We start from the raw sequence: 64,096 nt of genomic DNA, 5'->3' as shown, positions 1-64,096 counted from the left end.
TCCTATTACTCCTGCTCTAGTGAGCGGGGTGTGCTGGATGCATGACATTTTGGGAGTCCTGCAGGACTTCAGGACACACTGAATCCTGTTCACACCAACACTCCCACCTGGGTGGCTGCAGGACACCAATCCTGGCCTCTCCAGCCGTTGGTGGCAGCGCTTCCCACATGCAGCAGCTTGACAGAGTATTTCAGACAGCAAGTGTATCCTGCATCCATGAGCAACAGGAAGGACATCTGGAGAAACCAGCCTCATTACTCACTCAGCAATTTGTACACCACACCTAGAGTTAATCTCTTTATTCTTTCAAATCCCAAAAGACCTGCTGGGATGGTCTAATTCTGGGCTCTCTTGTGCTCTGGCTGGTGCCATCTCCGAAACTGCTCAGCACAGTGGGCACATGAAGTGTACCCAGGTTGGCTCTGTGGTTTCTGCTTCATGGATCTCTCAGCTCTTGCTAACCTCAGGCTGTCCCTGAAGAAGTCGCTGGGGTGGACAGCAGCTTCCTTCAGGAAAGCCTGGAAGCTGGAGGAATCAAAAGGATATAAAAGGGTCTTTTCTGCATTGCCCTACTGTGGCTGCGTTGCACAGGGGCTCAGCTGACTGTCCTTAAGCACAGCCTCCAGCTGCCTACTTGGAGCCCTCACTCTCCACTTGGGCCAAAGTTTGCTGGAGATTTTTCTGGGGCCAAGGAAAGAAAGCAGGGCAATGACCTCTCCATTTTGTGCTTGTGACAGTGAAATAGTCCCTTTCTCTAATTGTGTGCTGCAAGGCCTTTCAGTTTTGGCACAAAGAACCATCCCTGACAGGAGTCTGCCATCTCCCTGCTCCAGGACAGCACTCAGCATCTGGCACAAAGTTTTGCCCCATATTTTATCGGTAAGACTCTGTCTCTCTGCCTTACACAAAGACTGAAGGAAAGAATCTGATTCTTCAAAAAATGCAAACTTGTCTGCCCCGAGAAGTATTCCTGGCATTCCTTCATCAGCCCTTCCACCAGCAGGAACTACTTCAGCTTGAAATCCTCTCTCCTTTTCCTTTTGCTCTCTACGAAACTCCTCCAGAGCCACTCAGTGCCATGCTGCCACTTTTCCCAAGTGCACTTCACCCAGCCTTATCCTGGCTCCTCTCCATTTTTTGCATGACCGCTATCGAGTCAACAGATGGCACTCGGGAACTGCTGGGAGGATCTGGGAGGCAGCTGCCAAAAGCCCACTGAAGGAGCTGAAGTCTGGATGCTGTGGGAGGCTGTTTCTGTATTATGTGTCAGGACTGCAGATAAGGCACAGGGCCGAGTCTCCAGGCACTGTGTACAGCGATGTGCTGCCCGCGGCTCCTGAGCTGAGCTAGCAATCCTTCTCCATGCCTTGGACAGAGGGAGGGATGGGAACACAGTGTATCAAAGAAGAGTTCCGGGAGGCCTGGAGGCACACTTCCTACCAAACACACAATAAGGCAATTCCTCTTGCCTCCCTTGCCTCCCCCAGCTCTGGTCCTTCAAGCGGCTGCACTGCAGGATTAAAAAGGGGTTGAGGTGTTTCCTCCAGCCAGGAGAAAGGTCAGCATATTCCCTAGACTGGGAAGAGAGACCAGGCAGGAACCTTAAATGGGCTTTAACTGGAGAGACTCATGGGGATCAAAGAGCTGCTGAGACATTTGTTTTGAAATGGATCAAAATTAAAACTATTAACTAAAGACAGTTAAAGGACGTAATGGCAGCTCGGTCCCATTTCAAAGCAGTAAGGATCATAGCTGCCTATTGGTACTTCCACAGGGATACCAATCATGGCACAGCACAGAAACATCTCAGGATGTGCAGGGCAGCCCTCTTCTCATTTGGAACAAGACATCCCCTCTTTTCCCCTTCCCTGTGCATCATTGCAGCATGCAGGGTCCGGCCTCAAGTCCTGTGGGTGAGTTCTGTGCATACTTGTGTTTAATGCCACCTTGAAAAACCCATGATCTTGTCAGCTCTTCCAATATTTTCTGCTCCTGAAAACTTATCATTCCAGTATAAGACCCCTGAAGTGCTCAAAGGCTGAGCAAATGAAAAATTGATCTGTCCATTTAATTTTTCTCACTTGCAGACACGCTCAGCAGGGACAAATACAGGTTTGCTGACCTTGTTCACTACCCAGCCTTCAGATGTAGGACACAGGACCCAGCCTTGGGAGGGTGTGAGGATGTGGAAAGTGGCCGGGACAGCCAGTCAGGCAGGTTTTTTCATCTTTTATGGAAATGTTTCCTTGGGGAAAGCATGGAATGCTGCAGACAGCAACTTGTTTGCCCTGTCATCAGCAGGGGCCCAGGGAGGTTCCCCATTCCAGCCATGGCTTCAGCCCAGATCTAGGAGGACACGGACAGCCCAGTGGCCGGGGCTCACAAGCTGCAAATGAGCAGCCAGGAGCCAGCTTGCTCTTGACGTGGTCACATGCCCTTTGTGAACTCCAAAAAGTCACAATTATTCCAGGTATGGCCGCTTTGGGGCTACACGAATGAGAGTGACCCACTCTGAGTCTGATGCAAGAAGAAAAAAGTGGCAAATTCGGTCCCTCTCATCCCAGCCAAACTCCATTAAAGCCTAACAAACCATCTCATTTCCCTTTGCCAGCAGAACTCAAAAGCAAGTCCAGAGACCAACCTTGGCTCCAGGGTTTGAGCTGGACTGAAGAATCTCTGTGGGCTCCAGCGGTGCCACTTCACAGGGATGCTGCATGGATTCTGACTGGGCTCAGCAGGAACACTGGCTCTGCTTGTGCAGAGGGTCAAGGTGTGCAGCTGGTTGGGAGCACAAACACAGGAAGGACCAGCCTGGGAAGGGAGGAGATGAAAAGGGGAGTCAAGGTGGCAATTAAATATTAAAGGACTAGTTCAACAATAATTAGTACTTGGGTGAAGGGAAGGGGTGGAGGTGCCTTGAAAATAGAATAGATCTTTCCAAAAATGTTAGAGTGAATATAAAAGCAAACCTTTACTTGAAAGCTTGCAAGTACACATATGGCAAAAATCACACGTGGTATAGTAATTGTACAATTTTTATAAGGTTAGTCAATTAGTATATTTATCATATACTGTCCACTTAAAAGGTTAGTTGATTAGGTAATAATTCCTGGGGTGTCCACTGGAAGCAGTCCAGAGCTTTCTTTTGCCCCACTTTTATTATGTCTGGTCCAGATTCTGGTTGGAAAACAGAACATCCTTGTAGTTTGTTCTCTTCTTGAAATAAGACTACACAATATTTAGGTTTGTAAAGTTATCCTATTGTTCCTAAATGTAGGGAAGAAAGAGAAGAAAACTACTAGAAGCTACAGCCATGCTTTAGCAATCTACAAAGCTACAAATATGATAAAAATATAAAAAGCTAAAAATCTTAAGCATCACTTGCAGACTTGCTGGGCTGTGCCTGGCTGCTGAGAGCTTCACTCAAGTGGCAGAAAACCTCTGAAAGTGCAAATAATCCCTGCTCCAACAGGATGGAAATCATAATTCAAGAGGGTGATACCTTTCTCTGAGGTATGACCATTTTGGGGTCCCTGAGTGAGATCCTGAGCCAGGTGATTCTCCTTTAGGAATGTGGATATTTTGTTGGCGCTTCTGACTTGATCTCTGCAGAAAGGCTGAGGGTTTGCCCAGGCCTAGAGACACTGTGCAGTCCAAACACATTGGATTAGGGTGAGCTACAATACAATTAGGGTTCAGAACTGGGTTTGAAAAAAGGAAAAGTTCCATTTCCTTTCTCCCTGGAATATTTTGTTCCCTTCAGTACTTTCAGAAGGAACTGATTAAAAGCACTCTTCCTTTGCCCTGTTGTTATTGAAACCTTTTGATAAGAAAGGTTTGGAACAAACATTTAAAGATGCCTTTTTCTGGAAGCACCAGATGAAATACTTGGAGCATTTCTGAAGCACAGTTACTAACCAAAAAAAAAAAAAAGCAGAAACATTTCAACAAATATGAGAAGTGTAAGCTTTCCACTCTGCTCATATATCTGCTCTTGAGCCAAAAGAACTGGTTTTCATCCCCCCAAGGCTCTGATCCTCCTGAAATGAGCCGTTTTGGCCAATTTCTTCAGCCAAATGTCAACTGGGCCATCTCTGGATGACACTGACACGCTGGCAGTGGTGCCATTGGGACCTTGTTTAGGCTGTGAAGGTATTGTAACAGGCAGTTAGTCAAGGTGTGTCACATACCCCAGTGCCTTCTCTGGCCTTCCCCAGGCTGAGAATTTGTGTCCCAAATGTCACAGGAAGAATATTTATGTACAAAGGATGAATTAGTCTGGAATATCTCAGGATGCTTGGAGGGAACTGGCTCACTGTCAGTCACGCTTGGAAATGGTGTGAACATATGGGCGGCTTCAGAGCGAATGTGGCTGCACTCCCAGCACACAGCACCAGGAAAAATGGGACAATATTGCCACAGTGAGACTTCCCCTGCCAAGACAAAGTGGAATTGGGTCTCCATGGGCCTCCTGCCCCTTCAAACACAGTGCAAATTCAGCACATCTCTTATTTGCTTCAGTTTGCAATGTACCAGTGCCCAGAAACATAACTGCCATATGCCTGCAACCTTCTCAGCCCTGGTACTGGGTCAACAACTATTCAGAGCTTTCCAGCACTGCAGGAGCCTCATAGAAGCCTGAGAAAGAGAGAAGGGCCCTGCATGGATCTCTCATCTGTGTGCAGCATGTGGGCCATGCTCCAGCACACACCCTGGGCAGAAATGATGACTGACAACCAAAAACGACCTGTGAGCCTGATTCCTGAGCCCTTTTCAACCTCATGCCTTAAAATGGCGTACACTGGGGAAGATGCTTCTTATCAACACAGACAACTGCACAGATTTTGGAAGGTGATGAGTCCTCCAAGCCCATCCCAGTACAGAGTGGTCACAAACAGCACTGAACAAAAAGGCACTAAATCTTATTCTTTTAGGTAGTTATACTCCTAAGAACTCAGAAAAAGGTGGGCTCCGTGGAGTGCAGACACCTGCAGAGACACACATCCTTCTGTGCACAATGACATTGCTTGTGCTGTGCTGCTGGGACAGGAGCAAATCAAACTGGCTGTGTAGAGGAGACCCAGCATCCATCTGGGCCTTTCTCTTCAGGCACCCAGCACCAATGGCTTTGGTGTAAAATGTAAATGTTCAGACAAACAGCTCTGTCTCAGGTCCTGGCACTGAAACCATGACTAAAGCACTTTATATCTCTAAATTAATCCCTCCTGAAGTTTCAGGAAGTGGGCAGGTACATTCACCTGTAAAATAAGCTCTGCACGGTGAAATGACTGGGGCTCAGTTGGCTAATGCAGTGCTGCCCCCGCCAGAGAGCTGTTCTCTGGCTAAGGAAGCAATTTCAGTGGCTGAGACAATGGGAGGTTTATGCAGCAGGAGCAGCCAGGACTGCTGCTGTACCCATGGAAATCTTCCAGCACGGGAGGTGTCTGGCACACTGTCACTGGCTTCGAGCAGCAGAAATACCCTGGCTATTTCATTGCTCCAGTGAGCAGTGACAAACCAGGGTTCATAAGCTGGCTGCAGATCCATGAGCCATTGCACATTGCCTGGAAACCAGCAGTCTGCTGCAATCCAAGGCAGCTGCGCAATGATCCCCATTGCTTTGGCCACGATGACTTCAGGGGCTTGGGTGTCTACGAAACTCATGACATGAGTGTTTTTGCACTGTGCAAAACACCATGGTGGTGTCACCACTTCAAGCTGTCAGCTTTGAGCATGGTTTCCCTGATATTTGGGGTAGTGTTGCCTGCAGAAAAAGAGGCAGGGATACATCCCAATCCAAAGAGACTGCCCTGGACCACTTGGGCTCCATGCTGCTGACTTACCCATTGTGGTTTGCCAGGCACTGTGAAAGAAAGAGTTCCTCTAGATGAAGGATGTTTACATCTTGATGGAATTGTCTTGTGGGAAGCATTTATGTCCCTAGTTCCTAAAATAGTTTGGGAATCCCATTTACGTGTTCTTCCTACCCTTAGGTTGTTTCTGTAAGGAGAGGACATCTTGGGATCAGCACATGCCTCCCCTAGAATGACACTGAGATCTGCCCCACCAGTCTCAAGCTGTCAAGCACAGGGAGGTCACAGAGTGGCAATATTCCAAATGACACACCACATTAAGGAGAGCATCAGCTTCTGGCTGATGGGAGAGGCAGTTCCTCTTCTGCTGCACTGCAGGGGCAGGAGCCAAGCAGGTTTGAAGTAAGGGACTCCTGGATTCCCGGATTTGACTACCACAGCTGGTCCCCCCAGCCCTGGCAGTGCAGCAGCAGCAGCAGCCCCAGGAGAGATGTGGGCAACACTGCTGCTGCCTAGGGCAGTGCTTTGCAGCCAGCTGGGAGCACCAGCCCTGCTATAGCCCCTGGCTAAGGGCAATGAAAAATAATTAATCCATGGGTTGAATACCTTGCAGCAGTACAGAGGAAACCTGCCAAGCTGTGGGAGTGAGGAAGTGTGATCACCCCCACTTACCAGACAAGGAGTTCGCACCTCGGGCTGAGCCAAACTAAAGCTGTAAGATGTGCCTGTCTGTCAGAAGCAGTGGGATGTTTGGAATCCAGCTGATTCCCACCATTTGCGGCTCCCATGGCTCTATTAATATCATTACTGTTGCAAGAATTTTTATTTAGCATCGGGAAGAATGAAAAGGAAATATCACCTATGTCCTTGTCACCACATTAATGCTAGCTAATCTTTTCAGCAGATACCAGGTTTCAGTCTTTCCTGCTGGGCCATACCAATACAAGCTGCTCTGGAGCTGCTCCTAGCAGTGGATCCGATCCTACCAGGCAAGTGACATTTCTGTGGCTAGGCTCAGAACAGCAGGCTTTCCCTGCAGCCCTGCCCAGAAGAGAGCACCACGCTGGGCCAGCGGCGCTGCCCGCAGGCTGTCCTGGAAACTCCCTCCTGCTGGGTTCAGAGAGGTGTCAGCCTTCGGTGGGAGAGTCACCCACCCTGGCATTAGGAAAAGCTTTTTGTTCTTTAAACTGCCTCGGGCATTTAAGTCATTAAGGCAGGAAGGGCTTACTCTAAGCAGCTAGAAGATTAGTGGAAGTTATAGGATACTCTCCACTCTAATACTTTCCCTTTTTGCTTCAGCTGTTCTGCATGTGTGAAGCAAAAAGGATGCCACCCTCATGAGAAAGAAGGTCACTACCACTGTGAGGTCCACAGACATGGCTACGAGGAAGGAGAAGGTCACAGCCATCCCCACAGCCACACAAATGGATAGTGACAAGGCAGAGAAGGTCGCTGTCACTCCCATGGCCATACACACAGCCACAAGAAAGTCCCAAGCCCTTCCTGCATGAGTCATTGACATGGTTATTGGCATGAGAGCAGCTACAGAAGGAGCAGCCACCCTCCACCAGCTCTGTAGGAAGCTATGCACAAGGAGACACGCGTGGCTACCACCCAGCTCAGAGCAATGTCATAGTATGGATAGACAAGGACTGAAGGATCCTGCAAGGAGGTGGACACGCCTGACCTCCTTGTGTTCTCCATGCTTTCAACTCAGTTGTTTCAAACCTACCATCTATTTCAAAAGATCCTTTACCTATTTAATGCTTCTAAAAGCCAACAATTCAAAACGCTGCCCTGCACCTGCCACACAGGGCCAGGAGCACTTCTGGGAGTGCCAGCCCGGGCCAAGCAGGAGCACAACTGCAGGGATGAGGGAATATTTTTGCCCAAAGGATGCCCGGTGCCTCGAGCTCCTGTTCCGTACCCTTAAGCTCAGCCCCATCCCCGACAGCCAGGTTGGTCCGGGGCTTACAGTTCCCCCCGCAGCTCTCCCGGTGCCGGCGGCTGCGCCCCCGTGCCCCCCCTCCCCCGCGCCGGGCCCGCCTCCGCGGCCGCGCAAGCGCCGCACCGAGCCGGGCAGAGCCCAGCTGGGCAAAGCCGAACCGAGCCGAGTCGAGCCGCGCCGAGGCGAGCCGAGTCGAGTCGAGCTGCGCTGAGCCGAGCCGGGCCAGGTAGAGCGGCGCCGAATCGGGCAGAGCCGCGCCGCACCGAGCCGAGCCGAGCCGAGCCGAGCCGAGCCGAGCCGAGCCGAGCCGAGCCGAGCCGAGCCGAGCCGGGCAAGAGCCGGGACGCGCCGGGGCGCTACCGCCACCACCGCTCCGGAGCGTTCAGCACCGCGGGCACGGACAGCGCCCGCCGCCGCCGGCCATGGAGGCCGCGCCCGCCCCGCCGCCCCGGGAGCCGCGGCCCGAGGGGACGCGCCGCGGTCGCGACCCCGCCTCGCCCAGGTAGGAGCTGCGGGATCGGGACAGGGGCGCGGAGCCGGTGCCCCGGCGGGTGGGAACTGCAGCCCTGCCGCCACCACCGGTTCTGTGTGTGGAAGTGGTCGGTGTCACCGGGTTTTCCTGGGACAGGGACCCCCCAGTCCTGCCGAGGTGTGTCCCATCCTCCCACCGGGGGTGCACACACAGTCCCTCGCAGCCTGCAAGGCTGCCCACCCGCGATTCGGGCTCTGGCGACGTGTGCTGCCCATTTGGGGTCCTGGTTGCTCCTGCCCTGGGGCCAGGAGCACCAAGCACAGCTATTTGTGCCAGGGGGGCTTCCTGGTTTGGCCTCACGGGCAGGTTTTGATCCTGCAACATGGTGTGCTCTCCCTTCTGCAGTAACGGGAGAGCTATTGTTGGGAAGCTCAGCTTGTTTCAGACAGAGCCTTATTGCAGTCAGCTGTGGGCAAACATGGGTTTCAGTCCAAAGATCTCCATAAACCCTCACATCCCTCATCCCCCTGTGCCATATGCTCCCTTACCTGGTGTCTTAAGCCAGGTTAGCAGCCACAATCATCAACATTTTCTGGAAACATCAACAAGCCCAAAATCATGGGCAAGGAGCCATCCCATATTCACAAGTACATTGGCATTTGTTAGACCAGGGCAACAGACCTAAGCTCTTCAGATTCTGCTTGACAGAGCACACCCCGAGGTCAGCAGCACACAAATCCTTTCTGAAAGCCCAAGGGTTCCATTTCTGTCTGGTACAGGATATTCAGGCTGAGGGAGCCCCACCCGCCCGGGAGCACTGGCAGGGCACTCACTGCTGTCAGACAGCTCTGATGTCCCCGGCCAGAGGCTGCCGTGCCTGGGGGTCTCAGTCTCCTGTGGCTCTCACACAGTCCAGCACTGCTTTAGACCTCGTGCATTCAATGGGGGTAAAGCTGTCATTGGAGCCATTTTCTTTGCTTGTCTGAGTACTCCTAGGCCATTCAGACAGGTCTTGAAATGAACACTGCAGCCTGCAAGAGGTAAGTTACAGAGAGTTAAGCCACCTGACACAGATGTATTTCTCATCCACGCTGCTCACTCAGTCTTAGCTCTGTGGTCTCCACCTTCTGCCCTAGCCAAGGCTCTTGATCATCAATGCTCACTGCATCAGCAAAAAACCACAGATGTCAGAAAACACCACTTTCCTCCTGGCCTCTTTCAGCCTGGGACACTAAGGTGGTGATTTTCTTTTCCTTTCCCTTTCCATTTAACTCCTTTTTTTTTTCCTTCTAAACAAGGCTTAGCAAGTATGATTTTCCCAGTGCAGACAGAGCTGTTCTGGCACTGAAGGCTGGGTGGGAGCCTTGAGCCCTCTGCCTCTGGCTCTATCCCAGCACAAACACCTGTACCCACAGCAGCAGCAGCAGCTGCCTGGCGTAAAGGTAAGGCTATTTGCACAAGTCAATGGAAAGGTTTATAAAACTGAACTTTTCCTGGCAGACAACGTGGGAAGCAGAGTTTTGCAGTCTCATTAATTTTTCATGATGATTTAACATACTCAGGAGTCTCACTAACAAAAAAACTGTAGGTCTTCTCAAGGGTATGCACGATCCTGCTGCTAGACTGAAAAAGCAAAACAAAAGAACTCGGCAGGAATTGTTCAGTGCACAAGGATTTGCCGCAGCCAGAGCAGGAGATGGATTGCTCAGGAGTGCCTGTCTCTCCCTGTCAGGGAGACAGGGAGCGAGATAACGAGGTGACAGTGAAACTCACTGAACCCTTCCCTAATCCCAGGGAAAGGGCATTCTTATCGCCTTAGAAAATACAAAGAAAAAAGCTCTTTTTCTCAAGAGCTCCACTGCAGTTTTGCTGGTGGTATGTTCAAAGAGAAATTTAAATTCCATTATAAAAGCACATTCTTAAAAAGTCATTTACAGCTCTCCAGGAAAAAGCTATTAGTCTAGAAGCTGACCTATAGCACATGGATTTAATCCAGAAAGAATTCATATTTCTTTTTCATTGGGGAACACTTGCACAGCTGATATGCAAACAAAACTCTGCTAGAGGAAGGAAAAAAAGGGGAAAGAGGAACAAACTAGCTTTTTTTTTTTTTTTTTTTTTTTTCTGAATGAAATTTTGTGGCACTTAATGTCTAACTGAGCAAAGGTTCTTGATGAAAAAGGGCTCTGGTTGTAGGCAAGGTACAGACTTCTGCCATTTTTCCACTTGTTTTTATTCCCCCTTGAGAATCCTCGGGCAACAGGAGAAGTTGTAGTTTGAGTCAGGCATCAGACAGCTCCATTCACTCAGTAGGTGTTTCCCATCTTTCATATGCAAAGTGCTTCTTTCTTGATCCTCTCTTTAGTATGCAAAGGGGGAAATGATCTATTAAAAAAACCCCCAGTGCTTATAGAAATGGGTTTGGTGACGAGGGTGGAATTAGGCAGAGAAAGGGGCCAGTCCTGCAAAAGGCTGAATATTTTTGGCCCATTACCCTCTCAGAACCTCTCCTGCTGCTGTGGCTTGGGGGGGACAGCAAGAGCAGAGAGAGCCAAAAACTGGAGTTGCTTAGGAAAAGGAAGGTGGTCATATGGTACTATTTCCCTGCCTGCAAAGCTTCTTCCAGCCCAGCTCGGCTCTGTGTGCTGCAGAACGAAACCATCCTGAGGGGAATTGTGTGGGAGCAAGAAGCCAACATGGCATGTTTCCAGTAAAGCACCCTGCTAGGGCCAAGTGAGCAGCTAAACCCTAAAGGCAGGTCCTGCAGCCATTCTCTGTGGGGCAGATGGATGCTGGTCTCTGGAAAAGGGAGATAATCGCTGCCAGGGGGACAGACTGACAGCATACAGCCCTTGGCTCCTGCCACAAACCCTGTATCCCACCACTGCTCCACATCCCTGCAGACCTGGAATGGCAGAAAACTGTCTCCTTAGGAATCCTGACCTTGTCTTTCCTGTTTCCTGGTGGGAAGAAGCTCCAGTCCTTTTGCTGGGTCCCCCACATACTGTGGGGTGTTTATGCCCTGGTACTCATCTCAGAGAAGCACTGCTGCACTCAGAGTGGCTTGGGCAGGTCCACAAATTGGATTATTATTCTGTCTAGACATCTCAGGGCAAGAGACAGGGAAGCAAACAGTGAGAGCAACACAGCTCACTGGTGTGGGTAACAGGAGCAGTTAACCCTAGTCCATCCCTTCCCTTACACCCCTTCTTTTCTCCTTTGCCAGCATCTCTGTGGTTGCATCCAGCTGAGCCTGGAAAAGAAAATGGAGGCCGTCAGCTGCCTCTGTAGGCTTTTCTGCAGCTGAGACACAATTTCTGCCTGTTTAATCCCAAACATATCAAATATCTGACACAGCCCAGAGTGGGAATGAATCTTAAAAATAGAAGGCTTTGTCAGTGTCAGCGTGGCGAGCAGAGTCCAGTGTGGTGCTCTGCCCTCTTCTCCTCATGTCTGACAGCAAACAGACATCAAAAATCCCCAGAAACATTCTTCTAACATAGTTCAGGGTCCTGAGGGCCCAGAAAAGTAATAGTGACACGGTTTCAGGCAAAGGAGGAGCAGCCTACGTGTCTGGTGCAGACCTCAGCAGAGCAAAGGTTAAGCTCACCAGCACTACAGCTAATTGGGAGAGCAGCAAGTGGAGACTCGAACTCTGCCGAGCTGCCAGCAGTGATTATCCAAACCCATCATTATTTGCAAGCTCCAGGTTTCCCTGGAGATTGTGGATAGCCAAGGTCACATCGTCATGGAGTTGGAGAGGGGTGAGCATAAGGGAACTCATATCCAGAGGGTGATTGACAGAGCTGTAATTGTTTAGTCTGAGAAAGAGACAATGGAGAGAAGTCACGAGTGAATGATCCAAACTTGCCAAAGTTATTCCAGAATCTGAAGTCACTGAGCAGGTCAGGGATTGAGTTAGGAAACGACATGCGGGGGAAGAGCAGAACTTGACAGCATTTCACAGCAAAGATGGTAAACAAGGAGAGTGTGATTTTGTGTGAAATATTAGACTCAACGTTACCGATGTATGTGCAGAAAACCCAGAGGCAATCTGCAATATCCAAGAGTTTGGCATCTGCTTTCCCCACCAGGAGGTTTTGTAGCCGAGGGGTTTGTGGAGGAGGAATTTGTCATTGCGTGGTCTCCTGCCTCTCCCTGACCACATTCAAAGTGTATTTTGTAAAAGCCCTTTTGTTCTGTCCAGTGTCACATACTCACCCTCAGATGAGGCTAATTAAGTCATGAAAAGCCTCTGGTCCCAGATTACTGTGCACAGTAGTTTAAAGGGATAAGAATTTTGCTTTTCCTTTGAAAAAAAAAAATCTGAAATATAGTACAGGTGTAGGAACACCAAAACACAAGATGTAAGTGCAGCAGTGTCTTTATGAATTATTATGCACTGTAGGAGAACATCACCTATTTAAAGCGTGCAGCTAGGGAAAACAATGGGATCAAGGTAGAGGAAAAAGAGTAACTTAGAGGCAACAAAAAGGCAATCAGAAAAGGTCTAGACCTTGTCAAAGCATAACACCACCATGACCTCAGCTCTGATGAAAATTCCCTGCAGTACAAAACTACAAACCACAAAGTCACTGGACACATGGGAGGAGTGGAATAATTTACACTTAAAGCTTGAGAGTGTGGCTTGAGGGACCCTCCAGGTCAGCTGTCCCAAACAACCTCTGCCCCTGCAGCTCACCAGCACTGTAGGGGACATGGTGGTTTAGCATGCTCCCATCAGGTTGCTGCTGTAATTAGCAGAGAAGTGCAATGACTAATTGAAGGTGTAATTTTATGTGCTGACTGCCACAGACCCTGATCTTTCCTTGCTCTGTCTGCAGCTCTCCTTCCCCGTGCTGCACCTGAATCCCTCCCTGGGCTCTGATGGGGCTGTAAGAACCCCAAACAAGATTTCAGATTGCATCTCCTGAGCAGCTTTGCTGGCTCTGCATTTGTAATCCCATATATGACAAGTGTGGAATCTCCTGTTGTGAACTACCTTTACACAGAGCTCTAACACAAATCGCACGCTTGAAAGGCCAGGTAATCCTGTCACTAATCCACCTGGGACAGGACAGCAAGGACTTCAAGCCTATTGTTGATGTTATTTGACAAGTTCTGTGGGTGACTGGGATATCATTGTCACAGTTCAGGAGCTTCTGCTTTGCCAGCTCTCTCCCTCTTGCTGTTTTGAACCAGCTCAGTACCAGTACCTTGATTGCAGCTTAGAGGCAAATGAGCACTGGAACTGCTGGGGACAACCTTATCTCAAACTTATCTCACTGAGGTGAGATAAGGTGTGTGCACACACCTGTCTGCTGGTTTTCTGGCACCTGCTTCAGCACAGACACCACATCAATTATGGCTTCTGAAGTCAGGACCCAGGAATGCGCTGTGTCTGTAACTCTGCAGCTTTCATTAGGCTCAGAAACTAAATGTAGCATTGGATGGTGGTTAATCAGGCAAGATTTCTCTGTTACTGTTCCCTGAACTAGTACAATATGCACGTGAAGCTACATGTGATGCCTGTGCCATGAGTGTCCACATTGGCAGTGGTGTAACTGCTACCACAAACATGACCCTGCTGTCATGATTTTAATGAAATAAGCCCATTTGGTACAATCATGAAATATAGTTTATCAGTGTTGATAAACTCAGCTGATGTTGGAAAGTACACAGCACAGACTGCCAAGGCCAATATGTCCTGCTTTCTGGAAAAAATAGCAATTTTCAAGCAATACTGAGCTAATAGTATTCTCCAGATTCTTTTGTCTTTAAAAATCTCATGCCAGTTAACTTTGGGTGCAATTCTAGAGACATGTAATCACTAAAATTCTGCCCTTTCCCAAGGCTGTGAGAAAAATATAAAAGATATCCTTTCCCCAACTTTTTACCTTCATTTTTTCCCAGATCACACAAGGTGCCTTAGGCTAAAGTTCATTTCACTGCAGTCTTGTTCCAAATCTCATAATTCTTTGATGACTTGAGACATTTTGTGATTCTGGCTGGCCTGAACTGTTTGTCCTTTTTAATCCTGGACGCCAGGCACTGCAGCAAGACACATCATTCAGCTGTAAGAGACCATGGCACATGCTCTGAACAAGGACCAGAAACTGCTGCTGTTGGGACAGTAATTCCTAAAGCACTTTTGGGGTCATAAGGACCTCAGTCTATGGTGTGTGAAGGGGTTTTTGGTGTCACACATACTAAGCAATCCCTCAAAGTATTATTCAAACTTTCTCAAAGCTAGCAAAACCTCTCAGGCTCCATAAATCAAGAACTATAGGAATGAAATAATGTTTTACATTCCTTGGAGGGAAGAAAGTGTATCCTGCAGAAACCTCATTACTTGGGTACTAGAGTCTGCAAATGTTTTGTTTAAGTAAATTCAGCAGCCAGAGGATAGTCAAGATTCAAAGGATCTATAGAGATCCCAGTCCATCCCCTCCCTACAAGGTAAGACCAATAAAATTTGTTGCTGTCACCCCTGGGAGATGTGTGTCTAAAAAGTTCCTGAAGAGCCCAGTGGAGCATGCAGGACATGGGAGCCACGAAGGAATGTGCCAGGCTGGAGGCTGAAGGCCCTGTTAGTTGTCACAGCCCTCAGGTTCACTGCTCAGCTGTGTCAGTGCCAGGGATGACTCACTCTCCTGCTGACCCAACATGGAGCAGTGCCAGTCCTCCTGCAGAGCAATCACACTAATTAATCCTCCCAAGGAGTGCAGATAATTGAGTGGCTTCTTCATATGCAGATTCCTTTCAATTCTGTTAGTCCAGACTTGTGTAATTTCTCTGGGTCCTCAGTTAGGACCCTCCTGGCACAATGAAATATCCCAGAGAATTTTTGGGTGGGATATTACCCAATTTTTCAAACTTTTGAAGCAACACACACAAAGGATGGATTAAAGAATTCTCCATCGCTTGGGATCCCTGAATGAGTCATAGATGTCTTTATAAAAAGCATAATCCAGTTCAGCCCTCAGGCAGACTCCTGGTAGAGGATACAGTGGGTGAAGTTTGACATTTGTGTTATGTGGGAGGTCTGTAAGCATCTCCAGTTTCTGGGATGCAGCTCCCCAGCGCAGCCTTTCAACCTCTCCCGTTTTACCTTTCCCTTCATTTCTCTCATAGGGAAAAACAAAATGCAGGACCTTGCCAGACCTGCCTTGCCATGCCAGAGATTGGGAATGCTGAGCTCAGCTACAGTGGCACTTCCTGGGAAAAAATCTGCCCAGTCCATCACTGCCCCATTCCTGCATCCCCTGGGCTGGGAGAAGACAACCTGCCCTCCTCCAGCCACACGCTTGGGCCAGCCTCCACCCAGTCCAACGGGCAGGTGCCAGCCAGCTCCCAGGACTCCCAGCAGCAGCACCCGTACTACCCCTGCAGCCAGGAGGAGTCCCGAGGCAGCTACGGCCTGCCCTCGCTCCCTGGGCACGGCGAGAGGCCCGTGCTGTGCTCCCACCTCTCCAGCGGGGACCTTGTGGCCGCCTCCCACCCCGAGGCCTCGGAAACGCCCTGGAAGCAGTGGTCCCCCGGGCAGCGGCGGCCGGTGCAGCACCACGTTGTCACAGTCAGGTAAGGGGCACAGGGAGGGCGGCGTGAAAGAGCAGCTTCCACACTCGGTGGGGGGAACTGGGAGGGATGAGCAGGGTCTGAGCTGTGATGGATGGAACGTGGGTTTGCTCTTCAGCTCGGGGCAGCAGCTGCTCCAAAACACACAGAAGGATCCAGTTTGCTGTCTACCTCTGTGTGGGTGTACAGAGAGCACGCCAGGGAGAGGTGGGATTTCCTTCTCAAGGGAGTGGCTGGCTAAAGCCAAGGTCACTCAGTCACTCCTAGGTCACGCAGCTGTGAATAGGCCCATCTTGCTTTACCTCTGTATTTTCTCCCTTTGCACTCCAAGCCACCCAGCTGCCAGTCCTTTATCTTGGCAGAGTTCTCAGTGGTGGGAATAGAGTTTGTTCTTTTCCTGCGCCCACAGAAGCTGCTGCCAGTGCTGGGAGAGAGTGGCAGCAGAGGGTAACAAGCACTGGCTACAGCTGAGCAGTGAGAGATACAAAAGGGGAGAACATTATTTGGCTCTCCAGGTTGGGCAGCAACCAGTGTATGAATTCTTTGTTGTCCGTGTCAGAATCCATTTGTGTGCAGTGCCTGGGTAACAAGAGCCTGAGCTACAACCTCTGCTCCTTCCAGCCAGCACCATCCTTCCTCCTGAGTGTGCTTTTTAGGGTCCCCTTCTGGCACAAGAGATCGTGATCCCTTCACTGCTGTAGCCATAGCCACTGAATCCTGATAAAAGATGGCACAGGATCCCTTTCTTGCCTGTGTACAGCATTGCAGTGTTAGGCACAAAGGCCCTTTAGAGCCTCATTTTCCAGCCATTTACACAGGATTTAATTTGCTTGTGTTTGTATAGAGGAACTGCAGTCAAAGGAGCCTGGGTCCTTTTTCTGAATCGTTTTCCTGGATCCTTTTTCACTCATGTGCTATCAACAAAATTGCCAACCACATCCTCTGTAACAGGTTAGTTAAGCAGGAAGCACAACTGGATTGTAAATCCCTGGCAGAGTGTGCAGCGCCAGCAGTCAGAAAAGTGATAACATAATAATGCCAGAATGAGGTTTTTAATCCAAGCAAATCTGCTTGAAGAGCTATTGTGAGGGAATTAGCACAGGATGGGCAGTGTACTGCTGCAGAGAGAGCTCGCTTTGATAATCTGGGCAGGCTTTTGCTCTGCTCCTCTCTGTCCCACATCTCCAGAGCATTAGCGTGACGAGCAAAACAGAGAATCATTTTTTACATGAGCCACCCAGAGTGACTGTGCCATGGGGAGCTCTCCTCCACTGCTGCTCCATTTCTCCCACTCATAACAAGGGCAGGAAGGATGAGCTGCCTCAAGGTTGGCTGCTGCAAGGAGGGGGGACCATCTGCCCAGCACAGATATTGGAGTGCAGCAGGACCTTCTCCCAGGCTGAGCAGGAGTGTGGGAGGGTGAGAGGAGGAGGAAGCACTGGCTGAGCAGAGCTGGCACAGCTGTGGAAGGAGGTGGGAGCAGTTCTCTGGGAGCTGTGACCAAGCCAAGGCCGTGCCAGACTGGGTTATGTTTCAAGGGGACATTTCAGTGCAGAAAGAGAGAGCAGAACAAAAGGTCCTGGAGATACCTGACCCAACAAGATGCAGCTTTTCTGCCAGGATGCTGGTGGAGGGCTTGTCCTCAGGGATTCATTAACAAACTTTGGATCCCCTGGAGAAGGCTTCTTTATTCCCCCTCTTAGAGCCCTTCAAGTAGGAGTAACAAATGCTCCTCTGTGAAGAAAATCCAAATCAAATATTTTTAGCAGCTCCACTGGCTTTCTGCTCTTATAGCCTAAAAAGACAGTCCTTGGAGGGACCTAGGAAACAAATGAGAGTCACCTTTTTGGTGAGCTGAGCTAAAGAGAAAATAAAAACTAACTATAGTTGTTGCTAGCCCAGCTCATGAGATTTGAAAAAGAGGTTTGCTTTTGTCAAGAAACACTTTAGGAAGTGCAGGGAAAGCACTTAAACCAGACAGATTTTAATGGATTTCTATAGGACTGCATTGCTAATGTTCAGTTCTCTCTGGAAGGTTTTCTGAGAGGGACAAAAGGAGGAGTGACTACATGGCTTCCCATCCTGTTTGGTTAAAATGGGAGAGGAAAAGGCTCTATTATTCATTTAACTAATTCACACAGTGACAGAACTGTGTCAGCACTCGCTCACCTTGGTGCTTACATCACTGCAAGGGTTAATCTGCTCAGGGATCAGCCCAGCACTGATAGGGCTTCCCAGGAAAACAATAAATGAACACATCTTTTTTCCTTTCTGTCTGCAGACATGACAAAGCTTTCAGGATGCCAAAAAGGTATGTTTAACAGCAAAAGCTTCCTTGTCCTTGTACCCTGTGATCAGTGCTCTCCTGTCCTGCTATTAGGAGAAGCAGAGTGCTACTGCTGGTGACATCCCAGCAGGCTTGGCTCCAGAGGCGAGGTCAGCGCTCCTGGGGCTTTCCACTCCTTGGAAAAATCTCCATTTGCTTGTGAGATCAATTTAACCTGCATTAATGAATAGTAACACTGTCTCAGTAGCTGTTCTTGGGCAGGTGCCTGGCCCTAACCCATACAGTAGCTTTATATATATATTTATATATATATAATAATTCTAGATGTATCTGTGTCTGTGTGTGTGTGTGTGTGTGTAAGATTAATCCAGCTTGTCTCATCAGAGGAGCAATAACGAAAAGAGCCTGTCCATGAAGTAAACTCATCTTTTCAAAAGACAGAAAATTTTAAATACATTTATCAAAATTAAAATAATTTGATTGCCTTCTACTTCTGTTTAAAATCTGACTTTTGTAAACTATTGGTTCTGGGTGGTTTGGATAAGCACCTTCTGTCATCAGCGACTGCAGCTGATTTTTTTGTTCTTTTTTCTGGTAATTGGACATGGAAATATCCAAAATAGCCTCCAGAAATTCAGTACTCTAATGAGTGAAGAGCAGTTTTGTTCATTTTTTTAGTAAAGACTTCATCTGTGAAAACAAACTTGATAAGGCAATTGTAAATTGAAACAAAAAAGGCAAAATAACAAAAAAATCAAAAGTCATGTGAAAAGCCGCTTGAAGTGCTTGTGATGACTTCTAATTTTGAAAGCTGCGGTGGAGTCCCAGACAAAAGGGGGGAAAGAGCAGGCAAGGAGAAACATTCCATCTCAAATAAAGTTCATAACTATTCCACTTCCCTTCACAAATATTTGTCAGCTATTTTTGAACAAAGAATTTTTTATATTTCAGAAGTACATCAGAAAGAACTAGCCTGCCAAACCAGAGCAGGAACCCATTCTGCTATCTTACATCTCAACTGATATTCCTGAGGAAGACAAAAATCTTGACACAGTAAAACTTGCACTGGTAAAAAATGTGGGAGAGTAACATTCATAGATCATCCTATATGTGAGACAGTTTGTCCCAAAGGAAAAACAGAACTTGCAGAGAAAATTTTACACAAGCTCCTTAAGAACAAAAGTAACTGACAAATAATACTTGGGCCAGAGTAAGCTGCATCCCTGGAAGGGTTTTGATGTCATCAAAATTTTGTGACCCATCATTAAAATTGAATGTATTCTAGTGAATATGTATGAATTTAGAGCAGTGTCTAAATACACTAATTTAGACCAATGACAGTGGGCTTGCTTGGGTCAGTTACCTTCAAGGACTCTTCAGAATTACCCAAAGATTTCTCAGGGTCCAGTTTGGAAATCTGTAGCCTAAACTGTTGCAGCCACCAGCTGACATTGCACAATCTGGGGGAAATTAAGAGGCTCCTTCTAAATCTTTGAACTTAAATGTTTAAAGTTTCATTTTGCTTGAGGACACAAGAGTCTGGTTTTTATTATTTCTGATTGAAAAAGCTGGAAAACGCAGAGAGGCAAAATGTAATTACCCAACTTAATTAGAGCTCCCTGCAAATATCCAGTTAGAGGTGTAATATGTTCATTAATAGCTGCACTAGAGCCTCCAAGCTTCACAGTAAATAACTGTGCAAACCAGAGACCCCGATTTTTTCCTTCCAGTTACTCACAGCTCACTGGCTCAGCAGCAGGTTTGTGCTCAGAGCAGAAGCACCTTACCAGCTGCATTGTTCTCCTCCTGTTGTGTGCAGTTACTCGCAGCTGATGGCGGAGTGGCCGCTGGCCGTGCTGCTGCTGTGCTCCGTGGCGGCGGCCATCTGCACCGTGGCTGGGCTGCTGCTTGGGAACCTGCCTGACTTTGCAGAGCCCCTAATGGTGAGTGCCTACAGCTCAGGGATCAACAGGAATGTAAGGAAAATCCACGCCCAACCAGTGATATCAATCATCCCTCCAAGATGAGCAGAATGTGCCAGTCCTGCACAGCTGCCCCTGACACACAGGGAGAACACAGCCCACGCTCATCCCTCAGCTGTGCTGTGCACTCCCACCATGCCCTCGCTCCAGTGTGGAGACACTGCCAGCACAAACTGGGATTGCTCCCTTTGTTCCCTTTCCAAGGCTGGAAGGCTGGGATTGCCCACAGTGAATAGATGGGCTTGGCAGAGCTGGGATAGAGGAGCTGGCTTTGGCTCCTGCAGTCTGTGCATGAGGCTTTTGGAGAGCATGCCCTGTTCTGAGCACTATGCTCATGGAATGTTTTCCATGACAAATGCCACATTCCCTAAAATCATCCCTGCCTCTGGCTCATGGAGGAATCTTGAGAAAATAAGAATACACTAGAGTTTGTCCACAAAAAGGAAAATTAGTGCCATTTCTGTAAGGAACTACTACACTTAAAAAGGAGGAGAAATTCTTAGTAGATCAGGGAGAGATAATTGTAGCCATTGTTGATGGGAAGGGAAAGAGAAGGGAAAAGGGAAAGGGAAAGGGAAAGGGAAAGGGAAAGGGAAAGGGAAAGGGAAAGGGAAAGGGAAAAGGTTCATATTTTTTCTCTTATCTCTGGGATGCAGTATTTCCAGGGAAAGTTCAATTTGTATCTTTCCAAGATGCAGTAATAGTCTCCTACAGTTTCCATGTGCTGGAGGAGGCCTAAGGACAGCTGAGCTGTGACAAAGCCCTTTTCCTTGGTGCAGGGTTTCGAGCCACGGGACACTGACATTGGCAGGAAGCTCATTGTGTGGAGGAATATTGAGAGCCATACAGGCTACAAGAAGACTCTTTCCCTTTCTCCCTATGCCAAGAAGAAAAGGTATTTGAGCTTGGTTTGGGGGATTTGAGGAACATGTTGGTTGTAAAGTCACATATTCAATATTCCAAAATATTTATGTGAATTCCATACATTCTATGCTTAAAAGCAACTGAGGCATTGGAGGGTTTGAAGTCCTTGTGCCTGCAATGGATTTAGGCTCCCTATTGCTGTGTCTGGCACCAGAGCCTTGTCAGTGAATGTAACACCCAGCCAGACACTCTCTTGTTAATAATCACAGTTATTAACAATAATCTTACCTCTTGCTAGCTATGATGACCTTGGCATTGGCAGAGGACAGAAGGCTGCTCAGGGAGAACAAGCAGCGAGGACACGGAGAATGGTGGAAACCAGCTATGGAGCAGATGGATTCTTCTGTGGTCCCCCAGGTGACTGAAATTTTGGTGAGGCAGTAAATACTGCACACCCAGAACTCAACTGACAGAACTGTCAGAGCTCAGGACACAGAGAATACTCTGAACTTGCTCTAAGCAAGCAGTGTGTGCAGTTCCACCTGTGAGAGCTCTGACAGCGCCCTCCCAGCACTTCTTACTTCAGTGGTCACAAAAGGCTGGTTCAGAAATCCTGAAGAGTTGTTTCTTCTTCTTAACTCTTCGCCATATTTCTTGTTTTCCCTTTAGAAATATACCTTGCAAACACATATTAAAAGACTCATTTACCATTTACCCTTTTCAAAAGTGAATACTCTGAAAAAACAGCACATGCCCCGCTTGCTGTCTGCTCCCTCCCCTTGTCTGCTCCTTCTCCCTCTCTGTTCCTTCCTTCTTTTCTTCTTGAAAAGTGTACATGGCAGTAAAATCTGGAGAGAAAAACAGAAAACTCCAAGAACCCCCAGATTTGTCCCAAAATGGGCACTAGTAAGTAGAAAGAAGAACAGCATTAAGGTATTTTTGTTCTGTTCCCTGCCTTCTATCCACCTCTGGACACAAGTCACACACGAAGCCCACAGCTCCTTGGGGGTTTTTGGCTGGAGTCAAGCTCCTCCCTTGTTCCAGGGATGCAGAACCAGATGCCAGCAGTCACTAAAGGAAAGCTGACATTTGATTTTGAGAATGCCCTGATGCTGCTGACCTATTTCAAGGGGCAGGGGCGAGGTCACACAAGGCACATGCTCACTACTGTCTTGTGACCTGCTTCCCTCCAGGGAGCCCTCCAGAGCTGTCCTACAGACAGAGATATATTCCTTTTTTCTGTGAAGACAGAGTCTACTCCAAACAGCCTGGCTGATTCATCTTCATTACCTCATTTTATGATTTTTTTCTTCTTCTTTATTTCAGAAAAGAGCTATTCCCAGCTGGTATTTATGTCCACAACTGCTGGGAGCTTATGGAACTTGCAAGCAATTCAGTCTATGTGTCAAATGGAACAAGACAAGGTCAGTGATGGCAGGAAGAACACATGTACAGGCTGTCTCTTTTCTGTCTGCTGCAATCTTTGATGTCTTGCTGAGAGGATGCCAGACAAAAAACAGGCTATGCAACAGGTTTCACCTGGAGGATTCCAAAACATTTCACCTACTTGGCAAAACAGGGATGATCCCACCTGCCAGTTGCAAATTAAACAAGAATAAATGGAGACTGAACAGGAGCTGGTCCAGAAGCTAAAGGTGTCCATCAGAAGCTGCTGAGGATTTTGGGCAGCAGAACATAATTACAGAAATTGAGCTACCAGCCTGGAGACTGGTGGCAAGTTTTGTAAGTGGGAAGTTTAATTGGATGAGCTGTATTTGCTATAGAAGTCAAAATTTCAAATCTGCAGTTATAAAATATAAATAATGGACAGGGTTTGATTTTTGCAAAGGCTACCAACTTTCCAAAATTTTGGTGTTTGGGATTTGTCCCTGGGAGGATGGCCAGGGATGGGTGGTACACCTTGCATAAAGGGGAAAGAGGAAAAAGAGAGAGGGGAGGGGCGGGGAGGAGAGGAGAGGAGAGGAGAGGAGAGGAGAGGAGAGGAGAGGAGAGGAGAGGAGAGGAGAGGAGAGGAGAGGAGAGGAGAGGAGAGGAGAGGAGAGGAGAGGAGAGGAGAGGAGAGGAGAGGAGAGGAGAGGAGAGGAGAGGAGAGGAGAGGAGAGGAGAGGAGAGGAGAGGAGAGGAGAGGAGAGGAGAGGAGAGGAGAATTACTGCAGTGAGTAAGGAACATTGAGGCTGCAAGAGAGGGTCTGACCCAATGCCCCCTCATGTTTTTCAGATACGCTCCCACATGCATTTTAGAGACCTCTGCCAGCGCACTGAAGCCAATGAATGCTGCCCAAGCTGGTCCCTGGGGAACTACATTGCTGTCCTGTACAACAGGTCTTCGTGTCTGGAGATAACCCAAGGGGACATCTCCCACACGCTGGCCCTGCTCCGTGCCTGTGCTCCAGACTACCACCGAGGTGTCCTCACTCCCTCCTGCATAGGCCCCGAAGCTGCCAGACAGAAACACTCTCAGTGTGCCCAAGTCCCAGAAAAATGTACCCGCTTCAATGCCATCTACCAGCTGCTTCACTTCCTGGTTGACAGGGACTTTCTCAGTCCCCAGACAATGGAGTACCAAGTGCCCTCTCTCAAATACAGCCTGCTTTTCCTGCCTACAAGAAAAGGTGCATCTATGATGGGGATCTACTTAGACAACCTTGAAACCTGGGATCTGTTTGATAACTACACATCTATCACTGGAATGGACCTGGGCCTTAAACAGAAACTATTCCAGCACTACCTTTTACTCGATACTAAGTATCCAGTCCTGGCAATATTAGCTATTTTTCTAAGCATTTCTTTTTATTTACGCTCAGTGTTTATTACCCTGATGGTCTTGCTTGCTGTTGTCAGTTCTTTGATGATCTCCTACTTCTTGTACAAGGTGGCCTTCAGATTCACCTATTTCCCTTTTGTAAACCTTACAGCAGTCATCATTCTCAGCAGCATTTGTGCCAACCACACTTTTGTCTTCTTCGACCTGTGGAACCTCAGCAAGAGCCAGAACCCTTCCGCCGGGCTTGCTCAGTGGGTGAGTCAAACCATGCACCATTTTGCCTATCTCATGCTGGCCTCGTGCTTCACAACTGGTGCTGCCTTCTACGCCAGCTACATCAGCAACATCACAGCCATCCGCTGCTTCGCTGTCTACATGGGCACCTCGGTGCTGGTGAACCTGGTTTTCATGATGACCTGGCTGCCCTCTTCGGCCGTGCTCTACGAGCGCTACATCGCAGCGACCTGCGTTTACAAGCCAGAAGCCTACTGGAACAACAGCAGCCACAAGAGAGTGGCTCTCTCTGTCCATTACATCCTCCGGGCTCTCCAGAACACACTGTCTGAAACCTCCAAGCTGCTCTTTGAAAAGCTTCTGCCTTGCGGGGTCATCAAGTTTCGGTACATCTGGATCTGCTGGTTTGCTGCCTTAGCCATAGGAGGTGCCTACATTTCCTGTTCCAACCCCAAACTCAAACTCCCGACTCTGGAGACGTCGTCTGTCCAAGTGTTCAGGCTGAGCCATCCCTTTGAGAGGTACGATTCCGAGTACTGCCACCAGTTCATGTTTGAGAGGCTGGAGCACGGAGAAGGGCAGCGTATGCCTGTCACCATAGTCTGGGGCATTCTGCCCGTGGATAATGGGGACCATTTCAATCCAAAAAGCAATGGCACCCTAGTGACAGACACCACCTTTACCATTCAAAACCCTGATGCCCAGAAGTGGCTCCTCGAATTCTGCCAAAAAGTGAAGAACAAAACTTTTTATTACCCTGATGCAGAACAGAAATCTACTGTGTGCTTCATGGAGGAGTTCCTCAGGTGGATGAACAGTCGCCAGTGCTCCCAGCGAGACCACAGCTTCAACCTTTGCTGTAACCAGTTCTCCTTCCCTTACAGAAGCGAAGTCTTCCTGCACTGTATCAAAATGATGCTCCTGGAAGAGGGCAGGGAAGGGGCAGAAACACATGATATGGGCCTCAGGTTTGATGGGGAGGGAAATGTCGCTGCCTTAGTGCTGCAGTTTCAAACTATCTATCATTATACCTTCAACTATAGCAGAGCCAAACAATTCTATGAGGAAATCAGCCTCTGGATAACAGAGGAAATGAAAACTGCCCCTGTGGGGCTTCAGAACGGATGGTTTACCAGTAAATTAGAGCTGTACAATCTCCAGCACAGTCTCAGCACAGAAACCATGGTGGTCATGGGGCTCTCCATAGCCATTTCCTTCGTGGTGCTGCTGCTCACGACCTGGAACGTTCTCCTTAGTGTTTTCTCCGTTACTGCCATTGCAGGCACCGTCCTGGTAACCACTGGCCTCTTGGTCCTCTTGGAGTGGCAGCTCAACGCAGTGGAGTCTCTCTTCATTTCAGCTGCAGTCGGTCTCTCTGTTGACTTCACTGTCAACTACTGCATCTCCTATCACCTGTGCCCCCATTCCGACCGCCTGAGCCGAGTGGCCTTTTCCCTGAAGCAGATGAGCTGTGCCACAGCCATGGCAGCTTCTGCTCTCTTCTCTGCAGGGGTCATTATGCTGCCTGCCACGGTCCTGGCGTACAGGAAGCTGGGCATATTCATCATGATGATCAATTGTATCAGCTGTGGGTTTGCCAGCCTCTTCTTCCAGTCACTCTGCTGCTTCTTCGGCCCAGAGAAGAATTGTGGGCAGATCCTCTGGCCTTGTGCCCACACCATGAAAGACTACTCTGATGACTCCGGGCCGAACGGAAACTTTGCCTGTGGGGGCAGCGAGAAGCAAAACCGGTTGCGGAAGGTCCAGGAGTCCAACACTGCAAACGAGCAATACGAGCTCCAACCCTTGTCCAGGAAACTCAGCGACAGTTTTGACAACAGCACTTCCACAAGCAAGCTGTCCAACCGGCCCTCTGTGCTCTCTGAAGACATACAAGTTGAAGACAACAGATGCCCTCGAGTGGGAACGCACCCCTCCCTGGAAAGAGAGAGACAGAGTCTGCAGGACACGCTCGGAGACCAGCAGGTCAGCCTGTGCCAGTGTCCTGCCTTGCAAACTTCCTCTCCTTACAAGCACAGCATCTCAGAAACAGAAATTCACAGGGAGAGACTCTGCCGAGATTGCCGCTGTCAAAAGTATGGTCTGAAAGCATGGGATGGGTCTGGGCTGGACCACATCCAGCCAGCTGGCATGAAAGAAGAAGGGCAGCTCAATAAATCCCAGTGCTCCAGTGACACTGCCCAGCAGCAGTCAGATTATACCTCAGACCACAGCCCTCTCCCTGCTGCTGACATCTACAAAATTCACAGATGCCTTTGTTCTCTTGGCAGCTCTTTTGATATGCTCAACATCTCCAGCGAGACGTCAATCAGCGATTTCGAGCAAGGCCTGAAGCTGGCTGAATCAGCCAGTTCCTGTCCCGATGCCTTAGAGCTGTCTGACTCCTACGGTACCGCCGAGCGCGGTTACCTGAACGGGAAGAGAGATACCCTGCGGCTGGACCTGAGGGAGACGGTCTTTGATGTCTCTCCAGCTGCATCACAGCAGAACAGCTCTTCGTGGAAAAATCGCTTTGGAGTGGGGAACGAAGGGCCGGTCGTGCTGCCCAACAGCCAGCCAGATATGCCTGATGTCTGGATCAAACGATCCAGTGCACAAAGTTCTGGTTACAACAGCTGAGACCTCGCAGAAAGCAAAGCTGCTGCCAGGGAAAGGGGAAGCCTGAATGTCCTTAGAGCTGTAAATATCAATTTTTTCCTCCCACCTCTCCCAGAGCTGAGACTGAGACTATTTCTTAGCATTTCAGCTGTGCAAACCATGTGTTTTCACAGGAATCAGCAGATCTGATGCCAGTGAGGATGTGAGAGCCATCATGATGGACTACAAGCCCTTTGACTTCCAGTGTGTGGTGCCATGTTCAGAGCTGTTCACGGGACTTACCGAGTACACCTGGTTTGTCATTTCCTACAAGGTGATTAGGTTTTGTGTGCTTGAGATAAATAATGAGGTGAAGCTCCCCAGGTATTTAATGACAGAGAAAGAGAGCTCATGTTAAAAAAAAAATTAAAAAAAATCCCAAAACTGAACTACTGAAAAATCTAGGTATCAAGTGAAGTGTGTTGTGAATAATAAAAAATAAAGTATTTAATTTTCTATTTTATGCAAAGTCCAGATCTACAGACCCCATCAAAATAGCTCTGATATTACAAAAAGTCCTGTCAAGATTTCTGAGTTGACACAGCTTCTTCCTGACTGTGGAAGAGGCTGCAGAATCCAGCCCAAACCTATTTCCAGTAACAACTTCTGCTTGTTTTATCTGAAGGAATTTTAATACTGCCAAAGATTTTCAGTGTGAATTTCCCCCTTGAAGGATTAAGTTCTTGTCCCCCCCAGACTCAGGTGCCTTGTTGTGTCCTCTTTACAGAGTGTTTCCACTCAAGGCATTCCCCTCAAACATGTAACTTTTTAAAATTCCCATATCTGGTGAATCTTGAATTTTAGGGTTTTTCGCCTCTCTACCATAAACAAACAGGAAAACAAATATTTATTTGCCCTTATTTGTTGAAAAATAAAACATTCTCTCTACAAGTTGACATACAATAAATGATTATAACAACCTTTCCTAAAATCTGTGTGATGCTTCATTGTCACCAAGAGCACTGTGCTTATTCATCTTTTAAGTGCCCAAAATATTTTCCAAAGGGCAGTACACATCTTTAAAATACTTATTCTTCTGACATCCACGAGTTATCCCTGTGCTGTGGGAGACAGACAGCAACTCCCTGATATCCATTAGGGACATGGACTTTTAAAGCTAATACCAGAGTTTGAAACATATCAAACATGTCAGTTGCATGGTTCTGTATTTTTCACGTTTCAGTTTTAGGGTTTTATCCTGAGATTGTCATAGTGAATGTTCAGATGGGTATTTAGGCAGCCAAAGCCACCCTCAGGTTGGAACTGCAGCATCCTCCTCAAGGAACTGCTCCCCTTGGCTGTCGGGAGAGATTGCCCACCCATTAAGAAAACCATGTTAGCAAACATCGCAAAAATGTCTTTAAGTCGGGAAACATTTTATACAGAAGCCTCATTTCACCTTGCGGCATTAGAGCACAATTTTAGTACCTCACACACCAGCAGCACCGTCACCCTCACAGCTTTTGACTCCTGCACGTCTGCACAGAGGGCCACAAACTCCTTGATCCTCGGGCTTCGAGTGCTGAAAGCACAGGGTGAGGCAGTGAGAGGCAGTGGGAAGCAGTGAAGGAAGGAAAGGAGGAAGGAATGAAAGAAGGAAGGAAGGAACTGCGCTCCGCCTTTCCCTAAGGGCAGGAGCCTCGCGCGCGCCTGTTGCCCCCGTAATGGCCGCCAACGCCTCCCTGAGGGAGGGGGCGCGAGGCAGAAACGGCGCGAGGCACACGGGACGCGAGCGAGAAGGGGCGCGAGCGCCCACGCCCTCAATCCCCGCCCGCGCGCGCCTCCCCGCCCCGCCCCGCCCCGCCCCGCCCCGCCCCGCCCCGCCCCGCCCCGCCCCGCCCCGCCCCGCCCCGCCCCGCCCCGCCCCGTGCGCTCTCTGCCTGCGCCGCGCCCCCACGCATGCGCGGGCCCGCCCAACCGTCCCGGCGCGCTCCTTTTTGAACCTCTGAGGGGAGCGCGGCCGCCATGGACAGGCGGCTCTCCCGCATCCCTGTGCACTCCCGGCTCTACCGGCCCGAGCCGCCCGCAGGTGAGCGCGGGGCACGGACGGACACCCGGGGGACACGGCTGGCGGGGTTCGGCCCAGGGGTGCAGCGGAGCCTCGGCGTTAGAGTGCTCCATCCCTGCCTGGCTACGTGGTGGCTATTCCAAAATCTAATTAGAAGCTTTATTCCACTGTTTGGTCCCTGTTTAGGACTTAAGTTAACGCTCAGCCTGCTGTGTGTACCCTCCACCGGCTAAAGGCAGCGGCCCCTTGATGCGAAAGATGCTTTATTCACAGTCTCTTACTTTTCTGAAACTTTAAATGCTGCTTACAGCACTTTGTAGCATTTTATAAGCGGAAGACACCCAGGATTAACGTTAAAAATATGGGAGCTGGGCTGTATCGGTGAAACTCTGCATTGCTCTAATGTAAATGTGCGCATGGGTGTTTAATTTGAAAAATACTTAACTTGAGGGAGAAAAAGCAGCTTCCTAAACTCACTGAGCGAACAAAGCTTTATATACTTAAACAGTTGTGATTTAAGAGAAATAAACTCTACATAAAAAGCTAGTTTTCTATGTTATTTTAGTAGCTATTCACTCTTAGCAAAATATGGAGGTTTCTTAACAGAATTTCATGTGGGCTGTGCTTGTTTTGCTTCCAGCATTGAACAACAACCTTGTGGCACGATGTCTGCTTGATGTTGAGACTTTCTTTATTGTGTATTATCATTTCAAATTCTCATTAGTTCTAGCCTGGTGATTGTGTTTTAACAATGTCTACATCTGACCTGTTTCTGGCTTATTCTGGACCCTTGGTCCTGGGTAAAACTTGAAGTCTACTCTTAGTTACTTCTACCTCTACTTCTATCTAGAAGTCTCCATTCTAGCCAGATATAACTGCTTTACCTCAAATTAAAGGCTTAAGAGACCTTAAAGGAGGTTACTTCTAGTCTGTGGCGCTTTCACAGCTGTCTTTTTCTCGCAGAATTGCAAATGAATTTTCCTTCAAAGAGAAAACATGTCAGCACATCAGAGCCAGAGCTCAGCGTGGTTCCCAGTCTTCACTTTGCCTCAAACGTTCCAGCAGACAGCGTCTTCAAGCCTGCAAACCAAGGGTAAATCAAAGCAAAATATTGACGGATTTATTTGGCAGATGTCTTAAAGATGGCTCATTTTGCACATTTTGTCAAACTAACAGGCTTGGTGATCTGCAAGAACATTGTAGTCTTCTGGTAATTTTATTTTATCTCTCTTTTAAGGTTGCCTAAGTCTGCGAAGAAAGTGGAACCAGTTTCAACGAAGACAGTGGCAAGGCGGTATGTGCCTCCCACCTCTGTTAGTTGTCCTTGTGCTGTGTGTGGTGTTCTCCTGTGAAGGCTGGTGATGAGCTCTCACCCATGTGCAGCTTTCCTGCCAAGCTTGCTAATTAAATCTGTTGGTCAGAACAAATGCTTAAAAAAGGGTAAAGGGAAATTAGGAGGTGTGCAACGCTGGTATTTTTGCCCCTGAGTCTTTGTTCTTTAACTCCACAGCCCTCTCAGCAGATACCAACTAGAAGCAGAGCTGAAAAACAAGAATCAATTGGTGGAAACACTCAAACAACAATTAGCAAGAGGAGAGGTAAGGATAGGAGAGAAAAATAAATAAATTGTTGAGTAATTCCTGCATTCTGATCCATAGAGGGTCATGTTAAGGATGGTCTTGCTTTTATTCTTGTCTTCATCAGAACGTCTTTGTATTCTTCTGGACAAGTTGTTTGAGTTGTTTGTCTTTGTATCTTCTTCAAGTTGTTTTCCCATCTGCTCAGCTCTGGGGAGGCCAAACTGGGAATGTTTTGTCTGGTTCTGGGCTCCTGGTACAAAAGAGATATGGATGTACTGGACAGAGTCCAAGAAAGGGCCACAGAAGGACTGGAGGAAAGGAAAGGCTGAGAGAGCTGGGACTGTTCAGGGACTTGTGTTTCATACAGACCTGATTTTGTGGAATCAGGTTTAGAGTCAGAATTGGCACTTCCTTATTCCCTGGGTCTCAGAGGTATCTCTAGGACATGCTTAGTACCACTTCTGGCATGTACAGGAGGCCCACCTGGTAACCTACAGCTGTAAAATCTCACTTTATTTTCCAGTTCTCAGTCTGTGGGATGATCATTCCTCTCATGTCACAGCTTGATTTTCTTAGGAGCCTCTGAGACTTCCTATGAAATGTTCCCAAAGCTTCTGGCACTATCAGGCAGATCACCCTAATCCACATGCTTATTGATCCTCTTGGAGAATTGCATTCAACTTGGGAGGCTGATCAGCTTATCCAGTTGCCTGGTAATATCTGTAGGGAATAATGCTGTGGCTTAAAGACCTGAGACACCCTTTTCTTCACAACGTTTATAGGCTCCTCAGTGCATGCACTGTCTACATAAATGAGAGGGAGCACAAGCAAAGATAGAGTTGCCTAAAAGGAATTTGCCCATGATCAGATTTTTCTAGTAATTGCTCTGGGGTGTGGATGTAATAAATGTATTACTCCTGTCAAGAAGAAGGAGGAAGCACCTGCAACAGCCTCATTTGCTGTGGTGGTAAAGACAGAAGGCAATGTCTGATTCTTGGTGCCAAATGCACTACTGTGAATTTGTTTGTGTTAGTATTACTAAGGAGAAGAAAATTTCCTTGGGAACTTGTCTCACTTACAGCCTGTGTTAACCAGGGCACTCTCAAGTTAAGGGAGTTAAAGAGGGAGAACCAGAGGCTGATCCATGAGGTTGAGAAGCTCAAGAAAATTCAGGAGACTTGCATGACAATTTTAGAAAGCAGAAACATCAATCCTGGTAAGGAGTTTGCACTTTGCTTACATCCTGGTACTCCTTCTCTAGAATGTTTTTTTTCCTTCTGTTTTGACTATTCATAAGAAATTTAGACTGTGCTTCCTTGTTTAGGGAATACTGCTGGAATTCCAGGATTTGGGGGTTTTGGGGAGTTTTTTATGGCTTAAGTGAAGAACTGCTTCCTGTAGTAAGCCCTGGCCTGGATAAACTAACTTAGTATTTCTTGCTGTAGAAAGTCACTTTGAGAACAAACAGCTTTTCAGAGTTATGTGTATGTTAGAGGTTCACTAATGCACCTCCTGAATTCCTTACAGGCAGCCACATAAAGGAGGAGGAAGAGATGCGTGCGTGCCGGGAAAAGACAACAGTAAGAAAAGCTTGAACTGGGCTTTGAGGGGTCTATGTGCCCTCACCCTTCTCTCCTGATGCTAAAACAGCTGAGACTCACATTTATTTGCATCATATTAAAAGTCATTTTCCTTTTGACTTTTCAGATGCTAACTGGCAAGGTCACAGAAGAATTGACGCTATTTTGTCACAGAGCTGCAAAAGAGAAGGAGATGCTTGAGGTAAGACTGACTCAGCCTGGCAGTGAGCACCAGACCCTCAGGGAGGTTATTTTGCCCCTCCCAATTCTCTTTTATTCCACATGAGCCCAGATGAAAACCTGCAGTATTCCTCTTTTAATACAAACACACTTGTTAAAGAAACTGTTACTCCTCTTTTAAATAGAGGGATCCACCAGCCTGGTTGTTATTCTGGAGGCCAGAGAATTGATTTAAATTGGAAAATGTTGCAAAACAGTGACCCTGGAAACTGAGACGTGTGCAAGCACAAGTGGCTTCAATAATTACCAATACAGAGACCAAAACAGTCATTAAATTTCAGTTCTACAACTCTTAAGGAGACCTAGAGCTAAAATATAATCGTTATAGGAGACTTCCTAAATTTTGGCCATAGATAAATTTACATTTTCCACAAGCAATCAAGGTAAAAGAAATCCCAGATTTATCTTAGTTTAGGAGGAAGAGCTCAGATGCTTTAGGACTTGGCTTTTCTGTTCCTTACTCTGGTGTTAGTAAAACGTGCTGTGCACTGACTTCTCCACAGACAGCCAAGGCCAAGTGGAAATCAGCACAAGAGGAGAACCAGCACGCCCTGGAGAAGCACTCCGGCTTCCAAGCTCAAATTAAGGAATGGAAATCCAGACTTGAAGCGCTGGGGAAGCTCCTGGCAATGTGAGGCACGAGGATGGACTGGGATTTTTGCTCTTTCACCCTTAGTTCAGTGGTCCCTGTTTGTCAAGCCCGGTTCCTGCGTTGGGTGATCCAAAGGACGAGCTGTGGCTGCTCCCCGGCGGGGTGGGGATGGACGGGGGGGCTGAGGCGGCAGCGGTGGCCGGTCGGCCTTGTGTCGGGTGTCCGTGGGTTTTAGTTCAATAGTTCAATAAAGGCGTTCCAAGGACGTGGGCTCAGCCGCGGGAGGCGGGCACCGGGGCGGGGCGGGGCGCTCGGGGGCCGGGCCGCGCCTGCGCGCGGGGCTGCGGCGGGGAGCGGCCATGGCGGCGGCGGCGCTGGGGCGCGCGGCGGGCGGGGCGCGGCGCTGGCGGGCGCTGGCGGTGCCGCGGCGCGGCGGCGCGGGGCTGGCGGTGGACGACACGGTGAACGGGCTGAGCGCCGAGCAGCGCCAGGTACGGCCGGGCCGGGCCCCTCCGCGCCGCGTGGGGGTGTGGCGGGGCGGGCGGGCCCCCATTGGCCGCGGCCGGGCCGGGCCGCCCAATCCCCGCGCGAGCGGCGGGGGCGCGGCGGCCCCGGACACGCGGCCCGCGGCGGTGACCGGCCCGGCCCGGCCGTGGCCTCGGCACGGAGCGCCGCACCGCCGAGGGAACGGCCCCGGCCTCCGCCTGCGGCCTGCCGGAGAGGCGATAATCGGCAGAAACGTGATCGTCCAAGGAACATTTCGGTGGGGTTGCGCCACATGCTCCCAAATGCAATGTTGGAGCTCTCCCGGCTTGCTCTCCTGCCCAATGTGGCATATGAAGGTTTAGGATCATTCTTGGAACTTGATGCAGGTTGCGGCTGTGCTGCAAGGGGACACGCAGGGGCAGCACATCTCTGCTCTGGTGACCAGTGATGGGAACCAGGGAAGGGCAAGAGCTGGGTCAGGGGAGGTTTAGGCTGGGTATTGGGAAAAGGCTCTTCCTCCAGAGAGTGGTCAGGCGCTGGAACAGCTCCCCAGGGAATCATCACAGCCCTGAAGCTACCAGAGTTCAAGGAGCGTTTGGGCAACGCTCTCAGGCACAGGGTGAGATTGTTGGGGTTTCCTGTACAGAGCTGGGGGTTGGACGTTTTACTGAAAACACTAGGAAAAACAAAACTCTTATGCTGTCTTTACTGTTAGTGTGTAAGGCATTATTTTATTCTTGTCCAAGACATGTCTGTGTGGCTGACAAAGTTCTGACATCCACACAATCCCAAGACACAAAACTTTTTCACTTACGCATATTTAGCAAACCAAAGTTTATTGGTTCTGAGTTGCATAATTCTCTTTATTAATTAGTGTTCTGTCCTCTATTGGTTATTGATTTCTTGCTCTTCATGCTTGTCTGGCTGACTTTCTTTAGTCCTTTTATAATTTTTTCTCAAATTGAGGGTTTCCAGCTTTCTAGGCTTCAGTCTTGTCTGTCTTCTGGTTACTTCAACACATCTTTGAAGGGCCATAAATTTAAGATCTCAGCTGTCCAATCTTCAACTTCCTTAGGCTTTATTTATTGGAGTTTGTCAGGATTAGTTTTAGCAAACCTAAGGTTTCAGTGATTTAATGATCAAAGTAAGTGTCTGTGAAAAAGGAGCTTAACTAATGCTGACTACAAGTGGGCATGCTTACAATTAATTAAAGCAGCTAATGAGACATTAGTTAGGAAAGTTACATCATTTCCAACAGACTGATGATCCTTGTGGGTCCCTTCCAGCTCAGTGTTCTATGATCCTTAGCTTTGCTGTGTTCTGTGTGCAGCAGCAGCCAAGTGCTGACCATTCCAGATGTATTCCCTTCTGCCCAGGGCTTGGAGTGAAGGGCAGTGTCTTCCCAGGACTGTTCCACACAGGCTCCTGCCAGTGAAACACTGGAGCTACAGCCTCACTTTCCAGACAATTCTGATGGTGCAAGCACATGGATGTGCAAAATAAACTTGTTTTTCTTTCTTGCTGCAGAATTATTCCTTGCCGTGATTGTGTTCATGTTTATGGCCTTATCAGCTCAAACTGACATTTCTTTGTACTATTATATTCAGCAGATGTAAAAGAAGATGCAAAATATTCATCGTGTTCCTATCTGTCTGATGGAAAAGCTAAAAAGAAAAAAAAACATCAGAAATAATCTCCAGTAATATTAGTGAAATTGTGAATTAAAGGGAATATAACTGTTATAAACTGGCTTAGGGTGCCAGGGCTGCCTGTCTGACTTCATCCTCAATCTCTAATTGATTAAGACATTTTTTATTATGATTTAAGCTTGTCTTAATTTATTTTAAGCTCTTTGCCCAAGTGTAATGCAGTCAGCTTTGTCACAGTGGAAAGATATCTAATGTCTTTTGGGGTTCTCTTTAGGTTTATAAATCTAGCAATGGAGAAAAAGCTTGTTTGCTAGTACTGGAATCCAGGGTCTGTGTGACTTTGGAAATTTAACATATCTTCTCTTGTAAAAAGGAGGATACTTAGGTTTTGGTAGTCAGAGAAAGACAGAGGAATGTGGGCGTATTCTGGTTTGTTGTTCCTGCCCCTTATACAGGTTCTGGTTTAACAGCTCAGTGTTTCAGTCTCTAAAACTGTTGCTTCATCAGAATTAATGTGTGAAAATAAGAAACCAAAAAGAAAAAAAAAAACTATTGTTCAATTCTACCATAAGATCAAGACCAAGTTTTTAAATCTTCCTGTTAAAAACATGTGAGATACTGTATACATTGTGTTAGTATGCTTAAAGACTTCTATAGCATACATATAAGTGTTCAGAGTATAAAATTTAGAAAAATATTAAGTTTTTAACACTTGGATCAATGAACATTCCTGGCTCTATCAAATTTCCCCACTGTAGAAGGTAGGAAGGCAGGTAATGTAGTTCTAGCTTGAGACACAAACATGTTTTAATCAGTATCCCTGCTTATTGCAGGCATCTGCACACCATTAAATGATGCTGTAAGCAGCTGTGGGATGGGTTGGCACATTATAAACTCAGTTCATCAGCTTCCAAAGTTCTCTGTCCAAAAATATGCCTGAAACCCCAGTGCAGGCAGGAGTTCCAAACATTCTCTCATGTCAGGGTAGAGTTAAGGTTAAATGCTGAGAGGGACTAAGGTACATGAAGTCCTTTATAAAAGACTAAAGCAGTTACTCTCTGATGTGTTATTTCAGCCAGTTACCTGAACCATGGATTTCCTTATGGTCTTGAGCTTCTGGGTTTGGGATGCTGGAGCGGCATGATGAGGGAGGGTTGGACCAGGGGAAGAAGATGGCAATATATTGCTGAGATGTAATGGATGTGTTTCTCCTCTCCTTTTCCCAGCTTAGACAGACCATGACAAAGTTCTGCCAAGAGCATTTGGCTCCAAAGGCCCAACAGATTGACCAGGAAAATGAATTCAAAGGCATGCGGGCAAGTATTCCATGTGTGCTTCTGAAAGCCTCTCTGGGCTTTGATCTCTACATTAGTCCAGACAATCCCAAGCCACGCCACAGGAACATGTGCATTAACTTTTCAAACTTAAAAGCCACAGAGAAAACCTTTTTTTGATTTCCTGTTTTAGCATTTGTTACCAACTTTCAGCAACCTGGGGCAGAACCCAGCGATAATATTCATAATGAAGATTGATAATGGTCTCGTTTGGATTCTTATCATGGGATTACTGCCTGTCTGTTCTGGCTCCTTCCCCAAGTGTGCTTTGTATACTCCTGGCTCAGTCCCTTTCTCAGACATGAATTTCCTCTTCAGATTTGTTGTGAAAATACTGTGTACAAATGCTGAAACTTGCCTTTCTAATAAACCCAACAAATCCTGTGCCACAGGATGCTGTGATTGATGGAAATGAGAGATCTGACTATTGGTTTTTATAAGCTCCACAAGACTCAAAAAGCTCTAAACATCTGCCAGCATTTCCTAGAGCTCTGATGTTGACATTTCCAGGGATGTATGTGCAGCTTTGAAGTGAAGTGTATAAATTTAGCCTGGCATTCCAGATGTCATCCAGAGCTATTGAATTATACTTTTTGAAGTCTCTGATAATTATTGCTGGACACCAAGGCCACGTGAGGAGCACTCACCTATGTGTCCACCACATAGCAGAGGAAAGGAGCAGCAGGGAGATGCCCCACCACGACACGTGTGCCTCCCTGGTGACGGCATCCTTTGCTACTGCATTTTGTCATGGCTGTGGCATTCCCATTTTTTTATATCCCCCGAGGATGCTTCCTTGTTGCCAGCTCCTGTTTTACTGGAAGGGTTTTAAAGTGCCATCTCATAGCTCCATATTTCCAGAGTTTTGGTAATGGATAGTTTATGCTGTTACACAAAAAATTTCATTGGAGTGGTCAGAGAGTTAAATCTTAGGAGGTGTCCTTCCAGATTTAAATTTAGGCATGTGAATTTTCACTGAATTCCACAAACTCCTCCCGTGTGTAGCATAACTACTGTCCTTAAATCTGTGTGGTTTCTCAGTTCCAACTGGAGAAATGGAGCTGCACTGGGGGAGGAACTGGAATTAGGGTTGTGTTTGCCTCATTCTTGTGATATCTCGCAGATAAATGGATGTGTCCAGTGAACTCCCTGGGGAAACTTGTTGTGCTGATGCCCAGACTGCCAGTTTGGGCTGATTGCATGTTCTGTATTCGTAGGACTTTTGGAAGAAACTTGGAGAACTGGGAGTTCTGGGAATCACAGCCCCTGGTAAGTTTCTTTTGATCTTTTGCCTTCTGATGGGTGATACTTCAAACAAATGACAGACCACTAAAACTCTCACTTTCCAGTTCACAACAGCCTTCATTGTCTGTGATGCAGCATCCATTTTGTCCCATGTTTGCATTTAAAAAAACTCTTTCTCAACTGTTTTTCTTCTTCTCTGACTTTGGATCCTTTTTCACTGTTAGACAAAATGCCTTTCACAATTTAAAAGCACTGCTCAGAAATGGTTTCTCCAGATGTAACATATGTAGTTCAAATGTATTTGTGCCTTTCTAATATGAAGCAAGTTTTGAAGAATGAGAGCTAGAGATAAAAGTATCCCAGAACAAACATCCATCTGTAATGGGAGAAGTTAAAGGCTCTAAAATAATGCCCTGAAAAGCTGTGATAACTAATGGGGAGTGACCACAGCCAACCAGTCGGAAAAAAATCAGGGGAAATCTTATTCAGCCTTGAGCAGTTTAGTGAAAAGTGTTGTGATGAGTGTTACAGATGAGTGTGATCTGCTGAATGCACCAAGGCAGGGTAATGAGGAGAAGCCCTTAGTGGAGAAAAGCAGCTGATGGGGCCTTTCTTTCCCCATGGAAAAGTCTGTTTGCTGGATGTGGCTGTGCAAAGGCTCTGCAGAATCCAGCTGAATAGCAATGCCTTGGAATAATGCCTCTGCCTCGCTTTCAGTGCTGAAAGACTCTGCATTTCTGCTTTCTCGCTCTCCTCTTCCCCATTTACTGCTGCTCCTGTTTTTCCTCACTCTTACCTTCTTTCTTCTTTGATGTTGTGCCTGAGGCTTACAGCAGTTTCCCACACTATAAATAAGCCATTCCCTCACGAGTCCTGTCCTTGATTTCCTCAAAGGTTTACCTCTCAAACCCTCCTATGCCCAGGATTTTTCACTTTATTTTGGATTGTGGAGTTGCGTGTTTCTTTATTGATGTTGATTTTGTTGGAGGAGAGTGGGATTTAGGATGTAAAGATCATGTGGAATCTTAGGAGGGTGTACACAATTAGATGGCATGTTTGGGTGCCAGTGCATCAAGTCTATTAGGGGCACATTTTGTATAACAGTGCTGTTTGTTTTCTTCCTAAAACTAAGATAACTGTGGTGTTTGTAACTTTCCGTTTGTTTTATAAAGTGCAAAGTGAAGAAATGTAAATATGTTGTTTCCATGGAATGATAATACAGGCATATCATGTACAAAGAGCAGCTTTGAAAGCACAGCATCATTTGAACACACCATGATTTGTGTTATATGAGGAGATGTCTGGCAGGATCATTTTTCCTGTTCCTCTTGCAGTGCAAAGCAGTCTTGGATTTGTGCTGCTCACAGTTACCCCACCTTTCTTGAGGCAAAAGCACCAAACCCAACCATTATATAGGAATTAATTAAAAACCCTCTTGTTTTGGCATACATGAAAAATTGTTAAGCCCATCTTTTATGATACTGATAGGAAACCCTTAAACTTGGGTTTGTGGTAGGGAGAGATTTTAAAGGATAAAGTGCCCTGCAGATAGAAGCAGGAGTCAAAATGAAGGACATGGGAGCAAAGACTGTGTGTGATGCCAGTGGCTGTGATGTTAATTTGAGGAATTTGGGACAGCAGCCCCTTGGAGCTGTGCCCTTTGGTCACTTTGAGCACAGACAGAGATTTGCTCTTACCTTGTTGCTCTTGCTTGCAGCCTCCACATTGATGATGAGTGAGTGCTCCAAACTTATCTCCCTAGCTGCTCCTTGGCATTCATGTTGTAGTGCTTCTCTTAGCAGTACAACCACTTGCTTCCTACCTGGAGAATAGAGCTTTTAGGTTGGGAGGTGACTGTATTTGTGTGTCTATAAATGTGTTTAGAGGTACATGTGTGTATGTTTATGTAGGCTGTTGCCTCCTGAAGGCCATTGCGCGTTTCTCAGCCTTCTCTTTTTACCTGCCTTCTCTCTCCCTGTTCTATTCTGTGATTTTAGTCTTTACTATTAGTTTTAGGCTCAACTCCATGTGCCTAGCTGGAGTCTCAGTGCTGCTCTGTCTCACTTTATCCTCTCTTGAAACCTACGTGCTCGTCAGTGACAAATTAGATTTATGGATCGTTCTCGTTCTCAGTTGGCCGCTCATCAAAATTCTGGTGTCCTGCACGTTTGTAGACGTCCTTAGTGTCACATTTTTGAGCAGTTTGATAATTCCTCACTTGTTTAGGGGCAAACATACATGGATTTTACAAACCTTGCCTGTGTTCCTTTGTTCACCTTAAGGAGGTTGCAACTTGGTGATTTAATCTTTGTGACAATACTAAGGGTGATAAGAAGGACTCATTATTACTCAATGTCAGTAGCATGTTCAAGATGTGTCCTTGTGCATGTTCTACATATAAACTATGTTATACGAGTCAACTATGGTTTATGCCAAAGACAAAATATCCCTGTGACTTTAGGATGAGAAAAATGGAATTAAGAAAAGATGGGGAAAGCCAGAAGTGCCCAGCTCAGGGACGGCAACAGTCAAACCCAGAGGCGTTCTCAGTGTCTTGGGTTTCATTGGAGACTGAGCCCAGCCCTGGGATCTCGTGCACGTGGTGGGTAACATGAGCTTTCTCCTGTCTTGCCAGCGGAATACGGTGGCTCTGCCCTGGGGTACCTGGACCACGTGGTGGTGATGGAGGAGATCTCCCGAGCGTCAGCGTCCGTGGGGCTCAGTTACGGGGCCCACTCCAACCTGTGCATCAACCAGCTCGTGCGCAACGGCAACGAGGCCCAGAAGCACAAGTACCTGCCCAAGGTGTGTGCCTGGAGTAGGGGAGCACTGCAAAGCTTTTGGGCCCTGGCTGCAAGGATGACATCTTAAGCAGCAGCAGATTTCAGTGACCAAAGCTTAGGAAATACTGAACATGCCAAACTTGCCCTTCTCTGGCTTGTCAGTTCTTATCCTATTAATCCATATTGACCTCATCCCACGCCCGTGTCCTTGTCTGCAGGCAGCACAGCCCAGCTGTCTGCAGCTGTGTTACTAAGGGAGGCTTTGAGGTGATACTGGAGAATATTCTTTCAAATTCCCAAATTACTTTAAGATCTCTGAATGAAAGTCACTGCTTTTCTATTTTATTTTCTCCATTTCTCACTGCCTAAATGCTTGGTTTGGCTGTTAATTAACCACATGTGAAACTTCATCATCACTTGGGGCATTGATGTTGCAACTCAGAAGTGCATTAATTAGATTTCCGTTTTTAAATGCATATAAAAACAATGAGCACATTGAATCCCAGCTACTGAGATTATCAGTGGAATTATCAGCACAAGAAACTTGATTTAAACAACATGCAAAGTACAGTGTCACTTCCTCAAAGCACTGTGCAGCCTGCAAATGTGTAACCCCAAATTGTCCTCCTTCCTCAGGTGTATTTTCATGCTTCATTCTCTGTCTTTCAATGAGATATGAAGTCACTTCAGCTCTGACTTGTTTTGGCTCCTGACAGAGCACTTAAATGTGCTTAACTAGATTTGAGCACTTCATGGGGACTTCTGTAGCAATGCACTGATGTATTGAATTGGTTGAACAATCTTAAGCATTGAGTTGTCTTTTTTTTTAAAAAGTAGAGATCAAAAGGAGGAGAAGATGGATGAAAGTACACAGGGAGGGGGAAAAAAAGGCAAGGAGAAAAGGGCAGGATGAAATAACAGTGAGGCAGAAGCAACAGCTCTGTCAGAGCCTGGTGTGAGCAGGCACAGGAGGAGGGTCCATCTGCTGATGTGGGGTGAGTGTGGGGGTATTGTGCTATGAGAACATTGCAGAGAACTTTCCCATCCCTCTTCACCTCCTCGTTGGCTTTCTGTGTTCACCAGCTCCTGTTTGTGTAAAAGGGCAGCAGAAAGCCCAGGCAGGAGCTGGGGACAGGCATATGGCTGCCTGCATGGTTCCTTGGCACCTTCCTCATGTGTTGTGCAAGCAGGGCTGTGCTTGTGTAGCTGAGACAGAGCTGAGTCACCCTTCTCATCCCTCTGGGGTTTGGTTCTGTTCCTTCGTGCAGTGCAAGGGAGCTCCTTGCTCGGGCTGTGCTGGGAATTGCAGCTCTTGTTTGAGTTCCTGTGGAGAGCAGAGACTGTGGAGGTGCAGTGCAGGAAAACAGGCCAGGGGGCTAAAGAGGGAACACAAACCATGCTGCTGGACTTCATCTTTTGCTAATATTTGTCCTTTCTTCCAGCTAATCAGTGGGGAGCACATTGGAGCCTTAGCCATGAGCGAGCCAAATGCTGGCTCTGATGTTGTGTCCATGAAGCTGAAAGCAGACAAGAAAGGTAAAGCTTGTCCTGTGCTGCCCAGGAAGGTGCTGGAGGCCACATCCCTGCAGGTGTTCAAAAAGAATTTGCCCATGGCACTCAGTGCTCTGGTCTCGTTCACAAGGTGGTGATGGGCCAAAGGCTGGATTTGATTATCTTGGAGGTCTTTTCCAACCTAAGTGATTCTGAGAAGCCTGTTAGGGAATAAATGGAGTGGAAATAGCAGTGTTGCTGTCATGAGCTAACAGATTTCATCTCTTGGCTTCCAGGAGACTTCTTTGTTTTGAATGGGAACAAGTTCTGGATCACCAACGGGCCGGATGCGGACGTTCTCATCGTCTACGCTAAAACCGACATGAGCGCTGTCCCGGCCTCCCAAGGCATAACTGCCTTCATCGTGGAGAGGGTAGGGACACTCATTCCCACAGGGTTTTAAAGCAGAATCCTTCACCTTAACAGCCTCATTTGGAAGTCAGCTGGTTTTCCTTCCATAGCTGCCTCTTCCTCAAAGACAAACTACTTTCTGCCTTTCAGACAGGAAAGGAACATTCAATAAAATGGAATCTGAGATCAGTAAACCTTTTGATGGACATAACTTCATTATTAGAACAGTTCAGTTCCTGGCAGAGCTTCCAACCCTTGCTGTTGGAAGGAGAGCCTGTGTGGGCAGCTGTCCAAATAACTTATTTATTTGCTGTTTATGTGCATTAGAAAATGGGTGCATGGGGTTCATATGTGTGTGTTTCTCTGTCCATTTGCTTTCTCTGCACTTGCACTTAGACCTGGTCTTGTTCTTAGGTCACTTTATCTCCCTCCTGGCACCCTACACGTGTTCCTGTGGTCAGGGGAATTTCACAGATATCTCATGATTTTTTTTAAGTCTGTTAGAACTAAGATGTGAAATATATTTTTGCTGCTTTGACTTTGCAGGGAATGCAAGGTTTCAGGACAGCCCAGAAGCTGGATAAGCTGGGAATGAGAGGGTCTAATACCTGTGAATTGATCTTTGAAGACTGCAAGGTCCCTGGTGAGTTGGGTTCAAATCATGGTGGTTTCCTGTGTTCTTGATCAGATAAATTGGATCACTAATTGCACACACGTTCAGCCTGTGACCTGGAGGGCTTTGCAGATGCTTATCTCTCTCTAGCAGCCTCTGAGGGAGCTGATGGGACTGAAAAGTGCAATCTGCTGGATTGGAGGGAAGGGAGCACATCATTTGCTCCCTTCACCCTCTTCACCCTCATGGACCTAGTTCTTAACCACAGCTACTCCAAAGCCTTGCTGAAGCTCTCCAAGAAATTTGTTTCCATTAGAGATCCTGTCTTGTATGGAGCTGAGGTACTTTGCGCTAAAGGTTTTTTCACTGGAGACTTTCCAGCAGGCTTTGTAACACTTCTGAGTTCTTTTGGGGCCAGGGCCTGAAAATGGACATCCTTTCCCTTGTTTGTAAGCACAACAGAGGCCTCTGTAATAGCAGTATTTGTTATTCCAGTGGCAATTTTTGTTGATAGAAAAATTCCAGCCTTTCTAGAGCAAACGGAGAAGATGTCTTATCATTAAAATAATGATTGCACATTTGCAGAGCAAGGAGCTCTCCTGCTCCCCATATACACCTCCAAAAGCTAAAGTGGAAGAGTTTCAGCTGAAACCTAACATTTCTAACTGTGTTGGATGCCTCCACCCTGAAATCATCAAGGCCAGTGCCCCGGTGCTCTGATCATGTCCCAGGAGTCATCCACAGGGAACAGCATGTTCTCGTGGAAAGAGGATGATGACGTGGAGAAGCACATCACTGCAGTGTTGGAAGTTAATGCACTTGGCACTCTGGCTCCTTCTAATCTTTGGCTTTGGAAGTTGAAACAGATTTTTCCAGGAAATTTTTCAGGCTATTCAGTCATTTTTCATAAAATCCCAGGATGGTTTGGGCTGGAAGGAACCTTAAGCTCATCCAGTCCCACCCCGTGCCGTGGGCAGGGACACCTTCCACTGGCCCAGGTTGCTCCTCTCCCCAGTGAACACAGGCCCTCAGTGAGCAGCTTGTCTGAGTTTTACGCATAAATAAATCACTTTTCCTTTGCTCTTTGCAGCTGAAAATGTCTTGGGGACACTGAGCAAAGGAGTCTATGTGCTGATGAGTGGATTGGACCTGGAGAGGCTCGTGCTGTCCGGGGGCCCCCTGGGGTAAGGGATTGTCACCTTTTGTAGGTTGTAAGGCCGGAAGGGTCCTTGGTGATTGCCAAACCTGGTGAGGATCCCTTGGGGCCTGCAGCTCTTGGTAGGATGGATCCTGGATGGAGAACTGGGTTACTGGGGCAGCAGGAGAGAAAAGGCTGGGTCAGATGTGGGAAGGAAGCAAGGTGCAAGGAGGTCCTGTGGCTGCTGGGTGTCCCAGTCAAAACCAGCACAGAACTCCAGCACCAGCACAGCTGCTCAACTGGGCTCTCCTGAAGGTGTTCAGGGCCCTCTCAGCAGCCACTGCTAACTCAAATGTGCTCTGAGCTCTCATCCCTGAGCTCTCAGCTCCTCATGTAGTGGTTTTCCAATTTGAAAGCATCTCTGTGAAGCCCCATGTGAGGGGCAAGGGATGAGAGAAGCAATGCCAGAGAGAACATTTGCAAGTCTGCCTGCCAGTGTCCACTGTCACTCCAGAGCATGCTTTGGAAATTACCAGTCTTGATAAAAACAATTTCCAGAGATATAAATCTGCTTCAGTCCCCAGTGGCTGGTTTGTGTATCCCTATGTTATTACTCAGGGAACAACCAGCACATTTGTGTTATCAATTCCTTAGAATCTAACACACTATCTAGAGACTACAAAACTGGTCTGTTCCTCATTTATTCAATCCTTAAGCTCCCCAGTAATCATTGGCACCCCACAGTCCTTTTGTCCTCCTGAGTGGTCTCTCTGGGCTAATCCTCTTGTGGAAAGATCAACTTCCACAAAGCATGAGGAGGATTTTTTCCCCTTCTTCTTCTTACCTGTGCTTTTTTTTTTTTATGGTATTGGTTGTTATTCCTTGAGTTGAGGGCCTCTGGAGGTAAGAGGAGCACCAACTGTCCTGGCTGTGGTTATGAGAAAACTCTTCAAATCTGAGTCCCCTGAATTAAAAGGTCAGACCTTCTCACAGGATGTCCCAAATGAGCACTGGGGAGAAATATGGGACCTTTGGATTTTATTCTTGACCTTGTTTGAGTGGATCTGTAGGAAGACAGCAGGATATCACTTCAGCTATGAGGACCTTTTTGCCTTGGGTTACGTTTCCAAAGGTAAATCATTATTAATTAATAGTTCCACTGTTTCCCTTTTCCCTCTTCTCTTCTTAGGCTCATGCAAGCTGTTCTTGACCATGCAATTCCATACCTGCATGTCAGAGAAGCATTTGGACAGAAAATTGGTCACTTCCAGGTGAGGCAGAAAAGGAATTGGGACTTATTGTCCTCTTTTCTCTTTAAAATTAAGAAGACGGAGAGCTTTGTTGTGGTGGGGGCTTTGCATGGAGGAGGTCACCTGCTGTTTGTGCTGGGGCTGCATGATGTGGTAATGAGCAGCCTGGGGTAGTGGAAGATTCCTGCTCATGGCAAGGAGATGGAATTGGATGAACTTTAAGGTCCCTTCCAGCTCAGGGAATCCTGGGATGCTGTGATGTGGTGAGAAGGCGGAAAGATCTCTGAGCCTGCTACCCTGAGATCGCTGTTGGTGGATGTGGGACTGTAGCTGATATCTAGGGGTCTGTGGCTTAACAGAACCTCCAGCTCCCTCATGTCCGCTGGGTCCATGTCTCCTCCCGTGTCCAATTCTTCTGAGGTATTTTGGGGAATGGGTGGCTCCCCTCACCCCTGCTAATTAATGTCCCTTGTCTTTGGGCCGTGCAGCTCATGCAGGGCAAGATGGCAGACATGTACACGCGGCTCATGGCCTGCCGGCAGTACGTCTACAACGTGGCCAAAGCCTGTGACCAGGGCCACTTCAATGCCAAGGTGAGCTCAACTCCTCCCTGGGCTGTGTGTCCTGGGGCAATTCCTCCAGTCCCAGAGCCTCAGCTGGGGGGACCCTCTGTACAAAAAGTCCCCACAGCCCAAAGGGTCCTTTTCTCACACCTAAAGTACCTTTTTTCACTCACAAATTAAAAGCAAACCTCCTTTTACAAGGCAGAAGATTTAGCAGCATCAGTAAGTGTTTATTGGAAGCCCAGACAGATGTCCTGGTTGTTGTAAGGGCTGTAGCAGTTGTTAGAGGTGTTGTCACCTCCACCTGTCACCACGCTTCGGTTGGAGGAGGATGCTGAGTGTTTAACAGTGGGATCACAGATCCCTGCATCCCAAAGCAAATCATGTTGGTCTCCTGGGGGATTGATGGGCCTTTGTGAGAGAGCCATCTTCTCTGGTGCACTTTTTATTTTTTTCCTTCTTCTGTCTTCATGTGACCTTTACAGACCTGCTGTGAGTGTTCTATAGTAACAGGAACACTGCTGGAGCTCCCTGTCCCTGTGCTTTGTATTCAAGTAGTTCAGGGTTCTTGGCAGGTGTCTGCAGAGTGATGGCAGCATGAGGGCAGCACGGGGACTGGAGATGGGCAGGTGACACCTTTCCTGACTGTCCCTTTGTGACTGTCCCGTAGGACTGTGCCGGAGTGATCCTGTACTCAGCAGAGTGTGCGACGCAGGTGGCCCTGGATGGGATCCAGTGCCTGGGTGAGTCACTGATGGCTGGACAGAGCCAAGCACAGTGCAAGAACATTTCCCTCTGCTGTCCCACCCTGAAATCAGGGACTAGGAGTGACTTGTGGCTTTTTTTGTGTGGCAGGTGGGAACGGTTACATCAATGATTACCCTATGGGGCGCTTCCTGCGCGACGCCAAGCTCTACGAGATCGGGGCGGGCACCAGCGAGGTGCGCAGGCTCGTCATCGGCAGGGCCTTCAATGCCACCTTCAAGTAATGCCACCACTCAGAGGCAGCACCACGACCACCATGAGGCCTTGACTGTGAGACTGGAGCGCACAACTCAGCTTCTTCCTGCCTGCCATTCCAGCTTTGTCACTTGTGGAGTCCCCTCTGCCTGCTCTGGGAACAGATGCTGCTGGACTGGCTTGGACAAAATGAATCAGAGGGTACATGGAAGAAGTGTTTTTTCTCTTTTGTGATCATCCTGATTCATGGTGTTCATGAGCTATTGATTCTCAGTTTTGCAAGGCAGACATTTCATCCCCCCCACCAGGCAGGCTGGCAAGGGGTGTGCAGCCACTGCACACAGAAAGTCAAGCCAAACCCACCAAAATGGACAATAAGGGAACAACTTTGTTCTTACCAAAAAGCCTTTAGTGCCATTAAACAGTTAGGATTTAGCATATTGCCACTGGAAGGTGAAACTTCCTGCTGTGACCTTCCAATGTGATTATACCTTCCATTTTGGGAACCTGACACCAATCACATTGAGGGGTTGCTATCATGAGCACTTAAAGTCATCTGTGCACAAGCAGCGTTTTAGGTGCTGATTCCTAAAACCTCCTTAAATCCCATGTGTGTTGCTTTGCAGAATTCCTTTCCTATTTGCAGCTTTCCTATTCTGGCTGCTTCTGGAGTTATTTGGGTGCAAGCCCAAGTCCTTGCTGCGCTGACTGACTGCTCCCACCAGGTCATTCTCTCAGAGTTGTCACCATCCGTCACTCTGGGGACAAGTTAACACATCAGAGCTGTGTTGTGCCATCTGTGAATGAAGCAGGCAGAAAGAGCTGATTTCTTTGGAGTTTGGTTCCCTCTGAAGGTTGTTGTTTTTGTTGTTTTCGCCAAGCCTGTCCTCACACTCCAACTCTGGGCAGCTGAGCAATGTGTTTGTGAGTTATCTCAGTGCATCTTGTATCCAGCAAATCACGGCTTATCCAGCTTTTTAAAGGGAATTGCCCAGTGTCCTGCCAGCCTTTAAGTGTGAATCAGAAATGGAAATGGGCTGCTGGAAATGTGATTGAACAGTTGATTGAACAGTTAATTAAACCGTTGCCATGTAGGCAGTTCCCAGCAGTTTTAACAAAACTCACCTTCCACTGTGTGTATTTGTTTGGTTATAGCTGACTCTTGTCTATACCAGGTGACAGAGGCTAGAATTTTGAAATGCCACAGATGGAAGACAGTTCACTTTTCTGGATTGCCAGGTAGGTCACCAAGAGTTTATAAAAGTCATAAAGAGTCAGAAAGAGCTTCTGAAGTCCTGGTGGTAGCACCTTCCTCCAAAGGTTCATATTTATTCAGCCTCAGTGGGTGGCTGTCACTCAGGAAGTGTCTCAGGGTTTAATTTTCAGCCTAATCTCTGGATAGAGGGTGGACAGAGGTGCTTTGTCAGGAATATTTTGTTGAGCTGCATCTGAAAATGCTGTGGAAGTGAATCTTGAGGTGCACTTCATACAGAAGATACTCAGTGCATTGATGTCCACGGATGTAAGAATTTAGTTATATGACCAGACATTATGTTTTGTCACAAAATTAATCTTGGACCACTGTTAAGATCCATTCCTGCCACAGCAACTTTTCTAGGGAGTGTCAGAGCCCTGACAGGATGGTGTGAGATTCAGATTGTTAAAATTAGGTTTTCTAAGGTGGAAGGAACCCAGAGATTTTTAAACCTGTCCTTCAGCATTGGAGAGGTCTGGTTTTAATACACATAATAAATAATGCCTTCACTTTCCAGGCTGATCAGCACCTTGGAGTTGAAGGTAAAATGAATCAATATCTAACAGATCTTGGGACAGGAGCAGGGACAGATTCATAAATCCTCAGCAGGGTTGTATTATTCAAATCTCACTCCCTTCCACAGCAGCTGCCTTGGGAAAGGGATGGGAGAGCTTTTTTGGGGAAAAGAGGGTTAATCTTTGTACTATACTAATAAAATAAGCTTTTGCTGTGGCCTGTGCTCTTGGGAGGGCCCCAGCAGAGGGGAAGTGAGGGCTCTGCTACCCACCAAAGCACATCCAGGCTGGCAGCAGCAACAGCCACGGTGTTGCTTTCCCTGCCTGTCCTTCTGTCTTCCCAACCACAGCTTTTCCCCATAATTCTCATTTAAAAGAAATACATTCACAGAGATCATGCAGGCTGTGCTTTAGCTCCTCCTGAGAGCAGCAGAGCTAACAGGGAAAACACAGGGGGCTGTGCTGCTGGATATCATCTGCATGGTTTCTCCTGGGGATATGTGATGGAAATTGCCCTGGCCTGACAGCCTTTGGCTGCTGGCAGGGCTGGATGTGCTGCATCTTCCCTGCTTTTCAAGATCCTTCCCCTGTTTGCAGCTGGCTGGCTGCTGAGCAGAGAAGGCATGGAGAGCAGTGGGGGGAATTGAATAATTGAATGAAGATATGCTGTGGGTTGACCCTGGCTGGGTGCCAGGCACCCACCAAAGCTTATCACTGGCCTCCACAGCTGGACAGGGAGAGAAAATATAACAAAGGTTCATGGGTTGAGATAAGGATTGGGAGAGATCCCTCACCCAAAACTGTCAGGCAAAACTGACTTGAATTAGAGATGTTAATTGAATTTATTACTAACAAAATCAGAGCACAATAATGAGAGGTAAAAAAACCTCAAAAACATCTTCCCTCCTTCCCTTCTCTAACTCCTCCCCCCACAGCAGCGCAGGGAGACGGAAATGGTGGTTACAGTCAGTTCATCACAAGTTGTTTCTGCTGCTGCTCAGGGAGAAGAGTCCTTCCCATGCTCCAGCTTGGGGTCCCTCCCACGGGAGACAGCTCTCCATGAGCTTCTCCAATGTGAGTCCATCCCATGGGCAGCAGCTCTCCATGTACTGCTGCAGTGTGGGTCATTCTTCCACAGAACAATGGGGTCAGTCCTTCAGACTCAGCCTGCTCCAAGGTGATCCCCCACAGGTTCACAAGTCCTACCAGGAAACCTGCTCTAGTATGGGCTCCTCTCTCCATGGGTCTGCAGGTCCCTGGACAGGCATGGACTGCCAACAGGTTCACAGCCTCCTCTCAGGCACCCCCCTGCTCCAGTGTGGGGTCCTCTGCATGTTGCAGGTGGATCTCTACACACCCATGGCCCTCTGTGGGCTGCAGGGGGACAACCTGCTGCACCATCTCTGTACCACAGGCTGTAGGGGAATCTCAGCTCGCACCTGGAGCAGCTCCTGCCCCTCCTGCACCACACCTTGCTGTCTGCAGGGCAGTTCCTCTCACACATTCTCACCCTGCTCCTATCTAGACCCAATTCTTTCTGCCTAATAAGTTTCTTCTTCTTAAATATGTCATCCCAGAGGTGTCACCACCATTCCTGATTGGCTCAGCCTTGGCACATCCATCTTGGAGCTGCCTGGAATGGGCTCTGCTGGACATGGGGAAACCTCCTGGCAGCTTCTCACAGAGCCACCCCTGTAGCCCTCTGGCTACTGAAACCTTGCCACAAACCCAGTACAAGGTAACAGAGAGTTTATTTCAGCAGTGTGGCATTCAGAATGAGGTTCATTTAGTGACAGGAAAAGAGGGTGTAGCCTCAAGCTGCACCAGAGAAGTTCAGGTGGGATATAAAGAAGAATTTCTTTACAGAAAGAGTGGTCAGGCAGTGAAAGGGGCTGTCCAGGTAGGTGGTGGAGTCCCCATCCCTGGAGGTGTCCAAGGAATGATTGGATGTGGCACTCAGTGCTCTGGGCTGAGTGACAAGGTGGGGGTCAGGCACAGGTTGGACTCGGTGATCAGCTTGTGGTAGAAAAGCTGGGCTCACACTGAGCTGGGGCACTGCTAGAGTTTCATCCAGAAACTCAAGGGAAAAGTGGAAGATGCAGTGGGGAAGATGGGCTTGGACATCTCCAGTGTTCTGCCTAATGCTTCCCAGGCAGAAGGGACCACATCTCCTTCCAGTTTTGGACAGAGCATGAGTTTAAACAGAGGCTGTGTTTGAGGGACCTGTTTGCTTTATGCACACACAAGGGACATGGTGTTAAAATCAGTTTGTGAGGTAAAACTGCTGCAGGGGGTCTGTGGGGCCAGCTGGGCTTACAGCCCCTTTGCCCCGGGAGCCATGGCCCCGTCATGGGGCTGGGCTGTGGTTAAAGCAAATCTTGCCTTGTCAAGCGAGGTCAAACCACACCAAGAGGTACAGGATGTGGGAGAGGAACTCGTGTTTGCACAGCACCTCAGGCAAGGCAGTGGCTCTCCCCAGTCCTCCACAGAGACCTGGCTGCGTGGTTTACCTCCCAAAAAAAAAGGTGCTGAGTCCCGCTGGGGCTGCCAGATGGGATTCCCAGCCTACTGCATTGCTGTGGGACCAGTGTCTCCCTCTCAGCAGCTCCTTGGAGGGCCCTTCTGTCCCCTGCTCTGTCTCACTGCCTGTCCCTCCTGCTTTCTGGGGAGTGGGGAGTGCGTGTGCTTGTGCATATGTGTGACAGAGGATGTGGTTTCTTGCCTGTGGAGCTGGTCCATGAGCAGAAGGGAGGCTTTGGTAGCCTGTGGGAAGAATGATGTTTCCCTCCCGTGCTGGGCTTTGAGCAATTTCAGTACAGGGTGACACATAACAAAAGTGTCATCGCGTCCTGATTTCACTGTACAGAGATGTGCTGAAGCCAAGCCCTACGGTGATGCTCCATCCCTGTTCACGAGCCTCCCTCCTGCTCCTGCCTCCCTCCTGCAGCCCAGCACGATGTGTTATTCAAAATCCCTCTGTGTTTAGAGTCCCGCTCGCCTCAGCCTCCCCGGGGCTCCGGGCAGCCTTCGCTGCGGTTCAACGCCGCTGCCGGAGCAGGGACCTGCTGCTGTGTCACCGCCGTGGTGCTCATGTGGGTGACGAGTCGGTTTCTTTCCCAGGCCGGAGTGAGAGCCCACGGAGCCACACGTACCCGCTGTCACGGATGCAGGCAGAGGGGACGCGATCCCTGCGTCCCGGCCGGCAGCTGCCCGCTCCTCCCGCACAGCTGTGCCGGCCACGCTCCCTTCGCAGCGAGGCACCCGCTCCTCCCAGCCACGGCACCGCAGGAAGATTAGAAAGAGATTTCTTTTCAATCTATACAAGAATTCACAACTGTGAAGGGGAGACAAAAACATTCTTGAGCCGAGGGCACAATATTGTGCGAGGGAGGCCCGGGGGGGCTGCGGGATTACTGTAGCGCAGCCCAGGGTCGCCCCGCTTGCACCTGCTGTTTGCTGAAAGGCTGATGCTGAGCAACAAGCAGCTGATGCTGAGGCCCAGTTGTCAGCCTGAATGGGGGAAAAAAGGCTGGAGCAGCGTGCTCGCCAAAGGGAAATGGCAGGCGGCCCAGCGCCAGCGGGAGGAGGGAGCCGCCGGGGGGGGACGGCAGCCGGCTCCCCCTTGGCACGTGGAGCTCCGGGCAGAGCCGGAGGTGAGGGTCTGCCTGAGGAGCTGTCATTCCAAAGGAATCCAGGAGAAAGGGGGTGATCCTGAACCTCTAAGAGGCTGAGGAGGTCCGGAGCATGAGCTCTCCCCAAAGCACCCTGCTGGCTGCAGCGCTAATCTGCCACAGTGGGCAGGAGACGGTTGTCCCCGCCAAACCCGAAACTGAAGCAGCGCTGCTGCACAGCGCCCTGCCCTTGGCCACTGCTGTTCCCCAGGAAGGAGGAAAGGTACTTTTCTGGAAGAATTTCTTCATGGAAAGAGTTGTCCAGCATTGTAATGGGCTCCCCATGGAAGTGGTGGAGTCAGCATCCCTGTTCCTCGGTGTTCAAGGAACAACTCGACCTGGCACTCAGGTCCTAGATCTGGTTGACAAAATGGGGATTGGTCACCGGTTGAACTATATGATCTTTGACATCTTTCCAGCCTAAATAATTCTGGGAGTCTCTGATCCTGCTGTTTCTGCTCACAGCCCCTGGTCTGGTAGGGACAATGACAGTCAGACAGATGTGCCCTGCAGCACGAGGGTCAGAGTGGCACTTGGATCACTCAGCATTGTCACCCAGAGGTACTGAGGGACCTTGATCTCTCTGGGCTCTACAATGAGCACTGCATCACCCTGCTCAGCTCATCCATGGAACATCACTTCTGCCCCAGCACTGTCCACATGGGGCAGGTAGAGAGGGAACAGGGAGTTCCTGAAGGGTATCTCAGTGGGCTGAGGGGCTCAGCACAAGCACAGCCCCCTCCTGCATGCGGCTGTCTGGTGGCAGAGCTGGGACTGGCCAGAGGAGGATTTTCCAGCCCTCTGCTGCAGCTGCCTCCCAGAAGAGAGGGCAGGAGTGAGCGTATTTTCCTGCAGCTGTTGGCAAGATGAAGATAATCCGTGTGCCCAGGGTGTCTGTTGGATGAAGGGGGCTGTATTGGATCAATGTTCTCCCATGAGGCAACCTGTGCCAGGAGCATTAGGAATCAGCCTGTGTCCTCTCTGTGCCTTGTTGCAGAGCTTGGAGCTTCTCCGGAGGGACAGCAAGCCCACTGCTGGTCTGAAGGAAAAGAAAGAGTGGTAGCTGCCTGCTGAGTGCAATGCAGAGGAGAAAAGCAAATGGTTATTTTTGCAGCCCAGCAGAGTTCCTGCTGTGATTTAGCACCTGGATACTCCCGCTGGCATGAGGAGAGGGAGCTGCAGAGAGGGGATGGCATGGCCCCATCCCTGCCACGCAGACACACTCAGGAAATCCCCATTTTTTTTGCTTGGGCATAGCTGAAGCTTCCAGCACAGGGAGTCTCCATGCAGCTCCCCTAGGCCTCACTTCCCAAAGGAGCTGGTGTTTTGTCAGTGCTGAACACGCTCACGTGGGGCTGGTGTTCCCAAGAGCCAGCGTTTCCAACACAGCTCCACAGAGCTTCCTCGTGGGACTGTGATGGTGTGTGGAACTGGAGGCTGCTAAGGTCTTTCCTGGGGACCATCTCCTGCTCTGGGGGCAGCCCTGGCTCTCACATCCCTGCTGAGATGGGACATCACTCCCTTTGCAGGGATCACTGTGTCCACAGGAGTAGCCACTGTCTGCCTGGGACTTGGCACTGGTTTCTGTGTCGTGGCATGCAGGAGCACCCACCCTCCTGTGTACCTACTCAGCTTGTCTTGCAAAACTGGAAGTCTTCCTGCAGTTTCCACAGTCTGCTTTTGTTCTTGGAAAACCTCCTTCGTCTCTATTTTCTCCATGGCAGCATCTCCCAGGAGTCATAAGCAGGATTGAGCCCTTTTTGCCTGGTGTCCTTTCCGCACAGGTCAGAATCTCAGCACCCCTGAGTGCCCCAAAACTGCTGCTGGCAGCATGCTGGATCCCCCTTCCTCTGCCACCAGTCCTGGCTCTGGCTGGAGGTGAACATCCTCAGAGGCAGGAATCCTTCATTTCCTGCTTTTTGCTGGATTTGCCTTTGCTCCCAAGGCAGCGTGCACCTGGAGAGAGGCTGTGCTCTGGCTTGGAGCTTGTGCCAGGAAGCTGCCAGGAGCCACAGACAGGCAGATGATTGAAAAGCCAGCACGTTCCAACAGGGCTTGTCTGAGTTGGAAAAAACCTGGTTTTGGTGAAATGCAAAAAAAATGCTGCAAGTTCAGGCAGGTCCCACGCCTGGGCTGTGGTTTGTGAGGGCATGGGTGGCACTGAGCCCCCAAAACTTAGGTCCTTGGAATGGCACAGAGCAGAACCAGCCACAGCATCCCTGGGATGAGAGGGCTCATGGATTACCAAGATCTTGGATTGCAGAGAATCCTTATCTCCATGGCAGCTATGGGTTTGCCAGGGGAATTTATTTACCGCTGCCAGGTGAGCACCTTGCCCTCCAGAAGGACTGGGCCATGCTAAGGGGCTAAGTAACTTGCCCAAGGTCACCAGGGTTGTCTGTAGCAGAGAAGAGCAAAAATCCTGTGAGCTCCTGAGTCACCATCATTTTTGATCCATCTTGTGATTAAAAAATACAGATTGATCTAGATCTGGATTTTGTGTACAGCCATCAATGATTATTATACATTTCTCTGTGGAATTAAAATGCATTTTAAAGGTTCAACATATTCCCTTCCCTTCCAAAGCCCCAGCATAACCCAAGCAGGCTTATTTCAACTACAGGTGGACCAAGACCAAAATCAGCCTCATTTTCCTCTCCCTGCCTGATATCGAGGTGGGATAAAGAGGTAGAAAAGCCATAGAACAGCCAAAAAAGAAAGGCTGAGCACAATCTGCACGGAGGCAAGTCACTGCTGCTCAGACCAGTGTCTTTAATTGCTGCATCTCTTCTGCCTGTGCCCAAGGAGCTGATCCCAGGTGACTCCAACAGACAATGTCATTTAAATCAATTATCTCCCTATTTGGAGCCATCCGCCCTCTCCCTCCTTCACCATACAGCCACCAGCCCCATAATTTATTCATCCTTGGCTGCACTTAAACATCTGCTCCACTGCCATTTGAGTTTGGCAGAGCATTAGCTTTAAAATTTCATGAAACATAGTGCAGGTGGCAAAATCAGAAATTAGGGATTATAATCACGGCAAAGACGGGTTTGTGAGCCGACTCCAGCTCAGGACAAGAGACGCCAGGACAACTCTTGGGGATTTAATGCCCCTCAGGTGTTCAAATCACATTTTTATTCCCTTTTCCCAAAGGCTGGGGAGATTTTTACATCACCACTGCTCTTAAGTGGATGTTAAAGTGAGGGGAGCATCTTGTGCTTATTGCTCCTTGGGTTTTGTTGCTCCACTGCTGCTGCCAGAAAATTTTCCTGGCCAGGGGGTTGTTTTTGAAGGCTGGTGTGCTCCCTGAAAGGTGTCTGAAGACATCTTTGCCCACCAAATTGGGATTGTCAAGATTTAATGACATCCTCCACCCCGGTAGTGCTTGTGGGAGGAAAGAACCATGCTGGAACTGTGCCACAGTTCCCTCTTCAGCCCTAGGGACAGGCCACAAAGTAGGGATGAGGTGCTGGAGCAATGCTGGTTTTAAGAAAAAATCAGAAATCCATATGTCCCCAATCCCTGCTTTCACCACAGAGCCACAACCCTCTAAAACATGCTGGTTATCCACAGCAGTTCCCTGTGTTTATAGCTAATGAAGAGAGCTTTGGAAAGAAAATATTTGCTTTAGCAATTCCTCTTTCATCTATTAACCCAGTTTTCATCATTGCACAGAGCTGGGTTGGAGGGATAAGGGACCAGGAGGGAGGGCAGGGGGTGGCTGGGGAGGTTAGAGGGAATTGAGAGACCTCTGTGCCTCTGGATCTGGTGCTGATGATGCTGAGGAGCTTCAGGATCCAGCAATTTCTGAGCCATCAGACAGCCTGTCCCACAGAGGAGATCAACTCCTACTCCTCTTCCCAAGTGTTAAGGGGAAGACCAAGGGGATTATTTAGTGCTCAGCTGCACTTTGATGCCTGGGAAGCTTCTGGAGTACGGGAGGCTTTAGATCTATTGAAGCACCTGGCAGATAACCAGGTGATAAAAGAGCCAGCATGCATTTGTCACACAGAGATCACATCAAACCCTTGAATTCCCCTCTGCTGAGGAAACTGGATGTGTGGATGAAGAAACTGAAATGAGACATATCCTGACTTTAGGAAGGCTTTAGACCTCCTGTGACATTTTGGGAAGGAAACAAGGCTGTTTGGGCTGGACACAGACCCACTGTGCTGCACAGCTTGCCAGAAAATTCTCTGCCAAAGGCACAGCCAAGCTGCAGACTTGGCAGGGCTCTGAGGGGCTTCCCTCCACACCAGCCTCCTGTTTGTCCCCTGTGTTCAATCTCCCTGGATCAAGGATGTTGTTTTAAAGAGAGGAACCATTCAGGTCTCCAAATCCAGTCCCTGTGCAGCAGGGAGGACTTGCCTGGACACCACCAAGTCTCAGTGGGTGAGGAGGCACCAATCTGGGTAGCCCAGGGCTGCACAGGTTCTAATGTGACAGAGAACAGCTCAAGGATGTTTGGTACAGAGATGATCCACTCAGACCCAAATTTCAGGCAAGGCATAGGAGTAAACATGCACTGATGAAATTTTCAGGTTATGCTTTGAAGTCTCAAGGATAGGAGGAAGGGAGGAGCCATTTCCAAGGGTTTGAGGCTTCAATTTTATTTGGTTTGTGGAAGAAAAACAAGTAAGGGGAAAGAGGGTGACTTTTAACCAGTTTTATCTCCACAGGTTTGGACAAGGCTCCCATCAGGACCTGCCTTGTTCCCCATTTTAGCTTTGAAACTTCCTACAGCTCTGGATTCTCACAGGGCAAACTGAACTTTACACGAAGTAACACTTTTTAGCAACTTTTCCTTCCATAACCTTGGAAAGGTGCTTTATGGAGTGGGGCCTGGCTGGAACCTGTACCAGTGCCCCAGTTCCCCCTGGTTTTGGGAATAAGGCAGGGCTGGGGCAATCTCTGACCACAGGGTGGAATAAGGAGGATTTATCAGGGTTGCTGCTCTCAGGTGAAGTTTGTGGAGCTCTTACCACACCAGCCACTCACACTCAAATGCATTCTCAGCAGCCCCTGTGGATTTTTGTACTTCAAAAGCCTCCATTAGACCCTGCCTAAGCCCAGGCACAGACTCGAGGCTGTGAGGAACCCTGGGAATGGGTTCCTGGGCAGGAGCCTGATTTGGGGTGTCATGTGGGTAAGGAGCTGGGCACAGCAGGATGGGACCTGGATGTGGATGGGCAGTACTGGGGAAGGCTCTAAATAGGAAAATCACAGTGGGACTGTTAGTACCTGAGCACCCCAAGGTAGAGATCCAGCACTTCCACGTATACCCAGTGAGCCAGGCTTGCCCAGGGCTTCATTTCCCATTCAGAAACCAGGTCCCTGTGAGTGTGGATCTGTCACCTTGATGGAGTGATGTGTAACTTCCCTGGCTAATTGTCAAAGCACACCACTCAATCCAGGGCACTCTTCCCTCGGGAAAGTGGCTTCTCCTACCTGAACTGGCAGGAGAGCAGCCCCAGGAATTGGGAACATTGCATCATTCCCATGGCAACAGCCTGGGAGGCTGCGAATGGAGAATTATGACTTTGTTCCCCGTTCTGGCACGAGGAGAAGCTGGGCTTTACAGGATTACGCAGATCCCAGCTCAAACATCCAGGGTACCACTGGAGGGAATAATGAATAGTAATAGCAGAATAAATGGGGTTTGATCCAAGGCTCTGTCCAAACAGTATGAACAACCCACTTTGTTTAAGTTTGGTCGGTTTCCAGGCCAAGTGTGAACCCGCTGGGGGTTTCTGAGCTGGGACACGAGCAAGGCTGTGCCACCATTCACTTCATGGACACTTCTGAGGAATAAACTGGTCATTAAATGTGAGGCCAAGAATGATCACTATCATCCAGGGTCTCCTGAATTAAAGTTCCCTTTACTCTAGGCTCCTTTGAATCTCAAAAGAGCAGAAATCTTCACACTTCAGGAATACTTTGGTGGACTACAAGTCCTCACGTGGGGATCTAATGAGGATATTTGGGTTAATGACTATTTTTGCAAGGGTTGCAGCAGCCAGGACTTTGGGATAAGCCTGTGGCTGAGCCCAGAGCTGTGGCCACCTGCAGCCATGGGGCTCACATCCTCCTCTGCAGCAGCTCCCCCATTGTCCAGCACCCTTGTCATCCCTCACTCCATCCCATGGGAAGATTCTGCCATTGGACATGTGGACAGGACCTCAACATCCATGGCTGTGGTAGCTCTGCCTGTTTTCCAGCTGTTTGAGCATGGCTGTTCCTCCCCTGCTATGGTGTCTTTGCACCAGGGTTTTTCTCTGCTCTCCCCACAGTGCCAGCACTTGCTCAATGACTGACAGCCCTGTGCAGCCCTTTCCCTCAAAACCCATCCTGTGTTTCAAAGTCTGGAGGAAATGGTGCACCGACCCTTCCTTTTTTCCTTTCCTTTTTCTCTCTCCCTGCAATAAAACAAGAGTGAGAAAGACGTAGGAAAGGAAATTAAGGAGGTGCTGCCACCCAGGGCACAGCATTTTCCCCAGCCAGTTGCACATCCTCCAGATCTCTCCCCAGTCCAGATGACTCTCCACAGCATCTCCAAATCCCTGAGCACTGCCTGATTTACTTCCCATAGGAGACCCCATCACCGGGCAAACCCTCCTTTGCTCCCATCTTTCCCTTTCTGAGTATTTGTTATTTTAAGCCAACCCCTCAGGGATTCAATTTCTGTGCAGAATGTGGGGATTTAGCCACACAGCCCATGTTAATGCTAATAGGATTATCATAGAATCATGGAATCATTTAGTTTGGAAAAGACCTTTAAGACCATCGAGTCCAACCGTTCCCCCAGCACTTGCAAGGGCACCACTAAACCATGTCCCTAAGAGGGAGATTTGCACAGGGGAGCTCCAAACCTTCCCACTGAGTGCCTGATGTATGGCCAACAAGGAATGGAGATGCAGCAGCTTCAGACTGTGAGTATTGAGCCCAAATTCAACCCCCAACCCCTGGGATGAAGCAGAGGATTAACAGATCTATGTGTGTGTGTGTGTTTTCCCTCAACACTGAGATGTTGTTATTGTCCTAATGAAGATTTTGGAGCTTTTCCTGATGTCCCACAAAAAGCCCACGGAGATATCAGTTCTTCCTTGTGCTGATCTTGCCTCCAGCTGCTGAAAGTAAGGAAAGAAAAACAATGCTAAGGGCTGAAAATATCTCTGAATGGGACTCTGGGTGAGCCTCAGGGTGCTGGACATCTTTGAGAGCTTGGAGACAAGGAAACAGTAAAGCATCCAGGAGTGATGTTTCATTTTCACATAGGAAATTAGGAATGTCCCTGTGTCCCTGTGCTGGCAGGAGTGTGAAGGAGCAGACACATGTCCCCCACTGAGGAACGTCCCTGTCTGCATGTCTGTGTGCTGGCATGAGCTCCCACCCACCTGAGGGACACAAAAGAGAGATGAGGATTTCCTGCTGATCCAGCTGTTTCTCTGTAAATGCAGATTGGCTGAGTGGTGCCTTTGGGATTTCTTATTAGGTTTTTCCTGTATTAATTCTGTGCAAGGAGTTGTACAAGCAGCCAGGGGTTTGTTCCCACTGATTTTTCCAAGCAGGCCACAGCTGAGGTGTTTGCCCCAGCCCAACAACCCACAGAGGGGTAAGGGATCGGTGCTGGTTCTGCACAGCCCATCCCACAGCACAGATGGTCCCATAATTGCTGCTTGCTTTCCCATCCTGACTTTCTGGGACATGTGTTTTGCATTGTGATCCCCTCAGCCTCCCTGGTTTTGTGAATCACACTTCATAAAAGAATGGCTACCTTGGGAACTCAAGGCAGGACATTTATTCTTCCTGTGCATGCGAGTTTGTCACTCCCTGCCAGTTTGTCACTCCCAGACCAGCTCATAAAGCAGAGTCTTTGCTTTTAATCCTGATTTTGCAATGTACTGAAGTACACACATTCACCTCTCTCCACTGTAACACTCAGGGATGTTCTTAACTCTTAGTCCTGGGATTTTCTGCTTTAATTCAATCCAGTCTCATTTCCTGACTGTGCTGGTCCCCACTGAGCTATTCTCATTGTCCCTCTGTTTTCACCCTCCATCAATAAATTATATATGTTCTATCTATTATATATTCCTTACTAAAGCACTTTAAAGCGTTAAGATGAGAGGTGAAATAAGAAATAGAACACAGCAATCCCCTTTCATTTGCTGAACTTACTTGGCACTGCTGCTTCATAGACAATATAGGATACAAACAGCATGAACTTTTCTAAAACTAAAATAAAATAAATTAAAGTAAATGATAAATCAAACCTTTGCTGCAGCAACAGCACCAAAAAGCTGCAGATGATTCCCTGAGACACCAATAGAGTAATTTGGATTTTTCCAGGTAGGTAATGAGATCCTGTGTGACAGCTCTGTGCTGGCAGAGCCCTCTCCTCCAGCCTGAATCCCTTCTGGCTTCTTCCGGTGGAAAAGGGGAATATTTCACCCAGCTAAAAATGAGCAAATGCTGATGTTTAAACAGAAATCTCTGAGGAAGCTGCCTCAGTAACCACAGCTGGTTTTCTGCAGACCTGAACACTCACAGCCAATTTGCTTTTTTGGTGTAATAGAATTCCAAGTCAGTCCATGGAGCTCCACCGGGGATTCTTTTGCAGTTACTGGGTTAACCCTGGAAGGGAGAAGGAAAGGAGGGGACCACCAAAACCCATCTCTTTGCCAGCAAGCCAGTGCAGCACCAGCACCTTTCTTATGGAGACATCAGGAGGGATGGGATCACACAGCTGGATTTGGGAATGTTTCTTAGTAAGGGATATGCCTGGAAAGAGCAGGATCCCTATGGGATGCAGCTGAAATTAAAAACTTTTTAACCCAGCCCTGTCACTGCAGCCAGACAGGGGCCACATAAAGACCCAGGGATGGGTTTATCCCCATCTGTGGCCACCAGGCTGTTTGGGAAGGTGGGGCTGGCCATCCTCCCCCTCGCAGATGTGCCTGCAGCCAAGTCCTTCCCTCAGGCCCAGCCAAGGAACCAGTTGGTGCAGGATCCTCCGCACTGCTGCTCTTAGTGTGTCAGCTTACTCAGATTAAGGTTGTTGCTTAAGCTTCCGTGCCTATTTGCAAGCTGCCAGGGCAATGGAAGCTGTCCATCAGTTTGTGGCTGTGCAGGAAGCTCAGGTGCTCCCAGGGATGCACTGCCTCCCCACTTGGATTTACAAGAGGGGCTGCCAACCTCCTGCCATCACGGACACCAGAGCTCTAGGCTCCCTCTCTCTGTCCTTGCAGCACTGCTGGGGGGTTTCTCCTCTTGGATTTCCTGTGGCTTTAAAACTCACCATAGTTGTTCCTGAAAGTCAGAGAGCTCTGAGTGCAGTGCAAACACCCTTCTGCCAGCCTGACCCACAGTGAGGTGCTGGGGCACTTTCCCATTCTCCTGTGGGACAATTAAAGTTTTTACTCCTGAAATTTAAAATCAAAAAATTGCAAAGATCCTTTTCCCTGTTTTCCCTTTGTTAATGGTGAAATCTTCTTTTTCCTTCTTTCCTTTAGCTCTGGCTCAGCTGTGTGTGCCTGTCCCACTGCAGTAGCTGGAGGTAAGTGTGCAATGAGGGACAATCTCTTAATCGCTGCTGGTTCCTGGCCCAGCTCCCCCACAGCCATGGGGCTTTAGAACCCTTTTACCAACAGGTACTACCTCAGCAAGGTGCTGCCACAGCCCAAATTGTGAGCTGGGGACAAATATTCTTGTTGTGCTACTGTTCAGGCAGTCTATAGCCCTAGATGTTATCCCTTTCCCAAAAAACAAGCCAGAATTTGGGGTAGGAAGATCTCATGTTGGGGCTTTGGTGGTTTGTTCTTCCCAGTTAATAAGGGGAGAAAAAGCCCAAATGCTGCGTCTCGGCTGTGTCCCTGCCTGACAGAGGCTGGAGCCCAGCAGACACGCAGACATATTGTTCTGGAATCATCAATTAGCTTCCCATTTTTCCCCCTCATCCCTCTGAGAAAGGGACAAGGAAAAGCCCCACTTGAGAATAAATTAGTATCTCAAAGGAGAGGGAGCTCTGCAGATGGCTCTGTTGTGCTTCACTCTTGTGCAGCTCTGGAGCACACAGCTCCCCATCCTCAACCTGCCCATTGTCCAGATGTTCTCCTATTCCAGACACCTGGAAGAGGGAAGGCAGCCTTACCTCCACTTTCCCCAAAAAGCAGCTGTTAAATTATATTTGTCATCAAACTTCAGCATGAATTTTGCCCAAGTGTTTCCCTCTGGAACAGTGTGACACTGTGGGTTTGCTGCATGAGTTGCAGGGGGATTTCAGAACTTTGGAGTTCCCAGATGCTTCACTTTTCTGCTCAAATATCATTCTGTTTAGCTATGGGAGTCTGAGGTGGGAGATTTTGGAAGTCACTTGAACACATCTAACAACTGGAGTTAAGTGTGCTGTGTGTAACATCAAAATTGAACTCTGATCTCAGAGTGCTGTGATTTCCCTCCTGTTCCTGTGGCGCACAGCAGAGGGAAAAACTCCAATAAAATATCATTTTTAGGGAACAATTTGGCAGCACCATGAGCTGCCTTCACTTTTCAGGTGGAGAGCAGCTCTGGTCTGAGGAGACAGAACTTTTGTGCTTGTGGAGTGGCTCTTGGTGATGTCCAGCTGCATTAAATAGAGCCTGGAAAATTGCATCCAAAGGGAGGAAGTGAAATGGGGTAATCACAGAATATCCTGAAGTGGAAAGGACGCACAAGGATCATCCAAGTGCAACTCATACACAATATCAGAGAGTTTTTAAGGAGAGTTGCCCTACTGCACCTTGAGGTCTTCCAGGGGTGTAGCTGTTAAGTTTACTTATTTTTCCCTGCTTCATCGCCAATGACTGATATTTGTTTCAGGAATCAGTGTCTCCAAATAGCTGAATTTCCTCTCAAGCTTCTCCTGTGTAACATCTGGATCCTGCAATAATCATAGCAGTGCTTGATCCTGCTGTTGTTTGCAAGATCCCTGAGGACCAACGGAACAAGGCAGGAAGTATTTCAGGCTCTTAAGTCCCCTGCAGTTTAGCTGAATTTCAAGCAGATCATCAGGGTCTCACCCTTATTGTGTGTGTATTTATCTCCTGGAGCCCCATGGGTTGCTTGTTCTATGTGCCAGTTCCTTCCCAGCTGTTTCCCAAATTTAAAAGAAATAGGATGAATTTGGTACTGGAACAGGCTCCTCAGGGAAGAGGTCACAGCTCCAAGCCTGAGAGAGCTCAAGAAGTGCTTGGACAATGCTCTCAGGCACATGGTGGAATTTTGGGTCTGTCCTGTGCAGGACTAGGAGTGGGGCTTGATTCCTGTGGATCCAACTCAGGAGATTCCATGATTCTACGGAAAAACCCCATTCTGCAACTGATGGAGAGGCTTTCGTGATGGGGACTGTGGTACTGCTAAAGGTACTGATCAAATAACTTCCGTGGCTTGCTGGGCTGCTTTAGGGCTTTAAACTCATTTGTCCAGGAAAACATGGAGTTTTCCAGATATTCTCATTGCTGCCATGTCTCACCTGTTGGTAAGACCATAGAAGTCACGGGCACCCGAGTGTCCCAGTGAGGACAGGTTCTGTGGGGAAGCTCTGGGACACCTGACAACTCCCTGTTGGCCTTTTCCCCCTAAAATGCAACGGGATATTCCCCTGGTGCTGACTCACAAGGCTGCTCAGGGACAGCCACCACACAGGGGATGTCCGTGGCCTTTCCAGTGCCCATCTCGGGATGGGAATGATGGGCGCTCAAACCCGCTCTGCCTTTTGCGTCTCGTCCCTGGCAGCTCTCAGCGGAGCTCCCGCCGGACCCCTGGGACATACAACTTTCCCCGAGTTTGGATGCACGGCTCGGTGTGAGTGTGACGGCCCCCGGGATGCGACGGGCACACCCGCGAGGTGCGAGGGCACCTCGGGCGCCTCTGAGGGACACACGGGGGGGCCCTGACTGGCGCGAGAGGCCGCCTCACACCCCCGTCCTGTGAGGGAATCGCGGCCACCGGGGGCTACCCCAGAGCTCCGGCGGGGCGGTTATCCCGGTTTTCCCGGTTATCCCGCGCCACTGGCGAGGGGCGGCAGAGTGGGGGGCTCCGTGAGGGGAGTGGGGGGGCGCCGAGGGGGGC

At 48.5% G+C, this 64,096-nt stretch overlaps 3 protein-coding genes across 4 annotated transcripts; all 3 read left to right on the top strand.

Annotated features, from left to right (window-relative positions):
* Positions 1-8,183: 8,183 nt before the first annotated feature.
* On the top strand, positions 8,184-27,413 carry DISP2 (dispatched RND transporter family member 2). Its single transcript, XM_058026818.1, has 8 exons — positions 8,184-8,263; positions 15,368-15,814; positions 18,093-18,122; positions 19,918-20,041; positions 20,860-20,975; positions 21,243-21,361; positions 22,271-22,368; positions 23,184-27,413. The coding sequence occupies exons 1-8, from the start codon at positions 8,184-8,186 to the stop codon at positions 26,601-26,603; spliced, it is 4,434 nt and encodes a 1,477-aa protein (XP_057882801.1). The 3' UTR covers positions 26,604-27,413.
* Positions 27,414-28,586: 1,173 nt separating this feature from the next.
* Positions 28,587-32,811, top strand: KNSTRN (kinetochore localized astrin (SPAG5) binding protein). Its single transcript, XM_058026658.1, has 8 exons — positions 28,587-28,650; positions 29,593-29,722; positions 29,867-29,923; positions 30,140-30,227; positions 31,305-31,425; positions 31,737-31,789; positions 31,917-31,991; positions 32,533-32,811. Exons 1-8 carry the CDS (start codon positions 28,587-28,589, stop codon positions 32,662-32,664), a joined length of 720 nt encoding a protein of 239 aa, XP_057882641.1. The 3' UTR covers positions 32,665-32,811.
* A 169-nt stretch (positions 32,812-32,980) lies between these two features.
* Positions 32,981-48,327, top strand: IVD (isovaleryl-CoA dehydrogenase). Of its 2 annotated transcripts, none has more exons than XM_058026991.1 (12): positions 32,981-33,112; positions 35,983-36,072; positions 37,308-37,359; positions 39,971-40,140; positions 41,561-41,654; positions 41,906-42,042; positions 42,567-42,663; positions 43,724-43,817; positions 44,961-45,042; positions 45,510-45,614; positions 46,255-46,327; positions 46,440-48,327. In XM_058026991.1, the coding sequence occupies exons 1-12, from the start codon at positions 32,981-32,983 to the stop codon at positions 46,571-46,573; spliced, it is 1,260 nt and encodes a 419-aa protein (XP_057882974.1). In that variant the 3' UTR covers positions 46,574-48,327. The 2 variants fall into 2 exon arrangements, with proteins under 2 accessions (XP_057882974.1, XP_057882975.1); XM_058026992.1 differs by lacking the exon at positions 32,981-33,112 and adding an exon at positions 33,660-33,726.
* The last annotated feature ends 15,769 nt before the right edge of the window (positions 48,328-64,096 follow it).

This window comes from Melospiza georgiana, chromosome 6, assembly GCF_028018845.1.
Source record: "Melospiza georgiana isolate bMelGeo1 chromosome 6, bMelGeo1.pri, whole genome shotgun sequence".
NCBI classification, from domain to species: domain Eukaryota; kingdom Metazoa; phylum Chordata; class Aves; order Passeriformes; family Passerellidae; genus Melospiza; species Melospiza georgiana.
The sequence above is the reverse complement of the archived record's forward strand: the minus strand, read 5'-3'. Positions and strand labels throughout refer to the sequence as shown.

Coding starts and splice junctions, on each gene's coding strand:
- IVD (XM_058026991.1), top strand. CDS start 32,981: ATGGCGGCGGCGGCGCTGGGGCGCGCGGCGGGCGGGGCGCGGCGCTGG. Junction 42,664..43,723: donor TGAAGACTGCAAGGTCCCTG/GTGAGTTGGGTT, acceptor TGCTCTTTGCAG/CTGAAAATGTCTTGGGGACA. Junction 45,615..46,254: donor AGGGCCACTTCAATGCCAAG/GTGAGCTCAACT, acceptor ACTGTCCCGTAG/GACTGTGCCGGAGTGATCCT.
- KNSTRN (XM_058026658.1), top strand. CDS start 28,587: ATGGACAGGCGGCTCTCCCGCATCCCTGTGCACTCCCGGCTCTACCGG. Junction 28,651..29,592: donor CCGGCCCGAGCCGCCCGCAG/GTGAGCGCGGGG, acceptor TTTTTCTCGCAG/AATTGCAAATGAATTTTCCT. Junction 29,924..30,139: donor ACGAAGACAGTGGCAAGGCG/GTATGTGCCTCC, acceptor TTAACTCCACAG/CCCTCTCAGCAGATACCAAC.
- DISP2 (XM_058026818.1), top strand. CDS start 8,184: ATGGAGGCCGCGCCCGCCCCGCCGCCCCGGGAGCCGCGGCCCGAGGGG. Junction 18,123..19,917: donor GCTTTCAGGATGCCAAAAAG/GTATGTTTAACA, acceptor TGTTGTGTGCAG/TTACTCGCAGCTGATGGCGG. Junction 20,042..20,859: donor ACTTTGCAGAGCCCCTAATG/GTGAGTGCCTAC, acceptor TCCTTGGTGCAG/GGTTTCGAGCCACGGGACAC.